Below are 51,695 nucleotides of genomic sequence, written 5' to 3'. Positions count from 1 at the left end.
CGCCTTGTATGTAGATCGGGGTAATTACATTCATTGCATTCCTAGTCTGAATCACAATCTGATTGTATGGGTGGTTACCTGGCAGGTAACGCTTATGCTTGGTCATCAAGTCGTCTAACATCCGGCACGTACCCTCTTTTAATTGCGAGAAGCAGATATATATAGCCAAATTCTCGCGCTTCGTTGCGGCGAAGTACTGCTTTTAATTTTTTATTAAGAAGAAAAGAAAACCTTTTTAAACGGATCGAAAATATACCAATAACAATTTGTTAAGGATCTGTTTTTTTTGTGAACCTCCCTTTTCACAGCTGTCGCACTACGGCATGTGTTTCGTTTATTTGACAGTATGTAGTTCGTGGTAATTACATTCATGGCATTCGTTTTCTGAATCACAATCTGATTGTATGAGTGGTTACCTGCCAGGTTACGCTTGTGGTTGGTGAGCAAGTCGGCTTACGTCCGCCACGTGCCCTCTTTCTGTTCCCAGAAGCAGATCATAGAATGGTTTTAATAGTTTACTTTCAAATAATGCAAAGAGTATGTGACACGTGTTTCTCCCTAATTCTGGGCTCATCAGGCGTACACACTCACTGCATCCCCTCTCGGGAATCGAATCTCTATCGTCAGCGCCAGAGTTGAAGCCACTAACGTTGCGGTCTGCAAGTCGGCTAACATCCGCCATGTGCCGTCTTTCAGTTGCGAGAAGCAGATCATAGAATGGTTGAAATTGTTTACTTTCAAATTATGCAAAGAGTACGCGACAACTGTTTCGATCTAATTCTGTGCTCTTCATGCGTACACACTCATTGCATCCCCTCTCGGTAATCGAATCTCGAACGTCAGCGCCAGAGGTGAAGCCCCTAACGTTGCGCAACGGCGTGTGGTTCGTTTATACCTCGTGTCTTCTCATTAAACTTTTTTATCTCGCGAATATGTTATTGCAATCCGCAGCGGGAGCGTTTCTATAAACTTAATTTAAACTTACGTTTTACACCGTGCTTTGTTTCCCTTATGAAGATGCTTGTATGCTTCACTCGCTCGCTTCTTATTGTTTCGCTCCCTTCTCAATTGTTTAATGAATTTTTTGTTCTTCGCTGTTTGCGGCTCTTCCTTTATTTCTCTCTACTGCGTTCTTTTATCTCGTGAATATGTTATTGCAATCCGCAGCTGGAGCATTTCTATAAACTTAATTTAAACTTACGTTTTACACCGTGCTTTGTTTCCCTTATGAAGATGCTTGTATGCTTAACTCGCTCTCTTATTATTGTTTCGCTCCCTTCTCAATTGTTTAATGAATTTTTTGTTTTTCGCTGTTTGCGGCTCTTCCTTCATTTCTCCCTACTGTGTTCACAGTCTTTTCACGTGATTACATGGGAGGCGTGATGACGTGACACTCAACTCCGCCTCCCACGGCCATTGAGCTGCCGTCCATTACAGTATATTGTCAAAAAAGAGGTTCCAGTTATGACCATTACACGTTGAATTTCGAAATGAAACCTGCCTAACTTTTGTAAGTAAGCTGTAAGGAATGAGCCTGCTAAATTTCAGCCTTCCACCTACACGGGAAGTTGGACAATTAGTGATGAGTGAGTGAGTCAGTCAGTCAGTCAATCAGTCAGTGAGTCAGTCAGTGAGGGCTTTGCCTTTTATTAGTATATATATATATATATATATATATATATATATATACAGTATATATATATATATATATATACAGTATATATATATATATATATATATCTATAATAATAAAAGGCAAAGCCCTCACTGACTGATTCACTCACTCACTGACTGACTGACTCACTCATCACTAATTGTCCAACTTCCCGTGTAGGTGGAAGGCTGAAATTTGGCAGGCTCATTCCTTACAGCTTACTTACAAAAGTTAGGCAGGTTTCATTTCAAAATTATACGCGTAATGGTCATAACTGGAACCTCTTTTTTGTCCATATACTGTAATGGAAGGCAGCAAGATGGCCGTAGGAGACTGAGTTGCGTGTCGCGTCATCACGCCTCCCACGTAATCACGTGAACTGACTGTGAACTCAGTACGTAGAAAAGAAGGAGGAGCCCCAAAGAGCGCTGAAGAAAACATTCATTACACAATTGACAAGGCAGCGAAACAATAAGAAGCGAGTGAGTGACGCATACAAGCATCTTCATAAGACACGAGGTATAAAAAAGCACGGTGTAAACCGTAAGTCTAAATTAACTTTATAGAAACGCTCCCGCTGCCGTTTGCAATACCATACTCGCGAGATACAAGTTTAATGAGAAGACACGAGGTATAAAAAAGCACGGTGTAAACCGTAACCTTAAATTAACTTTATAGAAACGCTCCCGCTGCCGTTTGCAATGCCATATTCGCGAGATACAAGTTTAATGAGAAGACACGAGGTATAAACGAGAGTTTGCATCACTTTGTAACAGAGTTAAAATTGCTGTAGCGAGAAACTTTTAACTGCCGGGTCTTAGCTAACATTAAATAAACCCGTGGACATCGCAACATCACACAAGAGAGCGGCTCACGTGAAGTGACTGAACGCAGCAGGAGTGATCACTTCCATGAATCAAACCTGTTCAAAAAACACATTACACAATTGATAAGGTAGGAAAAGAATATGAAACAAGGCACGGTATAAACCGTAACTTTAAATTAAGTTTATAGAAACGCTGCCGTTTTCAATACCATATTCGCCCCTGCGAAGCGCGGTGATTTTGCTATATATATTAAACTATTTCAACCATTGTATGATCTGCTTCTCGCAACTGAAAGAGGGCACCGTGGCAGAAGTTAGCCGACTTGCTCACCAACCACAAGCGTTACCTGGTAGGTAACCACCCATACAATCAGATTGTGAATCAGACTACGAATGCCTGCAATGTAATTACCCCGATCTACATGCTGTCAAATGAACGAACCTCACGCCGTGGCACGACGTTAGGGGCTTCGCCTCTACGTCCGAGGATCGATTCCCGTAAGGGAGTGCAGTGACTGTGTACTCCTGATGAGCCCACAATTACGGCGAAACACGTGTCGCATACTATGCATTTTCAAAGCACGGTGTAAACAGTAAGTTTAAATTGAGTTTATAGAAACGCTCCCGCTGCCGTTTGCAATACCATATTAGATGACTTTGTAACAGAGTTAAAATTGCTGGAGCGATACATTTTTAACTGCCGGGTCATGTCGCGTGTTCTTGGGTAGGTACACCAAAAAATGTATACATTTATGCATGTAATGGGCAAACAAAAAATGTACTATACCCGAAAGCACTACAGTAGTACTCAATGTATCTTTACTTCTTAAATGTTAATGTTTTACTGTTTAATAATTTATACGCTTCTTATATGTTATTCAAATTCTTTTATCAAAATACCAGTAACAGCGCACTGCACGATAACGTGGAGTGAATACACTTGACATGACCATTCATAGTATTTATCCTCTTTCTCTGTACGTTTACCATTCGTTTGCTCAGAGGTTGATGCGCTTGCTGCTTAATGAGCAGCTCTTCACCCTAGCGTCCCGCTGCTTCTCTTCTTTCGTCGGCATCTTTTCCCGTTAAAACTGATTTTTTTTAAAACTTAGTATGTTTTCTTTAATTTTTCAGTTAAGCTGGCACTTAAGTCTTCAATCTGCCTCAAGAATGATTAGCGAAGGTGGTAGACAATGAAAACGTCAGCCGTACGCATCCGCCACGCACGCACTGGTGCGCGCTGCTGTGAGTTGATTCTACAATAAAATAAAATAAAGATAAAAAGACTAATAACTTGCAGCACCGCTATTCAATTACACTTGCCTAACGCCTCAAATAAGGGGAAATACTGTGGGATCTGGACATCCGTCAAAGCAGCAATCACAAGCCCGATTACAAAGCGGGAAGCTGTGATTTGTCGTCTCCCTCCCATGTAACAATCACAGCCCGTGTTGCAACGCACTATGTATGTATATGTATATATGTGTATGTGTGTGTATATGTATGTGTGTATATATATATATATATATATATATATATATATATATATATATATATATATATATATATGTTCATATGTGTGGGAAAGCGAATAGTAGACGTGACGTAGAATCTGTGTACCAAATTTCAAGTCAATAGGTGAAACGGTTTGCGAGCTACAGCTGATTTAAAATCTTGGACAGACAAACGAATAGCCACGGTAGCGTTTTATAGAAGAACATTTTAATGTTTAATAATTTATATTTATATGCAATGTGCTTCTTATATATTACTTCATATTCTCAAATGATAATGATGTTAATGTTGTTTATATTGATTTCTATGTTATTGTAAGTGCTCTTTATTTGTGGAAAAATAAATTTGGCAATTAAACTTATTTTACACATACATTTTATTTTTTTCTCTTGCACTCAGTGAGCGAATCCACTGGGTAATCAGCTATATATATATATATATATATATATATATATATATATATATAGATAGATATATAGATAGATATATGTGTATGTATGTAGATATACAAATATGTATATATGTGTATATATATGTAGATATACAAATATGTATATGTATATATGTGTATATATATGTAGATATACAAATATGTATATGTATATATGTGTATATATATGTAGATATACAAATATGTATATGTATATATATGTATATATGTGTATATATATATGTAGATATACAAATATGTATATATATGTATATGTGTCTGCATGTGTGTATATATATATATATATATATATATGTATGTGTGTATATGTATGTGTATATATATGTTGATATATGTATATATATGTGGATGTGTATATGTATATATATATGTTTATGTATATATATGTTTACATAACCTCTTTAACACACTACTTCTCCGCTGCGAAGCGCGGGTATTTTGCTAGTATATATATATATATATATATATGTATACTATATAATATTATGTAATGTTCAAAATATAAGGTGTATTTAATATATGTATATATAATTATTTCAAATAGATATTTTATGTATAATTTATAAACATTTTTTGTGAAAAGCTTATAAAATATATTGTATAATTAATATGTATATATATGTATTTTTTGTGAAATGTTTGTTCTGAATATTTACAGAAAAAACATGTTCAAGGAATGACCAAAAATTGATTTTTATGTTGCAAATATTCAGTAATAAATCTAAAAGAGTTTTGCTATAGCTGGTTCAGTAACATTTACCACCATTAGATCAGTTTAAAAACATGTTTCATGTTTGAAGGCACTGTACAAAATGTAGCACTAATTTTAAAATAAATTTGCTTCCATTGTTTAAAGCAAAACATTGTTGTGGTTTGTTTTATTAAAAACAATTTCACCCTAACAAACAGTGAATTCAACACCAAAGAACATATTTAGTTGAGTCCAATTAAGAATTTAAGTTGGCATTACAGTGAATAAAATAATGGACAAAATTTTAATTTGAGTTCATCCATCCATTATCCAACCCGCTATATCCTAACTACAGGGTGACGGGGGTCTGCTGGAGCCAATCCCAGCCAACACAGGGCACAAGGCAGGAAACAAACCCTGGGAAGGGCGCCAGCCCACCGCAGTTAATTTGAGTTTTTAAAGAAATTTGGTTTGAGCTAAATACATTTTTTGCTTTTATTCAAGTTTTTGAAAAGGTTAAAACAAACTCAAATGAATTAAGTTTACTCAAATAATTTTTAAAATTTGAAAGAAATCAATTAAATTGCTTGTTATCTTGTGAAGTAATTTATTTAGGTTGCTCCAACAAAACATTTTTTACAGTGTGAGACACTGCTGAATGACTGTAAAGTAACACACTCTTTTCATTGGATATCTCATGCATAACTATAATGATATTTGACTATTGTTTTCTTTAGTTGCTTGCAACCTTTGGCTTCATATCAGACCTGAAGCCATGAAATCACAGCCACATGCAGTAAAAGCGGTTATAAGGATTTATATGCAACCACACAAGTCACGATGCCCCTCAAAAACTCAACAGTAACATGATGAAATTTAAACAGGCAAACAAACCAACGTACATGCTGACAATGAAACTGAATGAGCAGGTTAAGAAAAGGGATCGGGGACCGGGGTAGAGATATGGCAGTTATAAAAACAGAACAAACAAATGCTGTTAAGGAAAATATAAAAACGATAAAGACTTTAATAGAAATTCTGTTAAACATTATACATTCTGGGGGTCAACAATCCATGCTGAGGGGTTTGCAGTTATAAAATAAAGACACATTGTAACAGAGGGCCTCATCAGCATTGCATACAAAAAAGAAACAACTTGTGGATTAGATAACAGGCCATTGCAGTTCACACTCATTCTGGGTCAGTTTAGAGTAGCCTTTCAACCAAACCTCCCCATCTGTAAATCCAAAACCGCACACATAAAGAGACACCCAGCAAACTTGACACAGAGGATGACTGTGCTTGGACAAAACCTGCGACTCTGGAGTTGTGAGGCAGCGACTTTAAGCACTGCACCACTAAGAAGTCCTTCAAGAAAGCACGGCACAACTGTGGTGCTGCCAAAGGCTGCTGAACTACCATGGACTGAACGAGAGACAATTCAGTCTTAAATCAGATCCCCACATAGTCGAGCTGACACTAAAACAATTTTAACCACATCATGAGAAAAGGCAATTCTGATGCTTTATAAAAACAAACAAAAAAACACCACTCAAAAGGAGATAAAAGTAAATGGGAAACCAATTTTCGCTTCTACCTGTGAGGCAATCACTATCTTCAAGACGGGAAAGGAATCATTATGGACCGAACAAGAGGACAAACTAATATAGCGTCCACAAGATGTTGCCAGGATTGGAAAAGCACTGATGTTTTAACCATGATGTATTTCATTCTGTAATTTTCTACCATTGCTATCCAAGACATATTATCACACTCATTTTGATAAGTGGTGCCTGACATCTTTTAGATACAATTCCACGTGGTTGCCAGTGGTGCACTTGCCATGTTTCATCTTTTAATTCTAAAGTAGTGCTGCTCAGAGTGTGTATTGGCACTGTATTGTGATCTTATTTAGGCTGTAAAGCGTGTTGTGTTATTAATGATGCCATATAAAATAAAGTCTGATTTACTGACTGATGTTCATTGCCTAACTGGAGGAAAATGACATTTGCCATCAACCGTGAGAGATACCCTGCATGTAAGATAATTCATATGTTGATAGTGCGGTGACATGAACGGAGGTCACTTGTTTACTTGCCTTTCTATTAATCTGTTCAGTCAGCGGTCTTTTAGAGCCTCTGCATGACGCTCAGCATACACAAGTGTCTCACCCCAAATTCATTCAAAAATGTATCTGTATGATGAGGTGCTCACCACAAGTTGCGTTTCCAGCGCAGGACCATGCTGTTAATGCATGCGGTTAAATATTAAAATACGCTTTGGAAATAAACCAAAATTAAACAACATTGCTATAAAATAACAGGCTCTCATTTCAAGAACACAGAGACCTATGTGCAAAACAAATATATTCCGGCGTAAACAAAATTAAAACGTATAAGAAATGGTGCAGCTCAATATACTGTAGATGATGCAAGACAACCGAAGGAAATTTTTAAAGGGAATTACAGACGAAAAAAGTAGCTGTAAAAAGTATGAATACGATCATATAATCATAAACTGACCGTACATTTTCTGAATAATGTATACAAAAATAAACGATGAGATTAATGCAGTAGCGTCTCTCATTTAGACCCGTGGTGAGAGGCTGACTAGCGCGGTCTTGCCGCTCAGGGCCACGAGTTCAATTCTCGCTGCGTCCATTCTTTCCGTTCCAGTGCCCTCTCCTCCTGGCCTTGTAAGCTCGCACCACAGGCCATTTCCTAAAACGTTACATTAGTTGAATTACCAACATGTGCACTCATCATCCCATATTATTTCTAAAGTGGTGTTTTATTTTATTTATGTGTTTTTTTAATTTGAAGCATTACACAGAATCGAAACTTAGTCAATCACAAAAATAAATGGCCAACTAGACATAGTATATGTATTCGTTTACAACTTGTGTGTGTGCGTGTTTGTCATATTTTTCTTTTAACAGTAATAATTCAAATACCAATGATAGACAATACATGCCACGATGCTGTTAATGTTGGTAAAATACCCAGACGAGTTTCTCGTGTGCGGTCCGGTGACTCTTATTTCGACACGCTCTCCGGGCTCGAGGACAGGAAGTATTCTTCATCGTCAAGAGCAGCACACCGCAATCTCAGCAGCCGCAGCGGCAGCTGGGATAAAAACAGCCAGATCGGAAAAGGCGATGGATGGCTAAACGGAGGCGAACAAGTGTGGTCCCGCCGACACGGTAAAAGGAATGTTTTGAACGACGAGATACGCTTTTTGACCTGTTATATTATTTTTTTTTTATTGCTGTGTGTATCCGCGACATTGGTGACACTTGTAACAAAAGTGTATGAAATGGAAAAAATTAATGCAGATGTTCTTGTTGTCAGCTGGCACCGAAGGTTTCGCTGTAAGCCCTACGGTCTCTGTCGGCATGGAGGAATAAAGGCTAAAAATGTGTTTCGCATCCACGGCCTCCACTGCCTCTTTGGAACACCGCGTCCAGGCGAGCTCGATACCTCTACATCAGTGACAGGTGAGCGTTTTGCCCTCGCGTTTTTCTTGCTTCGGATTTATATCGCCTTTCTTTACTGGTTTTTCAGCCTCTTGGCAAAGCAGCGGCTAGACAAGTAGCATATTCGCGTTCGGTGTTTTGCGTCGTTTTAGACTCAAGCCCACCGCCGTATCTCATTTGCGTATTAAAGGAGGAAAAAAAGACACACACTTGAAACGAAGACTACAAGGCAGCGTGACTACACAACACCATGAACGGTCCCAATGACCAGGGTTTCTGCCCCGTAGCCCCTCATTATAATCTGCCAGTCTTTCACTTTTATTTGCTGGTGGGGCTAAATTCCGAAAACAGTACACGAATAAATGTTTCCAAAAAGATCATTTGCCGTAGATTGAGATCACTCGGATTATTTACACAGATGGTTCTAAGGCCTGAGGTAAATAAAGGGGGGGGGGGGTCCTTTTGTTGTCCTGACATTGACCACCGCATGTTTTTTGCCTGTCAATTCCATGGCGTTACTTTTAACAATAATGAATAAGTAAGTCAGAGTGATGACTTCACACAACACATTTGTAATTAAAGCAGTCACCCTTTCAAGTATATAGTGTGAGATTTTAGAGGATATGTTTGTTCAAGTCACACTGGCTGCATCAGGACCCTGGACAGAGCACTCACACTCACACTCGCGCTGTCGTTCTCACATTTGCCCTCGCACTTTGGAGAAGTAGATGTGAGTTTTCGCTCTTGTGTCCTTTTTCTTTTAATTTTGTAAGCACTGCATTGTAACAGCCTGACCGATCAGCACCAACCATGATGGAGTTCAATAGGAACATCTTTTCATTGTAACCAAGTTCCTGAATTTGGATTCTGTTTGTCTTAACGGTTGCTTTCCATGAATTTGGAATGAACAAGAACTATAAAAATTCGGCAATGCTGCAAACACGTTGGGGCCAGACTGTTCCATTAATTAAGACAAAATACAGTGCTTTAATTAAAAAAAAAATCTGGAAAAGGACTTTAATAAATGCCTTACACAAGTTCAATTTGAAATTACAAGACTACTGTACGCTCGAGTACAGGCTCAGTCCATTTGTATGTATTCACAGATATAATGGAGCACAGAAAAGTAGCCCCATGAACGGCTGGCAGTCTCACCTTGGTTTAGGCAACATAAAGCATGCTTGGGTGAAGCTACCAGGAAATCCTTGCGCGCATTTCAATTAGTTTTGATAATTCTTTTATCTGTGTATGTGCTGGAGGGAAGACATACAGTGTTCATTACAAAAACATACTTCAGTTTTGGAGTTGGATATTTATACTGTTCAGCAATCAGTGAAAAAGTGGCATACCGCTGGTTCACATATCGCAGAGCTGATGCCAACATTGTGCATTCGGGATTGGCAGTATACCAGTACTGGAAAAGTACAGAAAAACACCAATTTTGAAATGGTACAGTACCAGCATTTTGGAATTTTTGGTACCGGAAGTAATTGTCAGATTTCCTCCTAATCCACACCCCTCTAGTGGAATATTGTGGAAAATCGAGTTTACGAAACAATACCACAGGATTCGACATGATTGAGACTTCAAATGGGAAATCACACCGCCTCCCCACAGCTTTGCTTCAACACGATCCGAAATTTAAAAATTAAAAAAGACGATTATCAATAGACATAAAATACATACAAATGTCTGGCTTGAATGACAGGCATGTAGACGGCTGTAATATGATGTCAGACCTGTTTGGATTGTGCCACGGTTGTATTTTTAAAGTGATTCATATCTGAATACAGCAGGTCCAGCTTGTACTGTCCATGAGTGCAGCCTGTCTAAAAGACATTTGAGAAGCATTCAGAACTATTCATCATTAAGATATTGGTACATACTAAAGCATTTCTTTTGCTGAGTCAGCTAGGATGATGCAATGCTTTTCCTGGGCATTGACATGGACAAATTCAATCCTCATGTTAGTACGTTGATCACACAATTTAGTTTTATATTGTACTGTGCTCCCTTTTTCACCATTACACATTTAAAAAATTCTTCAGTCCCCCTTCTGCTTTTTCCACTCAGTCTGATGAAAACCCATCCACCATTAAAATAGCATCTGAAACAAGAGATGTAAGCCAGTTCACCGCAGTACCCAAAATATCACAGTACCCGATAAAAAGTGTAAGAGAAAGAAAGCAATCTATATTACTAAACAACAGTTTAATTTATGCACGGCGGACGCACCGAAGCGCATGCGCACTGCGCCGCGGTGCCCCAGAGTCAAACGTAGCGGCTTCCCAGAGTCAGTAGGTGGCGCCCAAACAACACAACATGTAAACTAAACTTGCTCTAATCCACTGTACCAGCAGTCTGTGTGGCATGTTCAATTATGATTCCTAACAGTAAACGACGTCAACCTAACGACAGAACAACAAAGACGAAACCGCATAGATAAAAACAATAAATGGAGGCTTCTACAACGTGCCTCAAAAACACCACACGCAAAGAAGTCACGGCTCCACACAAGAAAGACGAAACTGCATAGATAAAAACAATACACGGAGGCTCCTACAACGCGCTTCAGACACACCAGAAGCAAAGGAGGCACGGCTCCAAATGGAAGGAGCTCAACGATTAGTAATACAAACACGAGCCCGTATGGCTACGACCTGTAAACGAGCCCGTATGGATAAAAACAATGAACGAAGGCACCCACACAAAGAAACCGCTTTAGTACAAATAGGTTTATTTAATTAAATGGAAACTTTACCATGGCTACGACCTGTGAACTAAACCTGAGGTAAAGCGTGCACGCCAGGTTGTACAGCTGCCCGAACGCAACCGCCCACACCACTGCATATACGACGACACAGCCGTAGAAAAACAAAAAAGAGACGGCATGAATAAAAACAATAAAAGAAGTGCGTTGAAATGAACTTTCCCAGGACGCCCACCCTCCATGATATTTCATCCCTCCAAATATCGGAGGGAACAGAAAGTGATTGCCATTCTTGGATTTGTGATTCTTTCGAGAATCGAGGGCTTGCTATAATAAATATATGAATAAGTACTTAACACTAGAATTACCAGAGCCTACGAAAAAACTCGTAAATCCGTCCCACCTTAAATCGCGTCTTAAATCCGTTTGCACCTCTCCGCCAGAGTCCTTTGTCATTTAAATGTGCTGATAAACACAAGCTACTAGCAGCCAGCTATTCCATCCCCCCACCGACTTAGAATGAACTTCTCTCCTAGCTCAAGCCTTGCCTTGATTTGATTACCTGGGATTGAAGTGGAGTTTTACAGTGGAAATAATTCTAGCGTTATTTGGAATACACGCATTTCATGTGTGTTCCATTTCTATAGTTGGCTGTGCAAACACATTTTTAAAACAGAAACGTTTTTCATATTCTAATAGTAAATGACAAAATGTAGGCATAAACTATATAACGTATGAAGCCTGAAGTCCATATATCAAAGAAACACTTTCACAAAAGGTACAAATAAAAGAACACGTGCGCCTTCATTCAAAAAAAAAAAAAAAAAAAAAAGCCGCGTTAGCATGCCACATTGACACTCTTACTACAACCGCTGCAGTGGCGTAGTGTTATCAGCTCCTGACTGGGGATCGGAGGGTGGCGAGTTCGATTCCGCACGGCTCCACTTCGAGAAATTAACTGCTCTTATTCTTACAATTTTAGAATAACAACATAAATTTGATTTCAGTCTGTAACAGGCGGTGTAACTTATGATACTGGTAAAGGTTAGCTTTTTTTTTTTTTTTAATTCACTTTTCATTCTCGCAGTCGCATTCAGAATCAATCCATACAACCCCATCTGACACAGCTGGTTTCACATAAATAAAAGTGCACTTTTATTCAAGACTATAACCGAAGAATAAAGAAAGCAAGTTACAGTTGGTGGTTGATACGACAGCTTGCGTGGTGCAATGTTAAGAACTGCTGATTTCCGATCCGTGCTATATAAAATCATCACATTCAAATATTAACAGTTCCCACACACCCAAGGTCCGCCATTCCTACATTTACGACATGTGTACTTGTTGCAGTGTACACACCTCTCTGTGCTATGGTTCCTATTACAGTGAATGAGCACCTGACACTGTACTTTCTTCCCTGGGGGAAGCTGAGGTCTTAGAACGGAAGTTTGTTGACGCTGTATCATCTTTTCTTTTTCCATCGCCTTTTCCTGTAAGAAGCGACGACGAAGTTCCTCTGCAAGGTGAGCCATGAACACTCTTCTTTCCTCAGCGGACCCCGTGCATGCCTTATACAGTACGTGTGCGTTCATCGCTGCTAGGTCAAGGATGTTGTACAACACAGCAACCGGCCACCTGCGTGTTCCTGTGCGCACTGAACAAGCACGCGCCTCCTGGTTCATGATGTCAACGCCACGCTGGGGAAAAAAGAAAGACAAATATATGTGACATTTTGAAGAAATCATTTTATCACCAGAAGAGCACCAGAATACTTCGTCACACTAATATTTTTTTCATTAGCATACCTTCATGTGGTTGTAGTCTGTGACCGTGTTTGTTTGTTTTTTTTTATCTTGCCCAATCTCCACATCATGGTGCATTGTGCTGAGAATGCAGACAGACTTCATCTTTTTGGGCACATACACTGTCAGCATGGCACTGGGAGATCTAAACACCAGCGTGGAGAATTGTTCGTGTACTGAACTGACTTTAGCTGCAGGTGGAAGTTCCCGTCGCACTTTATTCATGGTGCCAAGCAGAGTTGTATTGCGGTGCAGCAGTCTATTAGCCAGCGAAAGTGACGTGAAGAAGTTGTCTGTTGTTACGGTTCTGCCTTTTTGGATTGCGGCAGATTTGGAGACAAAGTACATGTGCAATGCCACTCCTTATTTAGGAAAAGATCCCAGTCGTCCCACGGGAGAAAGACTTTCCGAGTCTGTGGTCATAAAGCTTATGGAGCCATTTCTGGACAAAGGCAGAACCGTAACAACAGACAACTTCTTCACGTCACTTTCGCTGGCTAATAGACTGCTGCACCGCAATACAACTCTGCTTGGCACCATGAATAAAGTGCGACGAGAACTTCCACCTGCAGCTAAAGTCAGTTCAGTACACGAACAATTCTCCACGCTGGTGTTTAGATCTCCCAGTGCCATGCTGACAGTGTATGTGCCCAAAAAGATGAAGTCTATCTGCATTCTCAGCACAATGCACCATGATGTGGAGATTGGGCAAGATAAAAAAAAACAAACAAACACGGTCACAGACTACAACCACATGAAGGTATGCTAATGAAAAAAATATTAGTGTGACGAAGTATTCTGGTGCTCTTCTGGTGATAAAATGATTTCTTCAAAATGTCACATATATTTGTCTTTCTTTTTTCCCCAGCGTGGCGTTGACATCATGAACCAGGAGGCGCGTGCTTGTTCAGTGCGCACAGGAACACGCAGGTGGCCGGTTGCTGTGTTGTACAACATCCTTGACCTAGCAGCGATGAACGCACACGTACTGTATAAGGCATGCACGGGGTCCGCTGAGGAAAGAAGAGTGTTCATGGCTCACCTTGCAGAGGAACTTCGTCGTCGCTTCTTACAGGAAAAGGCGATGGAAAAAGAAAAGATGATACAGCGTCAACAAACTTCCGTTCTAAGACCTCAGCTTCCCCCAGGGAAGAAAGTACAGTGTCAGGTGCTCATTCACTGTAATAGGAACCATAGCACAGAGAGGTGTGTACACTGCAACAAGTACACATGTCGTAAATGTAGGAATGGCGGACCTTGGGTGTGTGGGAACTGTTAATATTTGAATGTGATGATTTTATATAGCACGGATCGGAAATCAGCAGTTCTTAACATTGCACCACGCAAGCTGTCGTATCAACCACCAACTGTAACTTGCTTTCTTTATTCTTCGGTTATAGTCTTGAATAAAAGTGCACTTTTATTTATGTGAAACCAGCTGTGTCAGATGGGGTTGTATGGATTGATTCTGAATGCGACTGCGAGAATGAAAAGTGAATTAAAAAAAAAAAAAAAGCTAACCTTTACCAGTATCATAAGTTACACCGCCTGTTACAGACTGAAATCAAATTTATGTTGTTATTCTAAAATTGTAAGAATAAGAGCAGTTAATTTCTCGAAGTGGAGCCGTGCGGAATCAAACTCACCACCCTCTGACTCCCAGTCAGGCGCTGATAACACTACGCCACTGCGGCGGTTGTAGTAAGAGTGTCAATGTGGCATGCTAACGCGGCTTTTTTTTTTTTTTTTTTTTTTGAATGAAGGCGCACGTGTTCTCTTATTTGTACCTTTTGTGAAAGTGTTTCTTTGATATATGGACTTCAGGCTTCATACGTTATATAGTTTATGCCTACATTTTGTCATTTACTATTAGAATATGAAAAACGTTTCTGTTTTAAAAATGTGTTTGCACAGCCAACTATAGAAATGGAACACACATGAAATGCGTGTATTCCAAATAACGCTAGAATTATTTCCACTGTAAAACTCCACTTCAATCCCAGGTAATCAAATCAAGGCAAGGCTTGAGCTAGGAGAAGTTCATTCTAAGTCGGTGGGGGGATGGAATAGCTGGCTGCTAGTAGCTTGTGTTTATCAGCACATTTAAATGACAAAGGCCTCTGGCGGAGAGGTGCAAACGGATTTAAGACGCGATTTAAGGTGGGACGGATTTACGAGTTTTTTCGTAGGCTCTGGTAATTCTAGTGTTAAGGGCCAAATGCAAACTGAAACTAGAAAAGAATTCTCAAATTTGTAACACTAAAGTGTTAAAACTAAATTAATTCCAAACCCTTAAACCCAAAATACAGAAACCAAAAAAATCAAAAGCACTATGTCACACACTGAAAACCAAAACCCGATTTCAAAATGGCAGAACAATTCAAAGTCCACAGCCGGAGCTCTGTACGGAACACAAGACAATGTCCGAGCACCACATTGCTTTCTCCATTAGTGGCAACATCGGAGCAATAAACGATAATTGGGATGACGCACTTGTTTCAACAGTCAAGCTGGAAAATAAGAAAACATACAGTATATTATGAAAAAAAAAGTCCAAAAGGAGCCAAGGCTGAACTTTGACAGTGGGAATGGATATACTGTATGTGTAGAGATGTTTTGTGATGGACTGGCATCCCATCTAGGGTTGCTGCTGGACTAGAGTGCAGCTCACTGTGAGTCTGGAATGGAATAGCAGATGGATAAGTCAATTCGGCACGTGGGCACAGTGGTCACCGGACACCTGGGTTTAAATTCACACCCACATGCTGCCTGTGTGAACGTTACGTTTTCACAATATATTTGTGATTTTTTTGATCCTACATTCAAAAGAATCGTATTTTAGATGAACTGTAATCTCTAAACTGAGATTATATAAATAAATAAGCATGAGTACATATGGTGACAATAAAAACGAGCTGGTATTCAATAATACAGGGCTAATTTCTTGACTTGGATTAAGTGCTGCTGGTGTAGACACTACAGTTAAGATACAATGAGTGTATTTAAGTTACAGTGCTTTTTTAGTGCTGTCAATGTTTTAAGTGTCTTTGTAGGTCAGACTCTGTTTTGTTGATTATCAATTTCATATTTTCACTTAGTCGGATCCCTGAGGCTAGGGATCTGCACTGGCAATAGGAAAGTTGTCGGTTCGAATCCTGTAAATACCAATAGGGTCTCTGCTCTGTTGGGCCCTTAACCTGCAATTGCTGAGCGCTTTGAGTAGTGAGAAAAGCGCTATATAAATGCAAATAATTATTATTACTTATAACAAGGACACCCTGTTGTTTCTGCTTCAATTTTAATTTCTTTCTCTGTTCTCACATCTTCTTGAAATGTTGGACCCATAAATATCTTTGATCTTCTAACCTTCAAAATTAGACCAAGTCGTAGGCCATTATAACTATAAAATGCATTTCACAACTACTCGGTTTTCACATTTTCAGCTAACTTCCCACTTCACTCCTTCATTTGCCCCTTTTGATGAATCATGCGTGCTTGTGGAAAAGCCCGGGTGATGCCAATGCCTGCTCTAAAATGTTAGTCTACAGATCTTTTAACAAGGTAAGAAATTAATGGATAGATCACATTTAACAAAAACTTTCATTGATTAAGGATCACTACCTAAATAAAATATCCACCCAAATTAAACCGCTTCTGATTAAAACAAATAATAAAAAGGTGTTTATTGCAGGGTTTATAATACTTGAAATCAGTAAGTGCTATAAATATAAATAAATGGCCAATGTCACTCCAGGCCTCTGTTTTGCGCAACTGTTGTTTGTGTGCTCACATGAAAATGTGTCTACGTTAGTGGGGAGTCCTTTTGACTTTGCTTGAAATGTTCTGCAAAAAGCCACTGTGGCCAGGAATCATCATTTCCGAGTTTTAATTATTCACTTGACACAGGGAATGCCCATATTGTGCTTTCTGTGACCCTCAAATGTTTTATGAGAATTGTATTTCAAGTTTACGGGTCACATAAAAAGCTAACAAAAAAACAAAAAGAGTGATGATCACCTAGAGTCTTAATGCAGACCTTTTGAGTAACAATTTTTAATCTATACAAATATAATCAAAATTGTGTTCATTTGTTTCTTACCACATCACATATAATTTGGTACATATACTTGTAAGAAGCAGAGCAGCCCAATTTAAAATGTAGGCTACTAAATTCTTTTTGTACACAGCTAGACATTTTCGTATATGCTAATGGAATTAAGAGCTAGCACTTTAGGGACAGGTATCAAAACAGCTCATCAGTCTGAAGTCTTGGCACAGTCAGATAATTAAGTTTGTTCATGAAGTCTGAAGGTGTGGTGTTTTGTTTGTTCAAAACGTGGCCATGTTTGGGAGGCACACTGATTTAGCCATTACTGGTGCCTTGAACCCCAATCAAACATTTGCCTGAAGTGTATTTTGTGTGAGGTTTGCATGACCTCTTCCACCCTGTGCATTAATGTTAGCTTGACAAGAAGCCAAAAAGTGTTCACCACATGATGCTTGAAAGATGTTTCATAAAATGGAAGGATGAATAATTTCTTGAACACAATTTCTGTGTGTTTTTAGGTTTGTGGTGAGTTTTTCAAGTCAGGTTACCAGTATCTATTTTCATATGAAGTGGATTTACAGTTTTGGAAGGCAGGTTTATTGAGTAGCTTAAAATGAAGCAATAAAATAAAATCTGTATAGGCTGAAATGCTTTTCATGCCACAGTCATGGCAGCTCCAGAGTGCCGGTGTTTAGTCATCTCAAGGGAAAAAAATGTATTGTAGCTCATGGGCTACACAAAATAAATGTGCGCATAAACAACTCATGAAAACTGCACACCACAGTCATTTCTTTATAGTCTAGTGATGCAGTATGTACAATGGAGACTCAAATATAAGCAAAGGAGATCCAAAACAAAAATGGTTGGAAAGAACATGTTATTTGAACTGTTTGTATGAGGCACAGCTATTAGTGAAATTAATTAATTTTGGGGAAAACTATTTCCTTTGCTAATATGTCATATTTTTATTGTGAGAAAACATACCAAGTTTGTGCCTTGAGATATATTGCATATCACACTTGTAGTCAAAATAGCTGCGATATCAATTTAAGAACATATTGCCCAGTCCTATATGCAACTCCAATATGAGCCAAAAAATGCAGACTTTTAGTGAACTAGCGAATAGCTGGGCAACATCGAGAGAGAAAGAGAAATACAGAAAAGTATTGTTAAGGTGAACTGAGCGTCACCAATTTTCCCCTTATTAGGACTTTATAACCTAAAAATTAAAAGACAATTAAGTACAATGAACCAGTAAATAAGTAATCAATGAAATGATGAAATGATGTTGCTTGCTTTCTACAGAGGCTTTGAGATATGTTGTACTTAAATAAGAATGAACAGCAGGATAAAGACTAATGACCAGCATTATAGGAATTTCCATTCTCTTTTTCTTAAAAACACAACACTTCTTAGTGAACTTCATCCGAAGAAGTTTGAAACAATGTCAAACCAACTTAGGGAAACCAAATGTAAATTCTTACACTCATTCAGTATTGGTTGTGTGTGACTGGTTGGTTCAGTCTTTTTTCATTACTATTGTTTATTTTCATGTAAAGTACGTAATACACAGCCCCTTTCACATCTTTCCTTTTTATCATTAACATTTTATCTTCACAAATACTGTAGTGTAGAATTTTTCAAAATTGTAATAGTCACATGCAAAACATGTCTTTTCGAGACATGTCAATCATTTTTTAAGCAATGTGTTTCAAGAGGGGAAAAAAGTTGCATAGCAAGACATTGTCACAGGTCAATGTTGTATAGTGGGCACTCCTTGTATTTATTCATTCTGCAGCCCTCCTTGTTATATTAACTCCTAATTTCTCATTGTCTATCAATAGGAGGCAACATCACCGCATTTGACAAATATCTGAAATGAAACCAGAATAATATTCTGTAAGTTGTAGAACTGTCACAGATGCAGAGTACAGTGAAATGTTTAATTATATAGTATGTTCCACCATGCAACATGTAGCCAAATAAAATTGTTGTATTGTAGTGTTCTTCAAAAGTGTATTAAAAACCCAGAGGTTATTTAATAAGATTTTAAAATTATAATTGGAGTTTCTATTGTGACAGTTTTACCACGTAGTCATTTCTGCGCCCTTCGGTTATCATCACAGGAGCCCCTGATGTCGTTATTCTGATCTGTAATCTCCCCCTTTCCTTTGTGTCACAGTTTTGCCATATAAGAGGATTCTGGAGACCACCACCAAAGTAGCACAGGGTTAGTTCCATAGGAAACTTTCATAAAACAGAGATCTTACACAGATGGGAGCTCCTCATGTTGGCAGACAGTTCCCCCGAAAGGTCAATGGGCAACGGCTTAAGTGCATGACAGAGAGAGTGAGTTGAACCCTGAGGGAAAAAAACTCCCAGTATTTTCCTTATGGTGCTAGAGAGCTGGTCAAGCACTAATAATAAGTGACCCTTTACTTAGAGACAGAGAGAGGTGATAAGACGAGCACTGAAATACAAAAGCTACCAAGCAAAGGTAGGGACAAGGTGCCATCTTAAATGAGAGACTGTTGACATGGAAGTGTCAAGGAATTTTCAGAGAGGGTACAGGGTCTCAAGGGGAAAAACGGGGCAATGCTATATTTTTTAAAAGAAAAGCGTTTACCTTGGAGACTTAGTGCTTAAAGTGCCCTTGAAGGCTCGGGGTGGGCTATAACCTGGTGAATATGTAGTCAGAAAAGGGCTACTATACCCCAGGAGTCAATTTAGGGTCTAGCTCAAATTGACCATAGGAGTGGGTTTAAAGCCCCTCAAACCAGAATCAGAGTGATGCCTGTGGGGTGGACATTAGCTTGACTTTGCCTCTGACAGTCCACCGGTTGACGAAAAGGACAAATTCATAAGAGAGACAGATATGCATACAAGATGAGAATTGAACAGGTTTGGGCTGATACAGAGAGGCTACATGTTTAGGAAGGCACCAATATTGTATTTTGTCTTCTGTTTTCCTTTGTGATAAGTTGTTAAGAATTTATGCACTATTTTTTAATACAGTGGCATGAAAATGTTTTGGCACCCCTGGATAAAATGTCTGTTATTGTTAATAGTTAAGTGAGTAGAAGATTAACTGATCTCTAAAAGACATAAAGTTAAAGCAGAATTTTAAGCAAGATTAGTATATTATTTTTGTTTTATACAATTGTAGAGTGAAAGAAGGAAAGGAGCACCATGCAAAATATTGGGTACTCCAAGAGATCGGAGGTCTCAGATAACTTCTACCAAGGTCTCAGACCTTAGTTAGCTCATTAGGGCTATGGCTTGTTCACAGTCCTCATTAGGAAACCTCAGGTGATGAAAATTGCAAAGTTGTATAAATTCTCTGACTCATCAAAGTTTGTCCCAACAATCAGCAGCCATGGGCTCCTCTAAGCAGTTGCCAAGCACTCTGAAAAATAAAATAATTGATATCCACAAAGCAGAAGGAAGCTAAAACAGATAGTGATGTGTTTTCAGGTAGCCATTTCCTCAGTTTGTAATGTAATTAAGAAATGGCAGTCAATGGGAACAATGTTGGTCAAGTTGAGGTTTTTAAGACCAAGACAACTTTCAAAGAGGACTGCTCTTAGCATTGTTAGAAAGGCAAAGCAAACCCTCTGTTTGACTACAAAAGACCTTCAAGAAGATTTAGCAGACTCTGGAGATGTGGTGCACTTTTCTCCTGCACAAATATGACCTTCATGGAGGAGTCATCACAAGAAATCCTTTCCTACTTCCACAACATCAAAATTCAAAGTCAGAAGTTTGCAAATGAACATCTAAACAAGTGCAATGCATTCTGGAAACAAGTCCTGTGGACTGATGAAGTGGAAACAGAACCTTTTGGCCACAAGGTGCAAAAGTATGTTTGGAGAAAAAAGGGCACAGAATTCCATGAAAGAACACCTCACCAACTGTTAAGCAGGGGGTCGGGGTGGATTGATCAGACTTTGGGCTTGTGCTGCAGTCAGTGGCATGGGGTACATTTCACTGGTAGAGGGAAGAATGGCGTTTCATTAAATATTAATTAAAAATTCTGGAAACAAACATCACACTGTCTGAAGATGGAAAGAGGATGGCTTCAGCAAAAGCATACTGATCCAAAACACACCTCAAAATCCACAATAAACTACCTGAAGAGGCACAAGCTGAAGGTTTTGGCGTGGCCTTGCAGTCCCCCAGTGTTACTCTTGTTAACTAAAACTAAAATGAAATAATTCATCAACAAAAAAATCAGTCTGTTAATTAAAACTAAAAACAACAATATGTCTGAAAACTAGAACTAAACAAAAATGAGAAGATAAAAACAAAACTTTTTTGTTATTAAAATTTTTTTTTGTGCATAATGTACATGCAATCATGAAGTTGGCAGTGTATTAAAAAAATTTTCAAACCGCACAGTCATAAATTTGGTTGGAGCAAACACTGATTCATGCACATAGCTCTCACTGCTGGCCTCTAAGTCTGTAGATTTCATTGGTCATTTATTACATCAGTCAGCTTTCCCTTCTACAACTGAGAATGAATACCAAAGCCTCGTCACTTGTCAACGACTTACTCTGTGGACTTCATTGGCCGTTGTCATTCACAGACAGCCTGTTGTCAGCAAATGGCAGGCAACTTTTCATAAACATCAATGAAAAGGGGCTTCAATTAAAACATACCACACATTACTTTGGAAAATACAGCTAAACAGTTTGAAAATTAGAGTCATGGAGGAGTTGTCATGATCGAATAGTCACCCCTACGCTTCAAATTTGCGCCCTCTTCTACGCAGTGGTGTGCTGGGGAGGCAGCATTAAGAGGAAAGACGCCTCACGCCTGGACAAACTGGTGAGGAAGGCAGGCTCTATTGTTGGCACGGAGCTGGACAGTTTAACATCTGTGGCAGAGCGAAGGGCGCTCAGCAGGCTCCTATCAATTATGGAGAATCCACTGCATCCACTTAATAGTATCATCTCCAGATAGAAGAGCAGCTTCAGCGACAGACTGCTGTCACTGTCCTGCTCCACTGACAGACTGAGGAGATCGTTCCTCCCCCAAACTATGCGACTCTTTAATTCCACCCGGGGGGGTAAACGTTAATATTTAACATTATACAAAGTTATTGTCTGTTTTTGACCTGCATTATTATCATTCTTTAATTTAATATTATTTATTGTATCAGTATGCTGCTGCTGAAGAATGTGAATTTCCCATTGGGATTAATAAAGTATCTATCTATCTATCTATCTATCTATCTATCTATCTATCTATCTATCTATCTATCTATCTATCTATCTATCTATCTATCTATCTATCTATCTATCTAAATTCAGTCAGTATTTACACCGAATATCAGTGTTATCTTTATACGCCAAAGAAGGCAGGAATTTCAGCAGTTTAACTTTACTTTGCACATATATTACTTGTATGTTGACGATACCTTTGCAGTGCCAGATTAAGAAGATGTGTAGTATGGAGTCAATGTGAAGTCAGCTGAGCCAGCATTACACGTATATACATAGTTTTAATCAGGATATTAGTCCTAATTAAAGTGAGGCGACTCTGTCTGGTCTGTTTACTTTGCAGCACAGTCATTTTGTATTCCTCTGACTATTTATGAAGCACTTTGAGCATTGAAAAGGTTTTATATCAATAAAATAATAATTATTATAATAAGAGTACAGTGCCACAAGCTCAGGTTTGATTGCTAGCCTGGACAGTATGCATGTTCTCCCATGTGCATGTGGACAGATAGTGTGTAACTATTGTTTAATAGCCGGATATTAAAAGTGGTCATTAAGCATCTCTTAGTTGCCAAAATCCATTTATTCCTACAAGTTTTGTTAAGTTACATCCTTCCAGTTTAGGCTCACAGGGATCTCCTCAGGTTTTGCATGTTACTTATAACAGATGTTCAGTATTTACATTAAATATTATACTTGAAGAAATGCAGTATATACACGGAAAAACCTTCTTCTCTATTTCTGCTATTATTATTATTATTAATACAGTTCAAGGAGTGACTTCAACAGTATTTCAAAAATGAGCAGATGGTGCAGACCTATAAATATCTGGGAGTGCAGCTGGATGATAAATTAGACTGGACTGCCAATACTGATGGCTCTGTGCAAGAAAGGACAGAGCCGGTTATACTACCTTAGAAGGCTGGCGTCCTTCAACATCTGCAATAAGATGCTGCAGATGTTCTATCAGACAGTTGTGGCGAGCGCCCTCTTCTACGCGGTGGTGTGCTGGGGAGGCAGAATTAAGAGGAAAGACGCCTCACGCCTGGACAAACTGGTGAGGAAGGCAGGCTCTATTGTTGGCATAGAGCTGGACAGTTTAACATCTGTGGCAGAGCGACGGGCGCTCAGCAGGCTCCTATCAATTATGGAGAATCCACTGCATCCACTAAACAGTATCATCTCAAGACAGAAGAGCAGCTTCAGCGACAGACTGCTGTCACTGTCCTGCTTCACTGACAGATTGAGGAGATCGTTCCTCCCCCAAACTATGCGACTCTTTAATTCCACCCGGGGGGTTAAATGTTAACATTTAACATTATACATAGTTATTGTCTGTTTTTGACCTGCATTATTATCATTCTTTAATTTAATATTATTTATTGTATCAGTATGCTGCTGCTGAAGAATGTGAATTTCCCATTGGGATTAATAAAGTATCTATCTATCTATCTATCTATCTATCTATCTATCTATCTATCTATCTATCTATCTATCTATCTATCTATCTATCTATCTAAATGAGTAGGTGATAAATAGTCTACATCAGGAGATATTAAAAAATATAAGAGTACTTGTGTGCAGTGATCTTACTGCTTAAGCATTTTTTAAATTAAATAATTTGCTTAAACTCATTAAACTCATGTATTAAATGGCATCAGAGCACACATGTATTTGACTATTGTTTACAAGTAGCGAGACTTGCCAATGAGGGTGTTACGAAGTACATCCCATGGTGGGTACCTACACTTTTGCCTAGGGCCCTTTTTATGTTATTTTGAAACTGTAAATAATGGAAATAATGTAATTTTTTTTTGCCAACCTGTCAGTGCAAAGCAAAAAGGAATTATAAAATCTATAAGAATATACCAACATGCCACACATACATTTTTCACATTCTCTGCTGGCATTCATTCACTACAGAATTTAAGATTTCACAATATGTTCAGCATTTAGAGCAGTTTTGACCTCTGAATAAAAACTTTTTTAATATGTTTGTTCATGTTTTTATTGTCCTAAAATGTCTGCCCAAGGGCAGCAGTTCAAACAGAAAATGACCAGGATGGAATGGCTCTTTAAGCATACTCCAGGATTTTTAAAGCTAACGTGAACTATAAAGATCTTCCAGGGTTTGGAGAAGGCATAATCTTCTGGGTGGTGCTGATGACCCCCTGGAGTGCTTTCCTCTCTAATACTGTGCAGCTGGCAAACCATACACAGATTCAGCAAATCAATATGCTCTGTATTGAGCAACGATAGAAGGACACAAGTAGTTTTTGAGTGAAGTTATTTGGGTAGTGAAGTCTCGGCTGTGCCTACTATACCAGCTTTATGGTGTTCGTGCTCCATGCCAAGTCTCTTTTATGTGCACACCCAGGAACCAGAAGTATGAGGCCCTCTCTGCATAGTCCCCGCCAATGAAAAGGGGCTGAATATCCATTTTCTTCCTCCTAAAGTCAATGATCAGCTCCTTGGTTTGGTCGTGTTAAGAAACAGATTGTTGTATCTATAAGTGGACTCATTCCCCCCAGAAATGAACTACCTCTACAGTGGTGCCATCCGTAAATTTAATGATGCCATTGCTGGAGTGTGCAGGGGTGCAGTCATAGGTGTAGGAGGTGAATAGAAGAGGACTCGGCATGCAGCCCTGCAGAAAACCATTGCTAAGGCAGAGGGCTGAGGAGATGAAGGGGCCTGTTATTAGCGTCAGGGAAAGATCAAAGGATAAACACAAAGCAACAATCCTGACGCCTCTACTACTACTACTACAATACTGGTACTTCACATTATCTTTTTAAAACAATGTAGAACTGTGATCTTTTAGTTGGTTTTTCTAACTAACAAAACCATCTGATGGCAGAGGCTCTCTCATTATTAATTTTAGAAAACTGCAATCTGATGTAAGATAAAAATATATAGTTATCTCTTGCAATTCACAGGGGTTAGGGGTGCCAGGGACCCCTGCAAATATGAAAATCCCAAAATATGTTTTGGGCCCACGATTACTGTACATTATAAGTTTACTGCACTAAGTAAGATGCACCAAAATGCAAGAAATGTGAGACAGAATGACCACTGCACAAGCAAATCACATGTGTGAGGCTGCCAACCAAGACAATAATGTGTGGTTTAGTGAACTATAGCATTTTACAAAATTTAACGCATTATAATAAATGTGTATTTTTGTGGTAGTAAACAACTAAAATGATCAATACTACAGATACAAAAGAAACCCAACAAAACACTAAGCACAAAACGATAAACATTGACAACACAGTCTAGTTTCACTGATGCAGCTGATGGTGGTATAGTTATGGAATGAAATCCTCTATGAACAGCCATCCATCCATTTTCCAACCCGCTGAATCCGAACACAGGGTCACAGGGGTCTGCTGGAGCCAATCCCAGCCAACATAGGGCACAAGGCAGAAAACAATCCTGGGCAGGGTGCCAACCCACCGCAGGACACACACAAACACACCCACACACCAAGCACACACTAGGGCCAATTTAGAATCGGCAATCCACCTAACCTGCATGTCTTTGGACTGTGGGAGGAAACCGGAGCGCCCAGAGGAAACCCACGCAGACACGGGGAGAACATGCAAACTCCACGCAAGGAGGACTCGGGAAGCGAACCCGGGTCTCCTAACTGCGAGGCAGCAGCGCTACCACTGTGCAACCCCCCCCCTATGAACAGCCTCCTGAAAATTATGTAAAGGTTTTTCCGATTGTGATGCCAGTTTCAGTGAAGATTTGTAGAAGCTGGGAGCACTCTCCACACCAAGACACTTTCCAAGCCAGATGAAATCACATGAATAAGCAGCCATAGGACAAAAACATAAACCTGGAGAAGACTGTAATTCGATTAACTATAATCCAATTGTGCGGTAAAGTATTGAAACAAAAAGACATCACCAATTGCGATCCTGGTGGCTTCTTATGGCTCACTTTTAAAGTTAGCACCCTCATCTTGTTTCACCCAGCAGCCCTTGCAGCAACCGCCAAAGTGGCCCAATGACACAGTACTCCTGGGGTTGCTGGGATTTGCAGTCCATTTAGGCGTTGCTACTCGAGAATCTTCTGTAGTTTTTCTGCAATAGGTCTCAAAACTTGCAAAATAATTTCCATTTAATTATTCATAACAAACCTGTAAATAGGCAAATACATGAATCATAAACCTGTGAATCAAAAGGGCCGACCTGAGTATGCTGTTTAATTAAAAAGCTGAAATTTGCCAGGGGGATACATCTGGGGTTGTAGGTATCTATTAAGAATATATCTGCTATATCAATATTTAAAGGTAAACCCCCTCCAACCCCATAAGAGAAAAACTAAATACCGCAAAATATAAAAAACACTTTGATCAATTTAATTGAAAATTTGGTTACCTTATAGAAAATTAGTCAACCCATGTTTTTTTTTTTTAATTGTCAATATTTGTCAGTAATTAATGGTGTAGCAAATGAGATATTCTTGGGCACCACGTCCTTTTTCTTTATCAGCACAGAGGAATGGGGCTTGCAGTTCATGCAAATGAATGTCACCTACACAACCGCACCACTGACCAGGCTTAACACAGCATATGTCCCTTTATGTAAATGGAAGCAGCTAACAGAAGCAAAGTGGAAGGAAGAAAGTTCAGCAAAGCTCAAAGACATGGTTGCATACTTGGGTACATGCACTACTCCCTATTCTTTCAGCTTCTTCTTACTTCTTGCAGCAATGCGGTATAAAATACATACAAACACAAATTGTTCTACATGGATTGAGGAACAACGGGTCAGTGGTGAAATACATGCAACAGTGCAGAGAACTATGGTTTCACCTTGGAGATCAGACCATGATGTGCTGCTACACTCCAGTTCACAAAGCAGAAACAAGGAAGTGCTGGTATAGTGTATTGTCCCACTTCAAGCCCTGGGAACAACACAGGCAGGGAGTGACAGCATACGTACCTTGGCAAGTTGAAGCAGTTATACAGCTCAGTAAAGGGATCCACCATAGCATAGAAGGGGTGGACTCATGCACACTGTTCACAGTTCACCATATTATTTCTTTTCACCTGTTTTTTTCTGTGCAGTTCTTAAAACATTCAATACTTTCCATGGGCCGGAAATGAACAGCATGTAAGCATCAATGCTCTGTGTAATAACTTAAAGTAAACCATGATTCAGTGTATACTGCTTTTGTTCTAAACCATCCAAAACTTTATGATGTTACAAGATTTCAGATCAAAGTTAATATTCAAATCTGACTGACATTACCATTTTTACAGGATGTGATATAGGGTGAAATTATAGTTATACCCAAAATTTCCATTACTTTTGCCAACCACCTGTTACAATTCAAAATAATAGTGTCCTGTAAAATTGTGTTTTCTAATGAACATCAATAAAAGTCAAACACAGTTTGTGGGAAAACAAGGAAGTGATCTACAACACAAATGCTTTACTCATGAGTAACTGTTTGTAGCACATTCAAGAGGAAGGAGCTCCAGTGAAATATTAGCCCCGATTAACCGGCACCACTATAACCAAGGCCCATTCTCTTAGGTAACCCAGATAGTATTACGTAAATTGTATGTGCTATATAAATTATATGGCCTATGGGAACTTTTAAGTAATTACCCATGTATCATTATTCAAAAAAACTAAAAGGTCTTAATCGTATCATAGCAATTGCCTAACTCAAAAGAGTCAAAGTAGCCTCTCCGCATAAGTAGCCATTAGAACAACAGACTTTTTTTTTTTTTTAACTGGTATATACTGAATTCTGAGTATAGACATTTTCCGTGCCTATTTAGTCGTGTTTTTTTTTACAATAATACTAACGTAAGTATATTTCAGTTTACAGGATTAACTCACATTAAACATAAATATATCTTATCAGTAACTACTATTTTAAAAATCACAACGTCTGCCGGCCAGATGAACAATAGTTCATCGCATATTCAGCCTTAATTTATGAAAGATGTATCAGTTAAGCAGGCTCTCAGTACGGTCTCTAATAAACAGAGGACAGTATGTGTTCTTTGGAGCCTCTCTTGTCCCGATTACATAGAATTAACCTATTTTCTGAAATTCTTTTTTTGTGTTACACTTATCCAGTGGGGCTTAGCTGCATGGAGCTCCCTAGCAGTCAGCCTTCTTTTTTGGGTCTGAGTAGACATTTATGGACAAATTTTTACAGATTGTTACCTTAAACAGTTTTAAGTTTATTGTATTTCTCCAAAACTATCGCAGGTACACAAATCTTGTAATTGCTTATGAACTGTACTCTACCCTAGAAATCCTGTCTCTGTTCCGCATTTACTTGGTCATCTAGATGCTCTTTTCTAGGGTTTTGTGACTGGTTGACATTTCAACAAAGCAAATTCTAAAAACCTTTTGCAGTCACACTTCTTGTGGGTAGTTCAACAGAATTCTTTTTCCCTCGTCAGTGTGCTTAATTTATGTGATTCTGACAGATGGCTTCCACTTCTAGGCTGAGCTCCATCCAGATATCATAGCATCTGTCCATATACTTTACTGACGTCTTTCCGTGCTTAGGAATTTCAATTAACTTTCCCAGTTTAGCTCAAGTCATTGCAATATCATTTTGTTTGTCCACACATCCAGTCACATTTTCTCCTTACAAGTATTGTAGTGTATTGTGAGCACTCTCTGTGACATGCCAATATGCAGTTTGGGAGGAGGATTATTTTGTTTTGTTGCCTCTCACTTCTGAACCTTGGAGCAGCCAACAGGCACAGATATGGCAGTTCTGCACAATATTGACTCCACTCTTATGTGAGATCTTATCATAGCTCCTGATGTGAACTGAATCCCTGGCTGCATGCTGCAAGAGTTGTAAAATCCAAGGTCATGTGCCATTGAGTGCTTTCAGCTTTTGCCTCCAGATATGCTATCTGAATAAACTCTTCAAATACTGTATCAAACTTCATGAATCATATTTTTGTTTGAAGAATTGCCAACTAACCTAACATGGGTGTCTTTGGCAAGTAGCTGGAAACTGAAGTACAGATCCCCTAGAAATTCAACACCATCACAGATAAAATGTGCGGGCTCCACAAACAGAGATACACAGCCATAAAGAGAATCAGAGTTCTGCAAGCTGTGATACATTCTTCTACTTTTCATTTTGTGACTTGTATATTCACATTTGGATCCTATTTTCTATCAGGAGCAGACTACTTGATCATCACCACCACTTTATCCTGTAAACAACAAATTTACTTGTTCACTAGTTTTCTTTTAGAATAATATTATTTACAGTATAATCACAAAAACCGATCTAGAATACACCTTTGCTTTTTATATTCATTTGTGTTAAATTTACCAGCTGCATTTATTTCAAGTATCTAGTACAGTGTACACAGAAGAATAAGTTAAAAATCCCTACCCACATGCAAGAACCAGAAAAGGCACTATATAAATACAATGTATTATTATTGTTATTATTATTATTATTATTAAGTAATCACTAACTTCTTAAAGGAAAAGTCCAAGTAGTATACCATTGCTATATTCTTGTCATCTCCTCTATAGCAATATAACAACAACATGACTCAATATGCAAAGCAGCGCTGTGCTTTGATATTCATTATGGCAGCAATTCAGGTTTGGCTATCTTGCACGTCAGATGTTCATAAGCAAGTGTTCAGCAAGGCATACCATTAATTGTGCTAGGATACTACAGAGTTGTTTGTGGCGTGCAATATGTGGGGGTAGGGGGCAGAGAAGTGCACAGTATTTTGTTCCCAGTGTTCTAAAATGTGCCATATGCTTTAACTAATATTCAAATTAATGTTGTGTTATACGTTGACCATTTTTTTTTTTAACAAGTCAAAGTAATTGTAATTATCTATTTCCCGAGGTCAGCTTGAAACACTAACCATTGCTTTGCAGATGTTTATGGATAACCACCTACTGATCATCAGTATTACTATTGAAAATAGTGTGATAAATCAATGTTTCCTACATAACTTGGAAAAAAACACTGTATGTTAGCTGGATATCCCTGCTCTGATTTTCATTATCTGTCCATCATTCCAAACAAATCTGCCGCAAAAGTCGATATACAAAATGAACTGAGACAAACAGAGTTAAAAGCAGCAAAAGGCAATATTGTGATACAGCAGGTATCACAGACTCCTTACACTGCTTCGACCTATGTAGAAAACCTTGGTCATTAAATCCCTGGTTTGTCTGGGTTTCCTTCGACAGTCCATAGTTGGCCCAATGAGAGTGTGGGTGCAAGTGCATGCATTGCTTATGATAGACTGGCACCCCATCTAGGTTTGCTGTCTGTCCTGTACTTGTTGCTTCCATATTAAGCACCCCCTCTCTGTGGCCTTTTAGAAGAGTGCATGGACAGTTAACTCAAGTTTGACTCTGCGTGCAGGCATTCACAAGTGTGCTCTGCAAGCCCCATTTTGTGTATTATTGTAACTGTGTTTGTGAATGTGCACAGGTCATTAGGTTTGTCAGTGCAAAGTGTGTGCCATTGAAAAACTGATCTGAATAATAAAGTTAGATGAGCCTTCCTATATCCACATGGGGTTTTTCTTGATCATCCAAAGACATGCTGGTTAAAGTGATTGACCATTTGAAATTCTCAATTTGAAAGAGTCAGTGAATGTTCATAAGTGCCCATCAACAAACTGTAGTCTTTTCTACAGTCAATTTATGCCTTAAACACAATGCTGCCAGATACAGCCTGACAGTCTGTGCTCCTGCATTCGAATTGGCAGGGGTGGAAAATAGAAGAATAGAAAATTTAGAGGTGGAGAACCACTGCTGCTTGAAAATTAAATACATAATGAAAATCCCAAAACCATTTCAATGCTTTTAATGCTTAATGCTTTTCAATATTCATGCCATGAAAACTAAGCATGAAGAAGGCTATTTTTTATTTAATTCATTTGTTAGAGTAATGCTCACTGCCTATTTTGGGCATTTTAGCAGTCTTCATAAAATAAATTTAATAACATACACTATTTAAATATATTAGACATACATAAATGAAAGTCTTATGTGTGTGTATATGGAGCAGTCCGCTCTGCTCATGCTCAACCATAGTTCATGTAAATTCTACAGAATATGTAGAAGCTTATACAAGTGTGACTTGCGCTTGGTGAGATGCATGCACTTTTACAGTTTTTGGTGCTTGTTTGCCCGCACTTCACTTCTCATTCAACCCAAGCAAACAAACTCAGCTATGTGGTACGTACACATTGCATGTTCACACAGTGAGCTTCCATATGTTTGCCCAAGACAGATTCCAGCCTGTGACGCTCAATTTTGTGTTACAGTTGCATTCAACAACTCATCCATCTCAGACAAGATACAACTTTTTCCGTCCCACTTAGCTGATGCCTCTGCAAGTTCACCAATATAGTAAAACTGCTAGGGAGTCTTCGGGTTGTTTTTTTGTCCCTACGACCACATGCAGCTAGTATTGTATATAATATAATCTATAGATTGTCTTGTGCACTGTATGATTAAATAGCTGCCGACAAGTTAAACAGATTTTCTGTCAGTTTTCTTGAATTGATAAACTGGCCACGCTACTTATTATTGTGCAGACCCTCAAAACCTCGACTATTCAGTGATTTGTTCTGCTAAATATAATGAAGATAGATAGATAGATAGATAGATAGATAGATAGATAGATAGATAGATAGATAGATAGATAGATAGATAGATAGATAGATAGATAGATAGATAGATAGATACTTTATTAATCCCAGGGGGAAATTCATGTGTCTTGAACAATGAGGGTCTCTGCACATGACCTTCACACCCAATGAGTCTTGTATTTTCCAAACCAAACTTATCCAACAGCAACATTTTTTTTTTTTGGACTTTATATTGACTTGTTGCTGGCATGTAAATTACATCATAGTTTAGTGTTCAGATAGTGACATAACCAAAACTTTTTTATGGTATGTGATCTCATACAGGTTGTTCAGAAACTACAACTGTATAACACATAACCTCAAATTTACAGTCCCCCCCCCCCCCCCCCCCCACTGTAACTTTATTTCATTGTTTCATTTTAGCATTGTTCACATGACAACCTGCAAGGAATGTACATCTTTTGAATATGCATCTGCATCTCTTTCTGTTACTCGGGTTTTTGTGAATTTTGTGTAAAATCTACAATTTTAAACTTTATACAAAGAAACTTTTTTTAAATTGAGAATTATTGTGTTTTATTTACTTATATACAGTATTATTTCTTACTTATTAACTTATTTTACTCTTTATTATTGTTACTAAGACAATAACTTAAAGTTTAATTTTCATTTTTGAAATTACCTACATTAGCACTGTGCAAAATAGCAATAATCACCTTAACCATTAAGTGGTTGATTTAAAAATATGAATTAGCCACAAATAATGTAATGAAAATGTTAAAATATAATGGAAATTGTCATATGACCAAAACAGTGACATTCAAATACTGTTGTTAATGTTAACAAAACACTTTTCAGGAAAACACTTACAGGAATTAAAAATGTGGAAATTACCCTCCGTTAAAAGAAGAAGAAACAACTTGTGAAAGCTTTGCAAAGGTTTTGGGTGTCTGAAGACACAGTGCTTCTGCCTTCACTTATTAAACACTAAGCAGACTGTAGCCATGTTCTCTTCATCTCCTTTGAGGAATCTATAGCTCTAATTGATGGAACACACAGCTAATTCCCTGTTTGGGCTAATTGTCCTCTTATTACCCAAGAGCCTACCGTACATGCCAAACACAAATCTAATAAAACAATTAAACCAATTAACACACAGGCAGCCTTGCATCTTCCTCTCCAACTCCCTAGTGACAACAGGCAAAGACTGGCAAAATGAAAAAAAAACCTGGAGAGACTCTGCCATTTGTTTACCAGTATTTTTTATATTTGATTCTTAATAAAACACATCTAATATTTTAAGAACAAATTATACATTGCCTTATAGTGGACTGCTATTCCATCCTTAAGTAGAGCCTGCCATGTGCCACGTTGCTGAGATAAACTTCATGTCCTCACAATCGTGTAATGGACAAGGTGGGTACAGAAATTGGATGGCTGGTATATCTATTAAAAAATATGTGCATATCTTCTTCTTTCTGGGTACAGGCAGGCAGTTACTGTGTTTTTAAAGTTATTCACCATCTTTATTGGAATGTCTGAAAGATGTTAAAATATGGATGTCACAAAATCTTCTTAGTTTAAATCACAAAAAAGAGAGAGATTGTGTGTTTTGGACCTTCTGACCTCACTTGTGCTCTTGCAAGAAATTTTGGCATGATTTTTGATAATACCCTCAAATTTATCGCGTTTAAGTTCTCCCACAGATAAGTTGGGGCTTGATTTTACTGTATAATTTCCGGTATTTTATAATGTCGGTCATATAAGTCGAATGCGGAAAACTCACACTATTGTTCCAAGAGATTATGCTATGCTAATGCCCACCTGAGAGAGTAACCACGGAGTACACTGCCTTTTTTTCTATGTATTGTGCATACGTGACCACACGATAATACCCGAACGATTCCGAAGCGACGTTTGCACTGATTTGTGTTTTTTGTATCTCACACCCTCATAACACCTTTATCGTAAGAGCATCCCTTATCTACGATGGAGCGTTCGATCAGAAGAAAATACACACACATATTATATATATATATATATATATATATATATATATATATACACATATATACAGTGCATCCGGAAAGTATTCACAGCGCATCACTTTTTCCACATTTTGTTATGTTACAGCCTTATTCCAAAATGGATTAAATTCATTTTTTTCCTCAGAATTCTACACACAACACCCCATAATGACAACATGAAAAACGTTTACTTGAGGTTTTTGCAAATTTATTAAAAATAAAAAAACTGAGAAATCGCATGTACATAAGTATTCACAGCCTTTGTCAATGCACCTTTGGCAGCAATTACAGCCTCAAGTCTTTTTGAATATGATGCCACAAGCTTGGCACACCTATCCTTGGCCAGTTTCGCCCGTTCCTCTTTGCAGCACCTCTCAAGCTCCATCAGGTTGGATGGGAAGCGTCAGTGCACAGCCATTTTAAGATCTCTCCAGAGATGTTCAATCGGATTCAAGTCTGGGCTCTGGCTGGGCCACTCAAGGACATTCACAGAGTTGTCCTGAAGCCACTCCTTTGATATCTTGGCTGTGTGCTTAGGGTCGTTGTCCTGCTGAAAGATGAACCGTCGCCCCAGTCTGAGGTCAAGAGCGCTCTGGAGCAGGTTTTCATCCAGGATGTCTCTGTACATTGCTGCAGTCATCTTTCCCTTTATCCTGACTAGTCTCCCAGTTCCCGCCGCTGAAAAACATCCCCACAGCATGATGCTGCCACCACCATGCTTCACTGTAGGGATGGTGCCTGGTTTCCTCCAAACGTGACGCCTGGCATTCACACCCAAGAGTTCAATGTTTGTCTCATCAGACCAGAGAATTTTCTTTCTCATGGTCTGAGAGTCCTTCAGGTGCCTTTTGGCAAACTCCAGGCGGGCTGCCATGTGCCTTTTACTAAGAAGTTGCTTCCGTCTGGCCACTCTACCATATAGGCCTGATTGGTGGATTGCTGCAGAGATGGTTGTCCTTCTGGAAGGTTCTCCTCTCTCTACAGAGGACCTCTGGAGCTCTGACAGAGTGACCATCGGGTTCTTGGTCACCTCCCTGACTAAGGTCCTTCTCCCCCGATCGCTCAGTTTAGATGGCTGGCCAGCTCTAGGAAGAGTTCTGGTGGTTTCGAACTTCTTCCACTTACGGATGATGGAGGCCACTGTGCTCATTGGGACCTTCAAAGCAGCAGAAATTTTTCTGTAACCTTCCCCAGATTTGTGACTCGAGACAATCCTGTCTCGGAGGTCTACAGACAATTCCTTTGACTTCATGCTTGGTTTGTGCTCTGACATGAACTGTCAACTGTGGGACCTTATATAGACAGGTGTGTGCCTTTCCAAATCATGTCCAATCAACAGAATTTACCACAGGTGGACTCCAATTAAGCTGCAGAAACATCTCAAGGATGATCAGGGGAAACAGGATGCACCTGAGCTCAATTTTGAGCTTCATGGCAAAGGCTGTGAATACTTATGTACATGTGCTTTCTCAATTTTTTTATTTGTAATAAATTTGCAAAAATCTCAAATAAACATTTTTCGTGTTGTCATTATGGGGTGTTGTGTGTAGAATTCTGAGGAAAAAAATGAATTTAATCCATTTTGGAATAAGGCTGTAACATAACAAAATGTGGAAAAAGTGATGCGCTGTGAATACTTTCCGGATGCACAGTATATATAGACCTCCAGGAGGACCGGAGGAGGGCTTATGCCTCCCCCAGACCACGTGGGGGCGACCGCCCTGGTAGCTTTGGGGATCACGGGAACAGAGCTTTGAAGCTCAACCCTATAGGTGCCCCTGGTCACCGCCAGGGGGCACCCCAATGCTTTTGGAGACCTGGCCCTCAGCACTTCCGCCACACCTGGAAGTGCTTGGGGGAAGAAGACCAGGGACACCCGGAGTGCTTCCGGGTGTGCAGCCGGTACTTCCGCCACACCAGGGAGTGCCGGCGGAGGCTAATCGGGAGGCACCTAGAGCACATCCGGATGTGTATAAAAGGGGCCGCCTCCCTCCATTCAAGGGCTGGAGTCAGGTGGAAGAAGGATGGAGCTCGGAGAAGTGGAAGCAGTGAAGAAGGCATTGTGCTGTAGAGGCCTGGACTTTGGGGTGATTGGTGCTGCGGTACTGGGTTGTGTGTGTTCACTTTATTGTAAATATTAGCTATAAAGAAACGTGTTGTGGTGCTTTAACAATGTCTGCCTGTCCGTGTCCGGGCTGTTCCCCACAATATATACACACACACACATATATATATATATATATATATATATATATATATATATACAGTGGTGTGAAAAACTATTTGCCCCCTTCCTGATTTTTTATTCTTTTGCATGTTTGTCACACAAAATGTTTCTGATCATCAAACACATTTAACCATTAGTCAAATATAACACAAGTAAACACAAAATGCAGTTTTTAAATGATGGTTTTTATTATTTAGGGAGAAAAAAAATCCAAACCTACATGGCCCTGTGTGAAAAAGTAATTGCCCCCTTGTTAAAAAATAACCTAACTGTGGTGTATCACACCTGAGTTCAATTTCCGTAGCCACCCCCAGGCCTGATTACTGCCACACCTGTTTCAATCAAGAAATCACTTAAATAGGAGCTGCCTGACACAGAGAAGTAGACCAAAAGCACCTCAAAAGCTAGACATCATGCCAAGATCCAAAGAAATTCAGGAACAAATGAGAACAGAAGTAATTGAGATCTATCAGTCTGGTAAAGGTTATAAAGCCATTTCTAAAGCTTTGGGACTCCAGCGAACCACAGTGAGAGCCATTATCCACAAATGGCAAAAACATGGAACAGTAGTGAACCTTCCCAGGAGTGGCCGGCCGACCAAAATTACCCCAAGAGCGCAGAGACGACTCATCCGAGAGGTCACAAAAGACCCCAGGACAACGTCTAAAGAACTGCAGGCCTCACTTGCCTCAATTAAGGTCAGTGTTCACGACTCCACCATAAGAAAGAGACTGGGCAAAAACGGCCTGCATGGCAGATGTCCAAGACGCAAACCACTGTTAAGCAAAAAGAACATTAGGGCTCGTCTCAATTTTGCTAAGAAACATCTCGATGATTGCCAAGACTTTTGGGAAAATACCTTGTGGACTGATGAGACAAAAGTTGAACTTTTTGGAAGGCAAATGTCCCGTTACATCTGGCGTAAAAGGAACACAGCATTTCAGAAAAAGAACATCATACCAACAGTAAAATATGGTGGTGGTAGTGTGATGGTCTGGGGTTGTTTTGCTGCTTCAGGACCTAGAAGGCTTGCTGTGATAGATGGAACCATGAATTCTACTGTCTACCAAAAAATCCTGAAGGAGAATGTCCGGCCATCTGTTCGTCAACTCAAGCTGAAGCGATCTTGGGTGCTGCAACAGGACAATGACCCAAAACACACCAGCAAATCCACCTCTGAATGGCCGAAGAAAAACAAAATGAAGACTTTGGAGTGGCCTAGTCAAAGTCCTGACCTGAATCCAATTGAGATGCTATGGCATGACCTTAAAAAGACGGTTCATGCTAGAAACCCTCAAATAAAGCTGAATTACAACAATTTTGCAAAGATGAGTGGGCCAAAATTCCTCCAGAGCGCTGTAAAAGACTCATTGCAAGTTATCGCAAACGCTTGATTGCAGTTATTGCTGCTAAGGGTGGCCCAACCAGTTATTAGGTTCAGGGGGGCAATTACTTTTTCACACAGGGCCATGTAGGTTTGGATTTTTTTTCTCCCTAAATAATAAAAACCCACCATTTACAAACTGCATTTTGTGTTTACTTGTGTTATATTTGACTAATGGTTAAATGTGTTTGATGATCAGAAACATTTTGTGTGACAAACATGCAAAAGAATAAGAAATCAGGAAGGGGGCAAATAGTTTTTCACACCACTGTATATATATATATATATATATATATATATACATATACATATACACATATACAGGGTATATATATTGTGAGACTTGCCCGGACATCACCAGTCGGAGACCACATCTTTATATAAAACACATTTACTAAGCACACAAATCAAGTCCCACGCAGCACACAGTGCTCCCAGCACCAATCACCCCTCTTCGGGGCTTCTATCAATATACGTGGCCGCCTTTCCACTCCTTATGGGAGCTTCATTCTCCTCCCACTCCTGACTCCAGCTCCTAGATTGTAGGGAGGCGGCTCCTTTTATTTGTACCCAGATGTGCCTTGTGATGTTCTTCCGGCAGCACTTCCTGGTGTGGCAGAAGTGCTGCCCTTTGCCCTGGAAGCACTCCAGACATCCCTGGAAGGATCTTCCTCCATCTGCCTGGGTGTGGCGGAAGTAAATGACGGTGGGCATGGGTCCAAATGGGTTGGAACCTCCTTGCTGCTCTCCCGTGGTCCATTCCTGATCCAGGGCGGTCGCCCCGTCGTGACCCAGAGGATATAAATGCCACCTCCTGGTCCTTCTAGGCGTCCCGGCTGGGTAAGAACCCCAGCCTTCTGTGACAATATATATACACACACACATATACATATATATATATAGTACTGTGCAAAAGTTTTAGGCAGGTGTGAAAAAATGCTGTAAACAAAGAATGCTTTCAAAAATGGAAGTGTTAATCATTTATTTTCATCAATCAACAAAATGCAGTGAATGAACAAAAGAGAAAAAACAAAATAAATCAAATCAGTATTTGGTGTGACCACCCTTTGCTTTCAAAACAGCATCAATTCTCCTAGGCACACTTGCACACAGTTTTTGAAGGATCTCGGCTGGTAGGTTGTTCCAAACATCTTGGAGAACTAACCACAGATCTTCTGTGGATGTAGGCTTCCTCACATCCTTCTGTCTCTTCATGTAATCCCAGACACACTCGATGATGTTTGAGATCAGGGCTCTGTGGGGGCCATACCATCACTTCCAGGACTTCTTGTTCTTCTTTACGCTGAAGATAGTTCTTAATGACTTTGGCTGGATGTTTGGGGTCGTTGTCCTTCTGCAGAATAAATTTGGGGCCAATCATACGCCTCCCTGATGGTATTGCATGATGGATAAGTATCTGCCTGTATTTCTCAGGATTGAGAATACCATTAATCCTGACCAAATCTCCAACTCCTCCTACACAGCTGTTTCTGTTTCAGTTAATGACTGTGTTTCAACCTACGTGTGACATTGATGATCATTAGCACCTGTTTGGTAGAATTGGTTGATCATACACCTGACTATAATCCTACAAAATCCATGATGCCCAAATATTGATTTGATTTAGATTTTTCTTTTGTTCGCTCACTTTGCATTTTGTAAATTGATACTGTATATATATATATATATATATATATATATATATATATATATATATATATATATGTACATATATATATTAGGGCCGGGCAAGTTAACACATTATTATTGCGTTAACACATTAATTAATTAACGCCGACCATTATTTTATCATGCATTAATGCAGTTTTTGTTATTATTGTTATTATTTCGAAAGCCTCAGTCTCGCTAACGATCAATAGAGATCCGTGATCTTCTTGTTACAGAGCTTTTTGATACACTTTTGCTGGAAGGAAACTTAGCTTTATTGATTGGACCTCGATTCCTTGCGCGTTCATGAGTAGCGAAGAGCAAAATGTCATGTGGAGAGATACCAAAGTGAATGCTCAAAGCAAAACTTTTTTATCTGATTTGTCGGACTCCAATTTTCATGCAAGTGATCTGGAGATGTAGGTCAAAAATGAAAGTGAGGTACCAGCATCAGCTGATTGGTCCCCAGCTGATCGTGGTGCTGAACATATTAATGTAGGTGATGCACCGATGGCAACGTTCACCTCGGAGGACAGACACTTACAATGACAGGAGGTACAAACCATATTGCGTCTCACTGCAGCTGCCACCTGCACACACCTGTTTCACAAAGATAGCCAGTCCACCATGCATTCCTGCTGGCTGTTGAGCCGCTGCTGCTGCTGCAAACAGGCACTGACAGCAGGCAAAACAGGCAGCGACAGAGGTTTTATGTTGAGTTATGTGTGAAACCATTGCTTTGTGCGCTTTTCAGAAAACTGAGTTTTTTGGAAAAAATATTAGCCCTCAAAGAGTTGATACTGAACATTGACTGTTTATGCTGCTCCCTGATAAAAGAAAATGTTTCTGCTGGTATCTGTTCAGATAAAAAAGAAAACAGATTTAGAAATGTTAACTTGCTATTGCTCGGAAGGTGCCTGTTATAATGTTGTGATCATGGCTCTGGACTCTGATGGTAACTTGCTTTTCTATAACAAACTAGATAAAACATTAATGCCCTGGCAGTGGCAAATAGCTTGGTTTTATATTTGATGTGATTACATTAATGTTTAAGTTGAGATTTACAAGAAATATTTTAACTGCCAATATGTAAAGGGAATACTGCTGTTAAAAATCACCTCATTTGTTTAAAGTGTTTGCAAACCAAATACATACAATACACTACTTTTGAGTTCATTATTGAATTTTGCGCTTACTAATGTGATTGTTTGCGATTAATCGCGATTAAATTTTTTAATCGTTCCCCAGCACTATTTTATATATATATATATATATATATATATATATATATATATATAGGGGGGCACTGTTGTCCCGTGAAACGCAACAGACAGATGCTCTGGACACAAGTTTAAAAGCACTAAGTAGATTTTGAATCTTTTCTTCAATATAGTGTCTTCAAAGCACCACATCCACCAAACACATCACAAATCAATACAATAAATTTCCTCCTCTCCTCTCAGCAGCTTTGTCACACTCCCTCCCAACTCCAGCTCGCTTGCTGGGTCTCCCATAGTCCTTTATATAGTTATTGACCCGGAAGTGCTCCTGTCCTTCAGTCCATGTGATTCAATAGCAATTCTGGATCAGATGAAGACTTGCATTTTCCTTCAGCCCAGAAGTACTTCTGTTCTTCCATCCCCATGACTTGGGAGTACTTCTGGGCTATAGGGAAAATAAAAATCCCTGCGTCTCCCTGCAGCGTCACACAATGGCACCCACGGCACCAAACAGGGCTGTGAAGCCGAACTCCATCTCCCATGGTGCCCTGCGGGAATCCGGGGCACCTCCATACTGCAGGGAAGACACCATGTAGCGTCTTGGATATATCGGCTGGGATAAGCTGCCGGCCATCTATCACAATATATATATACTGTATATATATATATATATATATATATATATATATATATATATATACACACACATATTCATATATACACACTTATATACATATACATACATACATACATACATACACATACATATACATATATATATATATATATATATATATATATATATATATACAGTAATCCCTCCTCCATCGCGGGGGTTGCGTTCCAGAGCCACCCGCGAAATAGGAAAATCCGCGAAGTAGAAACCATATGTTTATATGGTTATTTTTAGAATGTCATGCTTGGGTCACAGATTTGCGCAGAAACACAGGAGGTTGTAGAGAGACAGGAACGTTATTCAAACACTGCAAACAAACATTTGTCTCTTTTTCAAAGTTTAAACTGTGCTCCATGACAAGACAGAGATGACAGTTCTGTCTCACAATTAAAAGAATGCAAACATATCCATCCATCCATCCATCCATTTTCCAACCCGCTGAATCCGAACACAGGGTCACGGGGGTCTGCTGGAGCCAATCCCAGCCAACACAGGGCACAAGGCAGGAAACCATCCTGGGCAGGGTGCCAACCCACCGCAGGACACACCCACACACCAAGCACACACTAGGGCCAATTTAGAATCGCCAATCCACCTAACCTGCATGTCTTTGGAATGTGGGAGGAAACCGGAGTGCCCGGAGGAAACCCACGCAGACACGGGGAGAACATGCAAACTCCACGCAGGGAGGACCCGGGAATCGAACCCAGGTCCCCAGATCTTCCAACTGCGAGGCAGCAGCGCTACCCACTGCGCCACCGTGCCGCCCTGCAAACATATCTTCCTTTTCAAAGGAGTGCAAAGCAAGCAGTCAAAAAAAAAATCAATAGGGCGTTTTGGCTTTTAAGTATGCGAAGCACCGCCGGTACAAAGCTGTTGAAGGCGGCAGCTCACACCCCCTCTGTCAGGAGCAGGAAGAGAGAGAGAGAGAGCCACAGAAAAACAGTCAAAAATCAATACGTGCCATTTGAGCTTTTAAGTATGCGAAGCACCGTGCAGCATGTCCTTCAGGAAGCAGCTGCACACAGCCCCCCTGCTCACACCCCCCTACGTCAGCGCAAGAGAGAGAGAAAGAGAAAGTAAGTTGGGTAGCTTCTCAGCTATCTGCCAATAGCGTCCCTTGTATGAAATCAACTGGGCAAACCAACTGAGGAAGCATGTACCAGAAATTAAAAGACCCATTGTCCGCAGAAACCCGCGAAGCAGCGAAAAATCCGCGATATATATTTAAATATGCTTACATATAAAATCCGCGATGAAGTGAAGCCGCGAAAGGCGAAGCGCGATATAGCGAGGGATCACTGTGTACACATACATATACCAAACCCGGGGGTGGGCGAGCAAAGCGAGCAGGGGGCAGAGCCACATATATATTGTAAAGGACAGCCAGGTCCCATGCCCGGCAGGGACGCCCCTGCTGCATCTGTTCCGGGGGAGCAGCCATGGACACTTCAATACCTCCCCCGGGACGCTTGGTGGCAGCCTCCCTGGCGGACGATGATTCCCCAACCTGGCGCATGGCTCCATGGGAGATGGAGTCCTCCACAGCCTGGTTGTGGGCTCGGATGGCCGCTAGGGGGAGCTGCATGGAGTTTGCAGCCCGGATGGTCGAATCTTCATCTTTGGAAATGCAATTAGGACCAGGTGGTCAAGCATATATAAGCATATAAGCATATATATATTGTTACCAATGGCTAACAGTGACATGCAGTGAGTTTCATGGCTGGTGAGGTACTGACTCCTTCAGAGTGACATTTACAAATATATGAACCCAAAAGAGTAGCTTATTCACCATTCAACTGGCAGCATGCACAATGACTACTGGTTATGTTTCATATCTCATCAGAGTTTTTTACACACAGATAAGTAAGGTACATATTTGGCTAACAAAGAACATTACATTTATATCGATGAGAGAGAGCGGAGAGAGCGCATTTGCTCTGCACCCTCCATGTGTTCTAAATTTGCTGTTGCAATTCCATAATTCATTTTCATTCAATACAAATGAAAGTATAGAGTGGCGTACAAAAAACATATTTCATTTTTGACCTTGATTGAAATATTTAGTTGTTTTCAAAAGCTTTTAATTTTGATGCTTTAATCAATTTTAATACAGACTGTTCAACAAAAGGATAACAAGAAAAAGCAAAAGAATATTTTATTTAAGGTCAAAATTTAGTTTTTAAACATTGGATTATTTTTTCTTAGTCTGATGCCGTTTTTTTATATACAGTAATTGAAAACCGTTTATGGTCTTACCTTTATTTGTAAATGAAGTCCATGCGCCTATCCTTCTCCATGAAAATCTCCATCACTTTCTTGTAAAAGTCCTCCTTATTTTCCTTTAGTTTTAAAAGTCTTAATCTTCCATTTTGGCAGTCAGTTGGAATAAAAAATAAAAATAGACGGACCGCTGCAGTGCACTTGACTTTCTGATATCGCTAATTTATTGGCGCCTCTGCATAGAAGAACAGCAGCAACGAGCACCTGTTGGGCTCCCATGCGCCCCCTTTGGTGCGGCTCGGTACTGTCTGCCTCACCTTGTGCCTTTTCACTGCAGTTTTATGTCCAATCAGCAAGACTAGATATGTCACACACATTCATTAAAGATATTAGCCAGACTGTGAAAAGTCAGGGTGTATAATAAACATGTCTGCAAACATTATATTGGCGACATACAGAGAGACAGCAACAGGCAGGCGCCAACTGCATGTATCAACCCAGTGTGTGAGGGACAGCGCAGTCCGAGGTGAGGTGAGGCTCGTCAGAATAGTAATCTTACAAAAAGACATATTCAATGGAAAGCCCATCATAACATTCCTACACAAGCAGATCACACACTGCTGTTACATATTTTTTATTAATGATCTAAGTTTGATTAGGGTTTTTAATTTTTGCAGTTACTGGAAAGTCTTGTGCTTGAATTAATAACACTAGTTAAAACTATCCATCCATCCACTATCCAACCCGCTATATCCTAACTACAGGGTCACGGGGGTCTGCTGGAGCCAATCCCAGCCAACACAGGGAGCAAGGCAGGAAACAAACCCCGGGCAGGGCGCCAGCCCATCACAGTAGTTAAAACTATCCATCCATCCATCCATTTTCCAACCTGCTGAATCCGAACACAGGGTCACGGGGGTCTGCTGGAGCCAATCCCAGCCAACACAGGGCACAAGGCAGGAACCAGTCCTGGGCAGGGTGCCATCCCACCACAGGACACACACAAACACACCAAGCACACACTAAGGGCCAATTTAGAATCGCCAGTCCACCTAACCGGCATGTCTTTGGACTGTGGGAGGAAACCGGAGCGCCCGGAGGAAACCCACGCAGACACGGGGAGAACATGCAAACTCCACGCAGGGAGGACCCGGGAAGCAAACCCAGGTCTCCAAACTGCGAGGCAGCAGCGCTACCACTGCGCCACCGTGCCGCCCCTAGTTAAAACTATGATTTTCTTAAATCATCTGTCTATTCCATTCAGTTTATTTTTTGATGGAGCACAGTTTGCACCAATTGCCTTAAAAGACCAGTGCCAATTTATAAATACAGTTACCAAAAATAAAAACTCTAGTTAACATTTTTTTACATCCTGAGTAACATCCAGTATCCTTCCATCCATTTTCTAAACTCAATCTCGTATATACTGTTGCAGGAAATCAACCTCAGAAATAATGGCAGTGAGACTAAAGAACCAAGTGTGAAATATACTGTATCTAGTGTAATTAAACATGTTATTTCATTATTTTTACATTTTTTGTGATGATAATTTCTTAGCTGTGTTTATTTGGTTTTCTGCAAAATGTATAAAAAGTGTGCTTTATACTCACTAAAGTATTCATTTTCCTAATCATATTTAAGTTTATACTTTATTCTTTATTTTCTAATTCTCTATTTTTTTTAAAGAAGCCACTTGATGATGAACACACCATTGTAATTAAATATGAATTAATGACTCCACTTCTGGACAAGTTGGTTTTTTCACATATGCCTACTTGTTTTTAATTTTTAAGCAGTTAAGGAAACGATGTTAACAATAAATTAATTCTTAAAATTAAGAAAAAAAATATGGGTATAAAAGGAATCTTTGTGCTACAGGATAGGAGTACAGGGTATTGATCCAACATCTTATTTAAAGCAGTTTAACTTACAAAGTAAAGTCACATCGTGTAGTGTGGAACCATTAGTCTTCCTGATTGTTCAGGTCTGAGTTGGTGTTGTAGCCTATAAACATTATGATCATGGCTCCTACCAAAATAATAAGTTAAGCGGCTGACACTGAAATTTATTCCCCTCTAAATATAATCTTATAGATAGATAGATAGATAGATAGATAGATAGATAGATAGATAGATAGATAGATAGATAGATAGATAGATAGATAGATAGATAGATAGATAGATAGATAGATAGATAGATAGATACATACTTTATTAATCCCAATGGGAAATTCACAAATTATAGTGTAAGTAGATAACTGAAATAGATGTGAATGTTGTTGAAATTAATTAAATGTGATTTTTTTCTGTTGCAGGTGTTGTTTAAGTTCAAAGTTCATCATGGTGTTTCCTGAAGCGATGGATAATTTTAAACCAGATTCACTACTCCATTTGGTAGAAAACGCCACAACGCTGGCCAGTATAAACCTGGGAGACTGTTTTGGTGACAGCTATCATCCTACAATGAACGTGTCTGTTCTTACATATGAATTAATGACTGGGCAGTTGGCAATTGCCACTTTGATATTTGCAATATTGTGGTTAATTTCAGTCTTTGGCAATGCTCTCGTGTGCCTCATTATTCACCGCAGTAGGAGGGCTCAATCCACCACCAACTATTTTGTTGTGTCAATGGCTTGTGCAGACTTGCTTCTCAGCTTGGCCAGCTCACCTTTTACACTGCTCCAGGTGGCATCAGGACACTGGGTTCTCAGTGGTGTGATGTGTAAACTGGCGAGATATGTACAGTATCTGGCACCTGGTGTGCAGATTTATGTTTTGCTTTCAATCTGTATGGATCGTTTCTACACAATTGTCTATCCCCTGAGCTTCAAGGTCTCACGGGAAAAAGCCAAGAAAATGATCCTTGCATCATGGTTGTTTGACATGGCCTTTGTTTCCCCAAGCCTTTTCTTTTTTGGCTTACAGGGGGACAACCACTGCAACTTCTTTCTGCCCGAAAACTGGAAGGGGATTTTATATGGAGTTATCCACCTTCTTGTGGGTTTCCTTGTCCCATCTGTTGTTATTATCTTTTTCTATCAGAAAGTTGTCAAATACATTTGGAGGATAGGCACGGATGGAAGGACAGTGAGGAGAACGATGAATATCGTCCCAAGGACTAAAGTGAAAACCATCAAAATGTTTCTGATGCTAAATTCATTGTTTATGGTTTTCTGGCTTCCTTTTTATGTGGCCCAGCTGTGGCATCCCAAAGAGACTGACTTGAGACAGAGCTCTCTGTTATTCACAGTTGTCACCTGGATATCCTTTAGTTCTGCAGCATCGAAACCCATTCTCTACTCCATTTATAATGCGAACTTTCGACGTGGCATGAAAGAGACCTTCTGCATGTCATCTATGAAATGCTACCGAAGTAATGCCTATGCCATCACAACCAGTTCAAGGATGGCCAAAAAAAATTATGTTGGGATCTCAGAAATTTCAGCTCCTACAAAAACTATAACTAAAGATGCCATTTATGACACATTCGACAGAGAAGCAAAAGAAAAAAAACTTGCATGGCCTATCAATTCAAATCCACCTAATACATTTGTATGAAGCAAATGTGAAAAAGACTGAATAAGAACTTTAAAATCCTAAATGGGTTTGGGGCATTTTATTCTGCTAGAGTTGACACTGTCCAGATACAAATTCATTTTACAAAATATGGTCTTGATTGGGCTTTTTTGTTTAACAGTGGAAGTTTAGAGTACAAGATGCAGTGACGTGTACAGTTATGGTTGTTAATTATATGTACACAAAGTAGATGAATGCTGCATTTTGTATGAATTTCATTAAACCCTGAAAACATTTTTAACTATAAAATATTGTTTATTATTAAATATCAAGATAAATACTTTATTTAATGATGTTTACTGGGTGTCTAAACAGTTGTTTCAACAGGGTAGCACACAGTGCAGCAATTAACGTTTATTTTAATACAACACAGCGTAAATGAAGTTAGGTCCTTATTTCATGTGTAACAATTAACTTCTCCAAATTATGATTAATTTTTCACACCATTTATTCCAACTCATGGGGTGAAACCTACCCCAGAGGAACCGCATGCAAGGGAGAAACCAACAGAGTGATGACCACCAGTCCTCCACAGGACACCCGCATGTCCAGTTACTTTAGAGCAGTGGTCTCCATCTCTGGTCCTGGAGAGCCCCAGTGGCTGCAGGTTTTCATTCTAACCCTTTTCTTAACTCTTTGAGGGCTGAATATTTTTTCCAAAAAAAAAACTTTTGGTTTCACACAGAAATCAACATAAAACGTCTGTTGCTGCATGCTGTGGCTGCCAGTTTGCCAAGAATGAACGGCAAGCTTGCTGCCAGGCTGTCTTTGCGCAGCTGGGGTAGCAGCAGCAGCAGTCACGGTCACACTGCATTACATTCTGATTGTTAAGTGGCAGTCCTCCCTGGCGAACATTGTCACAACCACAACTAGCTGGGGACCAATCAGCTGAAGCTGGAACCTCACATTCGTTTTCAGTCACTTGTATCAAAATCGGAGTCCGACAAGTCATAGTCCAGTCCAGAGATAATAGGCAAGACGTCGTCCACGGAGTATTTAACTTTTCACATTTGCTTTGATCTCTCGCCAGATATCAGTGCCATTTTTGCCATTGTGTGCGCCTTGCTACTCACGTGAGCGCAGGGAATCTCGGTCAAACCAATGAAGCTAACTTTCCTTCTAGCAATGAGAGTCCAACGTAACGGTTGGTTTTGTCACAGTTTACAGTTGATTACCATTGTCAACTCCTCCTTTTGACAAAAGTCGACATCAGCCCTGAAAGAGTTAATGAGTGACCTGTTTTTGCTGCCAATTAACTTCTTCAGAATTAATTTTATTTGACTTGCTCTTGAAGACTCAGACCCCTTAATTGTTTCTTTAACTTAATTAGCAGCCAAACAATAATGAAATACAAAATGAGCCAAAACAACTGGTGTCCATCATACAATATCTTAAAATAAAGAAAGGTGAAGGTCTCAGGAATGTCGATCTGCTCAGGACCCCAAAACATTTTATCGCTGCTCTTAGAAAGGAGAAAATCAAGAATTTCTGGAAAGTACAATGAGAGCAGCAACAAGCCATGGAATTGAAGAATGTGTTTAATTAACAACAAGAATCAGAGTCTAAGTAAGCAACTGGCTGGAGTGAAATTAGTTGGAGTTTCAGGCCCTGACTTAGTTGGTCTTCTGTTGGCTCACTCACTTCACATTTGATTTCTGTTTGGGTGCCATTTAAGGAAAGAAACAAAGCAATTCAGAGGAACAATGAAGAAATTCAGGGGGACAAATCTTAATAAAAACAAGTCAACTAAAATTAATTAGCAGCAAAAACAGTGCACTAATTAAGAAGAGTCAGAATGAAAACCTGCAGCCACTGGGGCCTCCAGCACTGGAGTTGGGGGCTCCTGCTTTAGAGTCACAACACACAAACATCTTTTAAACATGGTGAGAAAGTTATTGGGCCTGGGTTCAAATGCAAAATTCTGAAGCCATGAGAAAGAAATGCGAATCACCAGTGTCTCACTACAAGTCCTTACTGCTGAGAGCTTTATATCAATAGACAATATGGGATATCATCAACAAAGGCCTACAGAGATGTCTTTGTGAAACAATCTGTATCTGAAATGATGAGCATTCCAGAAGTCAAAGAGATACCTACTTGTTTTGGGTAGGGCTCATAATTAAGCTGAAATTTGTTTTGCTTCTGTAAAGTTTTTCTGCGTCATCCCCACAGTGCCTCAACTGCCTTTGTGAGTGACAAATCATGAAAGTCTTGTATAATGATAAGGCATCTATCTATCTTTTACTTTATATTGAGAACACAATGGCATTTTAATAGCAGCAAATGACTTTGATGTTGCATATTTGTTATGTACATTTGAAAAGCAGCGCATCCCCAAATGTACCACCTTAACTGCTGTTCACCATTCCAACATTTGCCTTTGTATCTTCATGACAGTATTGTAAAAATTCTCACATTAAACTATTTTTCAAACTGTTACTGTATTATTTATTTATGTATCACTGGTGCATATTCATTGCTGGCTGACATGTACATAACAGTTATCATTAATCAAAATTTTTACTGGTTTACAGGATGACAGGCCATGTTCCAAATGGGCCAAAGTAAAACTTGGAACTAGCCAGAATTTTTATTAAAACTGCAACGTGTTTCACTGCATGATTATATACAGGTATTATCATTAACAGATTAGCAAAAAGATGAATTTCAACTGTAATCTTAGTTTAATGGACGACATAAACCAACTTTATTTTCCCTGTTTTTCCAAGCAGATAATTTAATGTTTTGAGCACATAACCCAAACACACTCTTTACTGAACAGCAGTTTATTCATAACACTAAGATATGTTTTGATATACTGTATATACACACACTCACATAGCCAACACCAGAATTATTGACACCCTTAAAGTTAATGGTAAAGATAAAGATAAAATAAGCAATACTTGTAATGTTTCAAATATTGCTCTAAATATCTGGAGAACTGCTTACTATTTGTCTATTAAAATATAAAAAACATTTTATTTTGAAGAACATAGGGGGCACAATGATTGGCATCCCTGAAGGATATCTCTCTATTATAAAAGAAAATCTTGAGACGAGACTATTGCCAAGAGATTTTCTCAAATCCCGCCCTCCTCTCAACCATTTACTGTTAATGGCCCACACCCGCGGTCCTCTCGCCTCTCATTCGTGTGAATGCTTTTGGCAGACACAGTTCCTGTGCTCCCAGCTCTTATAAATTTTTACGCTTTCCTCACTAAATAAAGAAAAGACGTATTATGTCCAAATCTTAATGAAGAATTTCATCCCGAAGGGTTATCAACAGAAGAAATGAGTACACGGGCAATCCTAGCACCGAGAAACGATGAAGTCAAATGAATTAACGCAAAAACTGGTGATCGGTTACACGGCAAATTGGTTAAATGCATATCAATAGACTATACCCAAACAATTGGTGGTGATTGTGCAGAAGATGAAAACATCAACTTACAATATCCCATAGAATATTTACAACTGTTAACACCATCCAGTCTTCCTCCAGCCGAATTGCTGTTGAAAGAAGGATGTATCGTAATGTTATTGTGTAATTTATGTCTGAGTGATGGGCTATGCAATAGGACAAGAGTAGTTGTATTCAAAATTGGTCGAACAATTCTGACAAGAAAGGTAATGTAGTACCTCTTCCGCGGAAAACATTAGACACCAAAGGAGATCTTGATATGCCATTTGTATTAAAACGTTAACAGTTTCCCGTTAGAATAGATTTTGCTATGACAATTAACAAATCTCAGAGACAAACATTCGAAAAAGTCTATTTATTTATTGGAGAGAAAGAAACGATATTCATTCACGGGCAGTTATACGTTGCATTGTCGTGATGTAACTCCAAACACGGAATCAAAATTCAAAGCAATATTGACGAAAAGTTCATTCCAAATACTGTTTTTACTGAAGTTTTACAGTTAAAGTGTAAGTTTAAAAAGTATTTGTGTGTTAATTTCAAAGCCAAACAGAACGAAAATGTATAACACAACAAACATCTCTAATGCAACATGAAACATAATTTTCTTTCAATTTATTATTTTTTACTATGGTTAATTGCTCGCTGTAATGTAAAATAGTTAGGTCTATTATGTATATGCAACAATGCCTATGAAAATAATCTGTTTAAATTGTACAACCACTTTGCCATACGCGAGCAGGAGAGCCGCCAAGTAGGGGGGTTGGCGAGCAGCGGGCAGAGCCCCCTAGTTGTAAAGAAAACAAAATAAATCTTGGTGGGGAAAAAAATCTTACTTTTTATTGTTTCTGTGATCCAGTAGCTCCTTTGTTCACTATGGGGTATAAATTACACACAAGTAAAATCCTTTTGTCATCCATCAATATGGGCAAATCCAGTGTCTTGCACAAGGCTAAACGCTGTTGACCTGCACAAACTAGGCAATGGCTGTAAAGAAATTTATAGACAGTTGAAACTGCAAAGAACAGTTGAAGTTAGGTTTTTAATAGTTCCACTGTAACTCATAGATGTTAGATGCCACTTCCATGAGGAAGAGCTTTTTTGGGAGAGTTTCTTTCCTTTGTGGAACATCGCCTTATGTTTGTCAAAAATCATTGGAACTACAAGTGAAATTGTGTATTGTGGTCAGATGAGCTGAATTTGAACTTTTTGATGATGCAAACCATTA

The 51,695-nt window shown here is 39.3% G+C and overlaps 1 protein-coding gene across 1 annotated transcript; it reads left to right on the top strand.

The window, feature by feature from the left end:
• Nucleotides 1-8,197: 8,197 nt before the first annotated feature.
• On the top strand, nt 8,198-49,479 carry gpr19 (G protein-coupled receptor 19). The gene is made up of 2 exons (XM_051921507.1): nt 8,198-8,633; nt 45,780-49,479. Exon 2 carries the CDS (start codon nt 45,805-45,807, stop codon nt 47,023-47,025), a length of 1,221 nt encoding a protein of 406 aa, XP_051777467.1. The 5' UTR covers nt 8,198-8,633; nt 45,780-45,804; the 3' UTR covers nt 47,026-49,479.
• The last annotated feature ends 2,216 nt before the right edge of the window (nt 49,480-51,695 follow it).

This window comes from Erpetoichthys calabaricus, chromosome 18, assembly GCF_900747795.2.
Source record: "Erpetoichthys calabaricus chromosome 18, fErpCal1.3, whole genome shotgun sequence".
Classification (NCBI taxonomy): Eukaryota; Metazoa; Chordata; class Cladistia; order Polypteriformes; family Polypteridae; genus Erpetoichthys; species Erpetoichthys calabaricus.
The sequence above is the reverse complement of the archived record's forward strand: the minus strand, read 5'-3'. Positions and strand labels throughout refer to the sequence as shown.

What these genes read in the sequence shown, in the direction of transcription:
- gpr19 (XM_051921507.1), top strand. Translation starts at nt 45,805, where the DNA reads ATGGTGTTTCCTGAAGCGATGGATAATTTTAAACCAGATTCACTACTC.